This window comes from Alnus glutinosa, chromosome 2 (assembly GCF_958979055.1).
Source record: "Alnus glutinosa chromosome 2, dhAlnGlut1.1, whole genome shotgun sequence".
In the NCBI taxonomy this organism is placed as follows: domain Eukaryota; kingdom Viridiplantae; phylum Streptophyta; class Magnoliopsida; order Fagales; family Betulaceae; genus Alnus; species Alnus glutinosa.
The window spans coordinates 33164877-33225824 of record NC_084887.1 but is presented as its reverse complement, the minus strand read 5'-3'; the positions used below and the strand labels follow the sequence as shown (position 1 = coordinate 33225824).

At 35.1% G+C, this 60948-nt stretch overlaps 6 protein-coding genes and 1 long non-coding RNA gene across 11 annotated transcripts in view; 4 read left to right on the top strand and 3 right to left on the bottom strand.

Annotated features, from left to right (window-relative positions):
• Positions 1-1457: 1457 nt before the first annotated feature.
• On the bottom strand, positions 1458-8275 carry LOC133859592 (uncharacterized). 3 transcript variants are annotated; one of them, XM_062295044.1, is made up of 7 exons: positions 8197-8275; positions 4530-6330; positions 4355-4436; positions 4089-4155; positions 3315-3500; positions 3110-3170; positions 1458-2346 (listed from the first exon to the last, which is right to left on the bottom strand). In XM_062295044.1, exons 2-7 carry the CDS (start codon positions 6118-6120, stop codon positions 2174-2176), a joined length of 2160 nt encoding a protein of 719 aa, XP_062151028.1. In that variant the 5' UTR covers positions 6121-6330; positions 8197-8275; the 3' UTR covers positions 1458-2173. The 3 variants fall into 3 exon arrangements, 2 of the variants coding, with proteins under 2 accessions (XP_062151028.1, XP_062151029.1); XM_062295045.1 differs by having other exon boundaries at positions 8164-8255; XR_009898774.1 differs by lacking the exons at positions 1458-2346; positions 4089-4155.
• A 5657-nt stretch (positions 8276-13932) lies between these two features.
• LOC133859590 (putative methylesterase 11, chloroplastic) lies at positions 13933-20336 on the top strand. The gene is made up of 5 exons (XM_062295034.1): positions 13933-14465; positions 16006-16242; positions 17737-17880; positions 18637-18768; positions 19762-20336. The coding sequence occupies exons 1-5, from the start codon at positions 14118-14120 to the stop codon at positions 20038-20040; spliced, it is 1140 nt and encodes a 379-aa protein (XP_062151018.1). The 5' UTR covers positions 13933-14117; the 3' UTR covers positions 20041-20336.
• A 2326-nt stretch (positions 20337-22662) lies between these two features.
• Positions 22663-25589, top strand: LOC133859589 (protein SPIRAL1-like 2). 2 transcript variants are annotated; one of them, XM_062295032.1, is made up of 3 exons: positions 22663-22806; positions 23655-23959; positions 25305-25589. In XM_062295032.1, exons 2-3 carry the CDS (start codon positions 23684-23686, stop codon positions 25386-25388), a joined length of 360 nt encoding a protein of 119 aa, XP_062151016.1. In that variant the 5' UTR covers positions 22663-22806; positions 23655-23683; the 3' UTR covers positions 25389-25589. The 2 variants fall into 2 exon arrangements, with proteins under 2 accessions (XP_062151016.1, XP_062151017.1); XM_062295033.1 differs by having other exon boundaries at positions 22764-22885.
• A 214-nt stretch (positions 25590-25803) lies between these two features.
• On the bottom strand, positions 25804-29661 carry LOC133861308 (uncharacterized). Its single transcript, XR_009898995.1, has 4 exons — positions 29499-29661; positions 29357-29420; positions 27365-27492; positions 25804-26365 (listed from the first exon to the last, which is right to left on the bottom strand). It is a non-coding gene; the product is annotated as an uncharacterized LOC133861308 (long non-coding RNA).
• Positions 29662-33915: 4254 nt separating this feature from the next.
• On the top strand, positions 33916-40247 carry LOC133859588 (uncharacterized). Its single transcript, XM_062295031.1, has 10 exons — positions 33916-34234; positions 34652-34781; positions 36032-36170; positions 36251-36463; positions 36670-36808; positions 38860-39010; positions 39109-39218; positions 39290-39387; positions 39550-39619; positions 40011-40247. Exons 1-10 carry the CDS (start codon positions 34142-34144, stop codon positions 40101-40103), a joined length of 1236 nt encoding a protein of 411 aa, XP_062151015.1. The 5' UTR covers positions 33916-34141; the 3' UTR covers positions 40104-40247.
• A 200-nt stretch (positions 40248-40447) lies between these two features.
• On the bottom strand, positions 40448-52589 carry LOC133859587 (ABC transporter B family member 27-like). Of its 2 annotated transcripts, XM_062295030.1 has the most exons (18): positions 52478-52589; positions 52171-52354; positions 51370-51444; positions 51235-51270; positions 51075-51149; positions 48977-49101; positions 47488-47587; positions 46917-47088; positions 46719-46837; positions 45929-46039; positions 45693-45837; positions 45051-45183; positions 44887-44962; positions 43415-43480; positions 43188-43295; positions 42028-42135; positions 41734-41931; positions 40448-40864 (listed from the first exon to the last, which is right to left on the bottom strand). In XM_062295030.1, the coding sequence occupies exons 2-18, from the start codon at positions 52252-52254 to the stop codon at positions 40661-40663; spliced, it is 1935 nt and encodes a 644-aa protein (XP_062151014.1). In that variant the 5' UTR covers positions 52255-52354; positions 52478-52589; the 3' UTR covers positions 40448-40660. The 2 variants fall into 2 exon arrangements, with proteins under 2 accessions (XP_062151014.1, XP_062151013.1); XM_062295029.1 differs by having other exon boundaries at positions 52171-52536.
• An 8133-nt stretch (positions 52590-60722) lies between these two features.
• The window catches only part of LOC133861451 (probable RNA-dependent RNA polymerase 1), a 4677-nt gene continuing 4451 nt past the window's right edge, over positions 60723-60948 (top strand). The window contains exon 1 of the mRNA XM_062297245.1: positions 60723-60948. This exon is cut by the window's right edge and continues 47 nt beyond it. Within this exon, the coding sequence (XP_062153229.1) occupies positions 60768-60948 (181 nt within the window). The 5' untranslated portion in view covers positions 60723-60767.

Sequence of the window (60948 nt, the reverse complement as noted above, 5' to 3'; positions counted from 1 at the left end):
TTGGCCACTGGACCCTAAGCCACATTTTCTACATCTTTAATTTGTTGGTGGTCCAAAATCCAAATATTGTAATCTGACATGCTACTACGTTTGAAAAGCAAGCAGCATCATACCAGCCCTGTTGAAATTTGTTAGGATACACGTGATCGTGTCTATTATTGCATTATTGTACCTTGTGGGTTTTTTAGTAGGTGTATCAAATTTGTGTGGCAAAGGTTGGCCTGAGAATTGAGAAAGGGCAGTCGGAGACAGATGGTTTAAGGTCAACATTGGATGATGGATCTCTCTCTGTAGCTGAGAAAAATGGGGAGGAACAGAACATGATGGCATGCCAAAATCAATGAGTGGTAACCCAAAGATATAAGTCAGCTGCTTTGTCGGATCCTGGGTGGTCCACATGAGGAAAATATGCAATGGTTCACTTATGTGTACCCAACTGGACAAAAGTTCTTCCTAGGTATCTTCCAACCAAAAATGGAGGCCATGCTAGAATTGAAGTCAAGGGGTGTTCATTGACATGATAGGTCTCTGTTCGTCCGGTTTCGATGGACGGTCCAATGGTTTTGGTCGCTGGGATAATCCGGTTACCAAACTGAACCAATCAATGTCCGTTGGTTTGGCATCAAATGATTGGGTCAGTCAATTATCCGGGTGTTTTTAACTAACTTGAATGAAATCTTAAACCCTAGCTATCCCCTTTTTCTTAATAGTGTGGATCTTGTTTGCTTTGTAGACTCATATAAGCTCAACGTTGTATAATCTCAACATTTATAAACGACAATTCACAGTTAAAGTGGTCATTAGTACAGAGGACAAACTCGGTACCTCCTCAGGTTTCCAATTTCATTTCTTGCTCCTATAAGTTATTCAATGGACTGTCCTCTGATTTCTTTTGCTCTCATTAGATTCTCTATGAAGACAAGACCTAAACTATAGCTGATGATCCTACTAAAAATCATGCTGATGACATGTTAAGAATATAACTGGATAGACTGTAATTAGTTTATTTTGTTGTGGTTACATCTAGTTAAATTTTATTTCCCTGGCTTTTGTTGAATTTTTTTAACCACTCAAATGGTATCATATCATCACCTATTTAACACTTTAGTTGCATACAATCTTTTTTCCTTCCTTTTTCTTTCTTTTTTTTTCTTTTTTTTTTTTCAATTGGCCTTTGGAGTTTATGCTCCTGCATGTAATAGGTATGTTCTTTGGAGTACTCACCAAAAAATTACTCTGACAGGTTTCACATGCCACTTTCACTAAATATGAACTGTAAATATGATAATAAAGTTCTTATAAAAAAAAAATGATAATAAAGTTATTATAACCTAGGGATACATATAACGAAAAGGTCATAGGAACAGCACTCATGACATTGATAGGCAATAGCATTCCTTGATTTCAAAGCTGTTCTATAGCTATTTGAGCCTATTTCAACAACCATTGCATAACAATGACACATATATGACAAACTTTACGAACAAAAATTAAAAATATCTGGGTTATGGGGACATAGCATGTGGTTGAAGTGTGCATGACAACATTAAGCAGAACATTCTGTTCATCTTTGTCCGGAAAAACCCAAAATTCAAGCCATCATCTGACCAACACATAAACCTATAATGAGCACATGAGCGGCTAAGATCACGAATAATTGGCAAGCTTCTTTTCCTGGTTTTCCTTTTTCTTTTTTCTTTGTATGAATGAGACAGAAAGAAGAGCTATTACAAGAGCGTCCTTTCTCACTGTGGGTCCTTTTCCATGTTCTCCTTACAAATATGTCATAAAAGCCACCAGCAACAAAGTAAATGTCAGTAGTTGCAATTGCAAGCTTAAATGAACCTTCCAGCACAGCTGTTATTGGAACATTAGTCATCCGAACATGAATGTCTCCCTTTTGATTCTCCAAGCAAAAGCATAATGGTGATAATAAGAGTTCCTTGAAATGGGTGCGGCTCCATCTAGAGGCAATTCAATTATGGTTCTACTAGCTAGCTTGTGAAAAAATTGCAGCATTCAATCAATCAATACACTCAAAGAGATGGCTCATTTGATAGATCACCAGCTCTAATGATTCAATGAAGTGATGGAAGCATGCTCCACAAAATAACAAAGCATGGTCCATGTGATACAAAATAACAATGCATACCCAAAGCAAAACGGAGAGACATTATCCTGTGGTTTGTGAGGATTTCAATGAACTGATAGCCGTCTGGTAAAAGTCCCAAGATTTATTTCTTTGAGTGATGGGTCTTTGACCAAACGGGTTTCGCTTTACATACTTCTGTGTATTTTCAGCCACAGCCAATCCCTCCAGATATACACGAAGATCACCACCAGAACCTGCCATTAATTGCAGTTATGTCAATAATCATTTATCTCATCTTTCAGAAAATAAGTTTCACATACACTGCAGATGACAAAATGCTGGTCATCCCAATTCATAGTACATAACTTGCTGTACAAGCTACATCTAGGGATGATCCATTATTTTAAAAAAGGCAGGATATCTAGATAATTCTTTGGTTTCCTTCTTTATTTCTTTTTTCTTTTTCTTTTTTTTTTTAAAAAAAAACAAAAGAAAAAAAAGAAAGAAGAAAGAAAGAAAGAAAAATCCCGTCTAATGTGGCATAAATGCTAAAATGCCCAATGTGTCTTGTTGTGATATGTAATTCGATGGATTAGAATACTTCACATTAAAGTATAACTAAACCTTGTGGATCCAACCAGTTGATCCCGCCAGTAAAATGCACCTACTGAGCATCTATTAAATTTCCACCATTTGTTACATTAGGCTCCATTTGGATTTTAGAACAAGGAGGAAAAGGGGGGAAAATTATCATGAATAAGAATATAGCTTCTTATATTAAGATGTCAACAATATTCCTTGTCCTTCTTCTTTCCAAAGCCAGAAGCTGAAGATAATTGAGGTTAAGGGGTAGGGATAATCCAGGGGCAACATATCAGCAGGGGTGTCTCACCATTCCTCAAGCATTAGCTTGTGCCACCAGCATTTGTGAAGAAACTATTTCTATTTATATTGTAGGGCAACATACATTTTCTGGAAAGTAAAATTACAAGCTAATCAGGTCAATTGGAATCTTACCTAACGAAATATCACGCTTTTTCAGAAACTTGTATGAATAAGGGAAGATTGCAGTGTGCAGCTATAAGATGAAAGTTTCACACAACCAAAGAAATAAAGAAAGAGTTAGGGAATGAGTTCAAAAAACAACATCAGCTATAGTATGATCCACACCAGCCACCCCCCCCCCCCCCCCCCCCGGCAGGGAAAAAAATCAATAACTTACAGGATTAAGCAAGGCTTTGTATGGGGAATCATCCAACAACAATGTATTTGACTCATTGTAGTCTCCCTTCTCCCACGGAAGACTAGGGTCATGTTTTTCCCAAATCTTCCTCAATTCCTTAAAAACTATGGGCTTATGCTTATCTTCAAGAGTCCTGAACGTTGTAGCAGTGCAGTGAGATAGATCCTGAAAAGATAGCCCACATAAATATGCACGATTAGATGCAAGCAGATCAGTGTTCCAAGCTGTTTCCAGTGAATTAAATTATCTTTAGATGTTACAATCAACTGATAGTTGTTCTCATTAACATGCAGGGATAATAAAAAATACAAGGGGTGTAGTGGCAGATTTCTAGATCAAAAGATGTTGCATTTGCATAATACGTTCAAATGCATAGCTCTCACATAAATGAAGTTGATATTGTTATGTGAATATGTTGATTCAATATTGCTTCCATACAAAATGGGAATGCCACGCTACAAACTGCATCCACTGAATAATCTCAACCATCAAAGGAAGGGAACTTTTTCTCAATCAGGTATCAGATAGAAAATAAAGTACATGAGTAAGACAATGATCAGACTATCAAATTCTCCAAATCAAATGCAATGAGGGAATTACCCACAAAAATGACCTAGATTTTAGGTGCATAGACCAATATAAAGAAGTATTTAAACACTAAAAAGAAATTATTGGCAGGAAAGATACTTGAAAATGACAAATGAGGAGGCAGAGCTTGTAGGAAATCAAAGAAAACAAATGAAAAGTGCATACCCAACAAAGTAGCAGCTTGTGCTTCATATCTCCCATCAAATAGTCAATCACTCTTTCCACATTTTTCCTTAAGAAATTAATAAATAATTGCAATTAATGCTTATACACTATGCTGACTAGCACCAACCAGCACATGCTTTAAGGGGAAAAAAAGAGAGAGGAGGAAACAAGCTGCTTCTCTTAGAACTCAACATTAAATGAGACACTTATATAACATCAAACAAAGAGAGAGTGAATGAAATCCAGTTAGAATGGTTGAAGAGTACTTGGATCTTGAGGACCACACACCCACTTCAAATCTCTCAAAGCAGAATTTCAGGAAATCAAGACAGAAGGGCCTCTTGAAAACTGAAAACAAGAAGCAAACATATAATCAGATATAAAGGGTGAAAAGCACAGTGAATCTAATCAGTGAAACAATATTACAACATCATTTCTCACTTGCCCGTCCTGCAATGTTTATGTCTGATTTGTATTTCTTTGGAGGCGGACGAATTATATCCGCAAGCAGCCCATTTATATCAAGAATAAGAAGCTTTTTCTTCAAATGACCAATGTGTGCTCTTACAAGTGAAATATGAGAAATCTTTGAGCTGTTATCCTCTTCATTGGCAACACCAAGACAGACTTGTTTATTTTCAGCAGTGACTGATAAAATAACTTTTTCTTTACTATTTTTTTCATTCAATAGACTTCGGGTTGACATAGTTTTCACACAATCGACACCAGTCAGGGAACCTTCCTTGGGCAACTGATCATTGACAACAGTATTAGGCTTCTTCTTGCGACTTCTCCTTCTTGTTTTCTTTTTCATCAACATATTCACTTCCACAGGATTTTTGGCTGTTCCCATACCCATCTGTTCAATTGTAGCAAAGGGAGGGCACATTGTTGAATCTACTCCTAGGTTAGTATATTGCATCTCACTCTTGGTCATCGGAATAGAATCAGTATTACCGACAACCTTAGAACATTCATGTGAACATAATGAAGAATTGTTCACTGAAAAAGAGTTTTCACCAGTACCCCCAGAAGTAACTTTTTCTTCAGTGCTTCTTTCATCTGATAGACGTGGCATTGACATAATATTCATATGATTGGTGCTAGTTGCACGACCGTCCTCTGGCAGCTTTTCAGCTAGTCCATTATTTTGCAGTGCCTTAGTCTTCTTTTTCTGACGTCTTCTTGATTTCTTTTGACTCGCCAGATTCACTACTACGGGATTTTGGATTGTTTCCATGCCTGTCTGTTCAGATCTAGCAAATGGGGGGCACAGTGGTAAATCTACGCCTAAGATAGTACCTTGCTCTTCACTCCTGGCCATTGAAGAAGAATTAGCATTGGTAAAGATCTTATATGTGTCATGTGACAGACTTCGTGAAGAATTAGTCACCAAAAAAGAATTAATTTCATCAGTACCCAACAAAACAACTTTTTCTACACTGTTTCTTTCATTTGATAGACTTGGTGTTGGCGTGATATTCATATCAGTGATGCTAGTCAAGCAGCCTTGCTCTGGCAGCTCTTGAGCTTGTCCACTATTTTGCTGTGTCTTAGTCTTCTTCTTCCGACTTCCCCTTCTCCTTTTCTTCCTGCTCACCAGATTCCCTTCCACAAGCTTTTGGCTTGTTTCCATGCCATTCTGTTCAATCCTAGGAAAAGATGGGCATCGTGTTGAATCCACTCCTAAGACAGTATCTTGCACTTCACTCTTGGTCATTGAAAAAGAATTTGCATTTATGAGGACCTTACAATTGTCATGTGATAGATGTGGCAAAGCATTGGCCAGTGAAAAAGAATTAGTTTCATCAGTAGCCAATGAAAGAACTTTTCCTTCACTGTTTCTTTCATCTGATAGACTAAGTGTTGGCATAATATTCTTATGATTGATGCTAGTCAAGCAACCTTCCTCCAGCTCCTCTTGAACTTGTCCACTATTTTGCTGTGCATTAGACTTCTTCTTCCGATTTCCCCTTCTCCTTTTTTTTCTATTCACCAGATTCAGTTCCACAGGATTTTGGGTTGTCTCCATGCCCGTTTGTTTAATTCTAGCAAAGAGAGGGCACAATGTTGAATCCACTTCTAAGATAGAATCTTGCAGATCATTCTTGGCGAATGAAGAAGAGTTAATATTCCTGTAGACTTTTTAACTTTAGTGTAAAGATCACTTTCTAAATGCATTAACTGGGTCAGGTTCCAAATGCTTTATGGGATCCTTTATCATTCCTTCATGTAATTCGCCCTGCAATATCGGACAGTGGGAAATGATCCAATAAAATGAGAAAGCCCACCATTATATATATATATATATATAAAGACAAAAAAAAAAAAAAAAAAAAAAACCCAAACCAAAACAGACAAATGGTACAACAGATATATGTAAACTAATAACAATTCGGGATTAAAAAGCATACAAATAATTGTATATCTAGCTTAGTATCTCTTGTGAAAGAAAGAGAGGAACTGTAACCTGCCCAAAAAAATTGAAGACAAAACAGAAAACCAACAAGAATTTGAAACGAAAGATTTCATCCACCAACAAATCTCCTTTATTGGCTCCATGCGGTGCATCTCCAAGGAAATTGCACTCACTTGCCACTAAATAAGTATGTCTGACTATCCCTGCTGTCAATGACATTCTTTAATGAATCAATAACTTATGAACTCTAAACTTGGTTACCATGTAAACAAAGTTTATCTCTACATCTGTTTGTTTATTCTAGGTCCAGCTACACTAGCTGTTTGCGACCAAGAATCTAGAAGAAATTTTTTGCAGATGTTGACCTACAGGCTCCAAAAACAAAAAGCAATCCACTTTTACCACCTTAGAGCGTATGTAAAATTTTTATTTTTATTTTTTAAATTTTTTTATGAATTTTAGAGCTTATGTAAATGAAAGCACTTCTAACTCCTAGACGTCTTTTTAGTCTTTGTTCCTTTGTTATCAGTGAATATAAACTTTCACTAGAACAAAGAACAATGAGCTTTAGCTAAAATGGTACTTCCTCCATTTATAGTAAGATGGAGGGAGAGGTCACGGATTCAAGTCCCACCGGGTGCGTATGTAACTTACCATTAAAGAAAAAAATTACCAGCCATCCCAATTGACTTCTTACTCCTTGTGAATACCTCAAGCATAATGCCTCTCCTCCGAGATTATTTTTTTTTTTTTGGGTATTCATTTTAAATATCAGTATCTCCAGAGTTCACAATACTCCTTTTAGGTAACTAAACTACGGATAATTTGATTGATCTTAATCTTAAAAAGGGAAAAGTTATATAGAATGCCAAGAAAAAATTCTTCACTAGGCGATTATATAATTTTGCTAATTCTATTTTTCTTTAAGTAGGGGAAAGAAGAGAAGAAGAAAAAAATGACATCATGAAGTAAAAGTAAGACATTCCTCTTGTATACCCCATATGTATTTGTCTACACTTTGCGTTTTTTTAATGATATTTCGCTTACTTATAAAAATAAAATAAAATAAATAAATAAAAAACTCCTAAATTTTAGGCCTAAAATCATCCCAAGCAAGCTGCTAATCTGGCTCTATGCTATTTCTTTTAAAAGCTCCAACCAAGATGGGAAATTCCTAAATGAATCGGCTAATGCCAGGCCAAGTGAACTCATATTGGCCATAGTGGAACTGTGGAAGGGTAGGAAAATGTTTGGGACGTTCAGCATGGTGCCCATGAACCACCATTTCAAGCGCATGTTGAAATATAAACGAAACTATTTCAACAGATGATCCTCATTCACATAACAGCCATTTATGAACAATACGAAAAAGATATAACCCAAATCAACCTTAACCAAAAAAAAAGAAGACAAAAAAACCCATCAAATCCCAAAGTGAAGGCAAACAAATTAACGAACAAAAACTACTACACTATTGCTGGTTGCATAGAAAACCAATAAAAAAGAACAATTGAACAGCATATCATCATATTTTTTTCATCTTCAGACTTCAAATTTCACCGAAAACAAAACCATAGAGTCATTTCCATTCAGCTTAGCCACGTAAAACACTTTTTTTCTTGGTTTAACATGCAAAACACCACTTCGTATACGTACATGTTCTCTGTGTTCAAGGGAGGGAGTTCTGACCTTTGATTTCAATGTCGCAGCGGGCGGCGCAGGGGCACGTTTGAGTGGAGACTCAGACGATGAGGTTTTCAGTTTTTTCGGAACTTTGGGTCTGAATCTAAACGACGACGTTAGCGTAAATGAAACAAAGGCTGAACAGGCCGGGCCACGTTAGAAGCTCAGCCATAATTCCAACCTTGAACCTCAAAGCCCAGCCCGACAGGATTGTTCAAATTGTCAATTCGGGTATTCAATTCAGAGAATGTTCTCATAGGGCCCTAATCCTATGGCCCTGACCCTATGGCGACGGTCTAAACACATGTTCAGACAGGTGAGTTTCATCTGTTAAAGTGTCCTACATCGCTAAGATTTCTTTCACCTTGATGCTCTCAATGTATCTTTTGAGAATGAATAAGGCCCGAAAACTTTTACATAATATCAGAGCCACAAATTTCTTGCGATGATGGGCATTTTCCTCCCGTTGTTGTCCACGTGTTTGGCCATTAGTCGCCACACGTGAGGGGGCGTGTTAAAGTGTCCCACTTCACTAAGATTTCTTTTACCTTGACACTTTATAAGTCATGGTGTCCCCTCCTCTCTCGATGCGTCTTTTAAGAGTGATTAAAGCCCATAAACTTTTACATCATCAAGACTCTCCTCGTTTGTTACTTGGACAGAATGCAATTCAATCAGCAAATTGCAATCAATCCCAATCTAGCCTTTGGCTATGAAAATGCCACGACCTCAATTTTTCTTTGGAACTGATCATTTGCCTAACTACTGTTCCTACCTTCTTTTGGCTTGTAGGTTTTTAACACTTAATCTAGCCAAAAAGTAACATAAAATGAATGAAGGTCCAATTTGCCCAACATTTAAAAAGAGAGCATTCTATATTTCTATTGTCGACCCACTTAAGATTTAAGAACCATGAATGACAGAGGATGATGAGCATTGAGCAGAGTGGGTGGATCAAATGAAATGCACAGATGAAAGAGCCGGACCACAGATGAAATAGCACAGCAGTTTTGGTCGAGGCACATGTAGTTGGGAGATAATTAAGAATATACAACAAAAAGACATTGATATGAGAAAGATCATGTTCTTAAAATAAGAGATTGTTTAACTGAATGACAACCGTGGCTTCAACAAGATGATCGCATTTTCGTCAGTTCTTCATGTGCTCAAGCCCTTAAAGTCGAGCATGCCAAAGTTCCACTCCACGTGTTACTTTACAAGAGCATCACCGGGATCGGCTGCATATCATGCATCCCATGATTATACATCCACATGCTTCTATATATAAATAAATCTCCAATCTATAATATCTGCTGATAGAAGCACAAAATTATGTGCTCTGTTATGATGCCTTGTGCATTCACTTCAGGTGCAAAAGCAGCTGATGGAATTAAAAGGAAGTGGTCCTAATTAAATCTTTTTTCTTAACTGTTGGGCCCGAAGACCGGCCCGCCATATGGATTCACCCAGCAACCCGAGAGCCCTTTATTTCTAGCATGAAGCAAAAGTGAATGAGTCGCGTTATTTGCACACATTTACATTGTATACAGACCCATTGTGAGTGTCTGTATAATATATATACAATGCGAATGCCTGCAAAAATCATTTCTTCTATTCCTACATTTTTATTCCTAGTAAATTAGTAATAGTGGTGTAACCGAAATAACAGAATTGTACTTACGTGAATAATAAATCATCACTCATAATATATATTTCAAAAGGTTCGGTTTCCTCCAAGGTTGGGTTTCGGTAATTTTTTAACATTTTCAGAATTCGAGGGGGCTTAAATACCATATAATTATCACATGTGATATAGTGACACTTCTTAAGATATAGTGAGTCGGCTTAAATATATGGCGTTTGAAACATGTGACGCATTTTAAAGGCTATTGACGTGAATCTCCGCTAGAAAAATAGATGAAACCTGGACAAAAAGTGCAAGTTGGTATTTAGATTTACGAAAGGTATACACTACTTCTGATACTTTTTGAAGTCGAGATAATTATTTGATTTAAAAGTATTTAACGCAATAAATAATGATTTAACACATGTTGGGTTACACTATCTCGTAGTTGTGGCAAAGAACAATGACACATAATTAACCAGCAATAATACACGATCATAATTATCATATGCTTTATTATTATTATTATGAATATTGAAATCGTAAGAAATTAGCATGTTGATGCTAATATAAGCATCTTCAAATTTCAATATATAGTAATTAGTTTCATGAAGTAAACCAGTTGTAATATAAGTGAAGCTGAAGCAATCAAGCGGGGAGGGGGGAGTTGAGTTAATTATGAGTAGATTTGCGTACAGTTGGGAAGTGTTGTTGTCACATTCAATGGATGGGCAGCAATTAAAGTATATAGCTTTGGAGCCACTACTTTCCACCCCCCCCCCCCCCCCCCATCGACCTCCCTCAAAGACGCAAAAAGAGTCCTAAGCAATTAAAGAAATATGTCAACCAAAGGACTACAATGGGGTCTCTCCGACTCCTAATCTTAATGGCAAGAAAGAAAAAGGGAAATATTTTCAAACACATTGTGAGAAGCTAAGCTGCCCGCAGGTTAAGGAAGCTTCTTAGAGATACGATTTATCTGGCAGCTGGGCTTGAGAGGTTAATTAGGATTTATTTGGCAGGCTGCTTAGAGATACGATCTTATAATTTATATGATTTCAGGGAATATTTTTGTGTAACGTGAATGAACGAATGTCAACCACCAAAAAAAATTAATAGATACATGTCCGTGGAGAATCTACAAATTTTCAGCGACTCGAGATTTATCGTCCACCTCCTCTGCATTATCTCCTTTGCGCCTAACTACTTAATTTGCAATTCTGAACCTCCACCAACTACTTTAATGTCGCCATCCATTTTGATCCCATTTTCTACAGACAGGAGCCTGGTCATCTTATAAGCTCTGCCACTGCCAGACATCTCTCAATCAATTTACTAGGATTTTTTTTATTTTTTTATTTTTTGGTGGTTGTAATAAAACCCCTTCCGCAAGGTTATTTATTTTTGTAAAGTTGTTAGTCGATCACAATCAAATTTAATTATTTAGTTTGTCTTATGAACTTATACTGATGTGGCACTGCTGGCCGCTTGATTTTAAAAATTTTCCGAACACATTTTTTATTTTTTAAAATTTTTATTTTTTCCTAATTTTTTTTAAAAAAATATCAAAAACTCATTTAAGATTGGTGTCATGTTTTTAAGCACATTGACATAAATTTTGGTTTTTTTTTTAAAAAAAAAATAGATAAAATTTGAACGGAAAGTGCAAGTCGGTATTTAAATTTAGGACAAATACCACTCGTAATACTTTTTAAACCCGAGATAATCATTTGATTTAGGTTCTTACAACTTATGCTATTTTGGCATTTAACCCTTCAAGTCATTTGTCAATGTTAAAAAAAATTAATTTTTTTTTAAAAAAAAAAAAAAAACTGAAAAGTATTATTCTGATAAATATTCCTACCTTTACTCAAACTTGGCGCAGAAATTTGTGACGGGAAGAAAGTGTTTTATGTGACTTTTTGACTAAAAAGTTGTGATCATGAAAATTCTTCCAATTTACCCATTCATATTTGTCAAACAAATACTTGTCTTTTGGGTGTTCAGAGTAGCTTAGTTTCAAAGTCCCTCTTCATTCTTTGTTATTCCAACGGAGGTCCGATCCCTTTGGTGTATTCTTTGCCACGCGTAAGTGAGAAATGATGGGAGTCCTTTAAGATAAATATAAATTTTTAAATAATATCTACTTTACTAAAATAAAATAAACAATTTTTTTTTTTTGTTTTTTTTAAATATCCCTTTGTTTGTCTGGAAGGGTAGGTCCAAATTAAGAAAAACGGGAGTCTAAATTTGAGAAAAGTTTGCATTTTAAGCTTAATTAGTCAAAGGGATAGACCAAAGGAAGAATAATTAATTAATTAACTCAAGTATTCAGTTTGTTTAATACATTTTAGAGGGATTTTTTTTTTTTTTTTTTTTTTTGAATATTTTGAGTTTTGAGTTATTTATTAATATTTTTAATTTGAAAATGAAAAATAATTGAAAGAAGAAAAAGCAACATAAAGCTCTTTCACCACCGCTCCCTTCTCAGAGCTACTTAATTAAAATTAAAAAAAGAATTACATTGGGATATGTTCTTATAAAGAAGATTAATAAAATATAATATTCCTAATTCCTAATTCCTAATTCCTAATTCCTAATTAATAATAAAAAAAAAAAGTCTATCCAATTATAACAAAGATGCGCCCTCCATCTCTATGGCTCTTTTTCATTTTGGAAAATTGGGAAGTGGTCCTCACGGTGAACAGAACAACCAATTGACAGTCAATTCTAGAAAAAGGGAAGTGGGACCACCGAGCAATCAACACCGACTACCGAGCCAAATACCATTTATAGTTGATTTAAATGATCGCCCAAATTCCTAAGGATTGGTCTCATTTTGAAGATAAATGCTTATTTACAACGTTTATTTTGGGTATATTCTTCTTGAGTTGGTACGTTTCATTTATTATTGGTATTTTTTTCTTTTTTTAATTAAGTGCGGAGATGTATGTGAAATGGACCCCAAACTATAAAGAAGTATTTTTCTATTTTCAAAACTTTATTTAGAACTATATATATATATATATATTTGTTTGGAAAAATAAAAATTATATGTTGGCATAGCATACAAGGAAATGCATTTTAAAATTTGTACCATTTTAAAGGGTATGTGTTTTTAAAAATACACTATTTTAAACATTTTACAGATTTTACCAACACAATTAACTGTTTTTTTTAATAAAATTGTTTTTTTATTAACTTGCGTATCTTTAAAATCGCACATCTCAAAATTATGAAACCAATTGAAAATATGATCTGTCAACTAAAATAAAGATAATATTTGTAAAGATTTAGAGAAAAACAGCAGTCACATCTGCGTTATCACATCAAAAAAACTAGTTAATTTATAGCTCTCATAAAACCCTTATAAAGTCATTTTCACTTAATAATTATGCAATATGGAATTTAACACCCATAAGTATTTGTACAAACTACCCACTATATCTAGGCTATTAATCTCTTCTTAATATGGGACCGAAATGTTACAAATTCTCCATTCTTAAACTCTTAACATGCTCATCAAGGCCACATCAAAAGCGATGCTCACATTTACACAGTCATTCCAAAATGACAAGTTAGATTTTATGAAACCCAATTTTATATAGTAATTAAGTAATGTGAAACTTAGCATATATCAATATACGAGACGCCTTTAGCAGAAGGTTGGGACTATGGGAGTTATTGTAAATTCTCCTGAACGTCCAAAAATATTTGTTGGGGGTTGGTTGGACTCTTGTCTCCAGGAAACAGCGAGGAAATTGTGATTGTCTTCCATTATCAAATAACTTTATGCATATCTTTTATTAAAAATTGTATCTCTATAAAAAATATTATTTAAGAAGATTATTTTATTTTTGTTTTTTCTACTAATACTTTATACATATATCACTTTGAATCAAAGTATTTAAAACTATTTTTACCACCTTATACTTCATGCAGTGGATTTGGGTTTTTTAGTATTTTTACTACTACTACTATACGGTATACAGTACAGTATACACGGGCCTAAAAGTGGAAACTCCAAGGTTAATTTGGAGAATTCGTAGCAAGAGCGAGACCATTTTTTTTCACCCATTTCGCACCTACTCGGGTACTCTATATATGTAGATACGTAACGCCTCCTCTTCTCTGTCTCTGAAGTCTGATACCCCGTCCCACTCCCAGGCCTACTCTGTTCATGTGACCCCTGAGTTCAGTTCACCACCTTTTGCTCCCACCTGAAAAAGCTCTCTGTCCTCCAGTCCTGTGTGTGCCTGGGTGTGGGTGTGTGTGTGTTTCTGTTTTTCTACATGCACCACCAATGGGCAACTTCTGCGCCTGCCTCGCACCCAAGCCAGTGAACAAGAAGAAACCCACAAAGCGGCTAGCGAACCAACCGCCGGTCGCCTCCAACTCCAGCAACCGCTGGAGCCGAATCCGATCCTCGCGAAAAGAGAAATTCGACGACGCTTTAATTCAAGAACAAGCTCTCGCCGCCGCCACCATCCTCTTACAGCAGCACAACGGTGCTCTGCCGTTCGATCGGTCCTCTTCGCTTCGCTACCCGAACTCGGGGTCCAAGAAGAGCAACCAGCTGCCCCGGAGTTCGAGCTCAAGGGCCAGGTCACTCACAGACCCTTTGCTGCAGCCTCAGCAGCTTGTTAATCAGGTTTGGGTTTGTGGGGTTTTCTTTTTTGTTCATTTTTTTTAAGTTACCGAATTGGATGCTGTAGTCGGAATTTGGAGTAGTTTATGAGTAAATGCGTGTGATTTCTGTTTCTGGGTTATTTGGTTTCTCCCAATGGAAGTGTTCGTTAATCGTTATGGAATTGATGGTATATTTCGCTTGTGATGCTGAATTTTCGTAGTTGATGATATGATGTTTTCGACATTGGAATTTCTTTGTTTTTCGGAATGGGAACAAATTATGATTACTCTGAAGGCCTGCAGTTGGCTTCAATTATCATTTGCTATTTTTGTTTATATAATATATATATGTGCTTCAATATGTGTTTATGGATGCATGTGTTGCATCTTTTCTGCTATCCTAATAATTGATTACAAGGTCATAAGACTTTTGGAAATTGAATTTAGTATGCTATTGGTGGAATAGAGACCATAAGAATTTTGGAAAGTGAATTTGCTATTCTGGGTATATTCTTGACTGATGCCTGTATGAGATGCCCAGGTTTAATTGTTTAAGCCCACACTGGAAATATGTCACTGGAGCCGTGTAATTGTCTCTATTTTTGGTCTATTGGATTCTGCTTTAACGAATTAAAGATCACTGAGGAGGAATCTCAAATGGAAAATTGGAGGTCATTAGACTTAGATGTAGAATTTATGTCTCTATGTTATTCAATGTGCACCACTGGACAGAATCCATTGCTCTTGCTGTAATATCATCAGCAAAAAATTATGTAACTCCAATTCTTTTTATAGTGGCTAGGGATGCACTTTTGGCCTGCGCATTTTCTTTATTATAGAAAGACATAAGGAAATTAACAAAAATTACTTTCTTCTTTGTGCTAAAAATGGTTACATGCCCGTATGACTACTACCAATACAATTATGCTCATAATGTGGTGCAAGGTAAATGCAGGAACTGGTAAAACTAAAGGCAATGATGAATGGCTCTATGTAGAAATGGTTTCTCTTTGTTTTATGAAAAACGGAGATGATGAGTAGTCAGTTGTTCTCAAATAATAACACCTTTAGATGTGATAGTCTTTATGTGAAAAAGGTGGTGTGAACCAACTAGTTGAGACCAAGTATGATATATTAGACTTCAACAGTTTGAGGTTTTACTGGATGATATGGAGCATAATCAATTGAGGCATTCTATTAGCCTTGTAGTTGTAAGACTAGTTTTGACGTTAGTCTACACACAAATGTATAGTAGTTTGTGTAACTTCATATATCGCCTTACTTTTTCCGTAATATCTTCTTTCTGGTTATCAACAATATTTTATAGTACATAAAGTATGCTTTCCAGTTCAATTTATGCGCACAGGCTGTGTATTTTCTATAAGATGCAAGTCTAAAGCTTTGCATTTAATCACTTTCTGGTTTTAATTGGTATCTGTCTAGCAGAAACAAACACACATACATGTACACGCGCGCGCTCACACACATATATTGTTTTAGATTTTTTCAGCTCTTATCATTTTGAATTGCATTTGGTTCCTGACCATGTCTCTCTTCGACAGGACATAAGGCTTGATGATCTAGAAACCAACCGTTTTGTCCTTGTCCATGGAGGTGGCTTTGGTGCTTGGTGTTGGTATAAAACTATAGCACTTCTAGAAGAAGGAGGTTTCAAAGTATCTGCTATAGACTTAACTGGTTCTGGGATTCATACGTTCGATCCGAACAGCATTACAAGTCTTTCGCAATATGTGAAGCCACTTACTGATTTTCTTGAAAAACTTGCTGAGGGCGAGAAGGTTCTTTTCTATTGCTTATTATTTTATTTTATTTATGTGTCTATTAGTGTTTTTAAAAGCGCTAGACTCATTTAAGCACAAAGGCCTCCTAAAGCCTAACTCCTGTTTGAAGTAAATTACACATTTTTTAAATATAATGTATAATAGCTCCTAGGAGAAATATTCAGAATATTCAGTCTAAGTATTATTATGTTTTTCCAGAGGTGCAGGGAGAGGGGCCCAGCCCCCCAATAATGTTTTGGATTTTATATTGTAATTGGACATGATTTTAAGGTTCAAAATTTTTTTCTTTTTTTAAAATTTTTTTTTTCTTGCCTTTTGTTACTGACCAAATAAGAACTTAAAAGTCTAATTTAGTAATGTTTTCACCGTGTTAATGAAAAGTTAAAGTATTCAAAAAATTTCAAACATACTATAGTTATTTGCTTTGTTTATGTTCTGATACATATAATTGTAATAGGTTCAACATATTAAGTCTAATAAGTTTTACTTTTTGTTAGAAGAACAGTGAAGAAATTGTCAATAATCTCCTTTATTAGCTTTGTGTTTATTATGGTCATAGACCTCCTCCCCAAAGGAAAGAATCCTGGCTCTGCTAATAAAAAATTTATAAAAATCAAAATACTAATATATTTAGCCTATTATTAGCTTGAATAATTAAGAGCATTTTCCAATTGCACAAAGGTTGTTGGTTGAAGGATTAATGTTGTTTTAGTCTGTCTTTTGTCTCTTTTTCCCCCAAAAAAGTTTGCCTAGAGAGCAGTGCTTGTATGACAAATCAAATGTCCATTTTAGATGCTTTAAGATTTGACGTTAATTTTAATGATTTGAGCATTGGTTAAAAAAATAAAAAAGAGTGTTTTTTAGTGCTTGCAGTTTTCTAAAAAGCGTTCAAAAAGCATGTCTTGAGCACACGGCAAATCTTAATTTAGACAATTTTCCAATTTGAAGATTTGCTCTTGCTGGAGAGTTCCCCTTGCTCATTCCTGAATAAGACAGACAAAACTACCTAGCACAGGAAAAAATTACACAGAGAGATTACAGAACTAATCTGACCTGCTCATTTTATAAGAATTTGAACTTCTTGTTTGGTTGTTGAGTTCAATTTTTTTTTTATTACTCCGATAGTAGAGCTTTGGAAATTGGGATCATGATCACATTAATAACAAAAATATAAAATACTGATATATGGGTGATAACTACCTTTGAAACAGGGGTTTATATGTCACACTGTATTGTTTGGAAAGCCTAATCACAAGGTTTTGATGGTTTCACTCAATCGATATTTTCAACTAGAATGGTGAATACTGCCTATGAAATGTTGTTGCTTCTATTATGGAAAGTTATTTGCTATTTCCACTCATATTCTCTTGGATTTACATTTGTGTTATTTTCTGCTTGAACCTGAATTTGTATACAAGTTAGTAGAACATTTCTTTTTCTTGAATATATATCATACTCTCTATATCTTTTTGTTTTTTTATATTTATGCAGGTCATTTTGGTGGGACATGATTTTGGTGGTGCATGTATATCATATGCAATGGAGTCTTTTCCTTTAAAAATTTCAAAGGCTGTTTTTATTGCTGCGGCCATGTTGACTAATGGACAAAGTACTCTTGATATGTTTTCCAAACAGGTTTTCCCTTCACTCTAGTATATCTGAATTTTAAGAACTGTCAACTTTCTATTGGATGATGAATTCCATAATCTGAAACTTGAGCAATTTCTATGTCCCATTTAGTGGAACACCCTTGCACCCAACAACAAAAGAAAGGAAATAAGCAGTTTGTTTCTTCAAAGAATTTTTATTGCATTTCAAAATCAAAGTCATAGGAATTAAGGATACTTTAGGTTGGATTGATTCTTAAGATTTGTTTGTTTAATCCTTTCTCTGTTTGGAACTAGCTTTCTGCCTCCACACACTTGAATTTGCTGTCATGGCACCTGATGAGGGCGAGTAATGTAGAGTTTAGCTCTCCTCTTTATTTATTTTTTTCCCTAAGATGTCAACCTCAGCCACTCCACCCTCCTTACCCCTCCCAAGAGAGAGAGAGAATGAAGAAAATCTTGCCTTTGCTCTGATATAGTACTCAAAACCTTCATAGAATGAAATGACGCCCCCAGCTCAACTCGAGACCAAAATTTTTGGTTTAGAAGTGGCTCTGGCCTCAATATATTGTACAAGCCTTGTGAGCCTGACACCTTGAGGGGTTAACCTTGGTTGAGTCCAGAGGTGCAGATTCTAATGAATTTTAACCAATGTCTGACCCTTGTGTTCCTCTTATGATAATTCAGTTGTAAAAGGGATTTCTTCTGGTTATTTTTGAATATTAACGTTTATGTATATCAATGGTCTGGGTTGACATTGACTAATGCAAAAGTAAAATTGCAGGCAGATTCAAATGATCTAATGCGACAGGCTCAGGTATTTTTATACGCAAATGGGAATGATCACCCTCCAACTGCTATTGATTTAAATAAATCATTGTTGAGGGATTTGTTATTCAACCAGAGTCCGGCCAAGGTAGATTTTTACTTTTTATGAATTAAATTACTACAGAAAATGTATTGTGTGTTTATTCTTTGATGAGGTCATTCAAATCCCTTGTGAATTGTATTAGCCATACATGATTGCAAAATTCAAAGACACTGCTTTTGCAAGCTTGTTAGGAAAATAATATGTTGAAAAGTTGTGAATGTGCGTGCACTCTTACATGGTTGTTGCTTGGTATCTTCTTTGACTGGACCTTCAGTATTAAGATTTGAGATTGTCCATCTGTGAACATTGTAGCTCTGAATAGGTTATCTCCTTGACATTGGAGATGCTGACAGAGGAGTTGCCAACTTATCTTTTTCGTACTAGAATTGTTTTCAGTCAACAATGAGAAAGTGACACAAGGCACCATGTTAGTATGTCTTGAGTCTCTTGACTGGGTCTTTGCAATCATGATATCTATATGCGCTGGCATGGACATTGAACTATTGAGATCATAAACATGATGAATAATTCTCTCTTCAATTTAGTGGAACATGTGCAATGGGCTAAATGTTTTAGTGATTTTGAAATGGATGTTTTAGAAGGTTCTGTTTTTTCCTGTGTTGGGAAGCAACAACTTCTGGGACGTGTGACTTTCAGGTGGCTGCTATTGCTTGCCATGCTATTTGTTTCTGTTCAACGTTGAAGCAATGCTCATTCTACAAAAGTTCGCAAGGCCCATATCTCTTTATTTGAAAGTGAAATTAAATGACAGCATGTGGTATAGTTTTTATTTATAAGTGCGATGCTTTCCCTGCCCTTTAGTTAGTTTGGGTGTGCAAATAGAGGACCCAGTTGAGTAGCGCTTAGAATCAATTCTTATTGAAGTTGCAAATACTCTTTGTTTCTTAAATTCTCTCTCTCTCTCTCTCTCTCTCTCTCACATGTATGTGTTTATATTCTCACCTGTCATTTCCCTTTTTCTCTAACTCTCATGCTTTCTATCGTTCTTGCTGATCGCTTTCTACTTCTCCCTTCTAGGATGTTGCTTTGGCATCTGTTTCAATGAGGCCAATGCCCTTTGCACCAGTTTTAGAGAGACTATCTCTTACTGACATGAAATATGGATCTGTACGGCGGTTTTATATAGAAACTCCAGAAGACAATGCCACACCCATCGCTCTCCAAGAGAGCATGATAAACACGAGCCCCCCAGAACGAGTCTTTCGGGTAAAAGGCGCTGATCACTCACCGTTTTTCTCAAAGCCTCAAGCCCTACACAAATTATTGGTGGAGATCTCAAAGATCCCCTCAAGTTAAAACCAGTCTTGTAGCTAGATGGTGTCTAGAGATTTCTTCTGTTAAAGCTCCACTGACATGATATAGGAAAACTACTGGATTCAATGATGTATGCAGTTGCATTATAACAGAGTTTCAAGTAATCATGTATATGCTCATAACTTTGAAAAAAATTCCATGTAGTGCTTTTGTCAGAACGTAAAATTATTTTCACATTTTTTTTTTCGGGTTTTCTTCGCAATCAAGAGATGTTTATATTTATGCTACTGAAAATTATTCTGGGAATAGCAACAGTTTGGGTGCATTTTTGTGATCTATCTGCTGTATGCATTGCATAGCAGGGTATGTTCGTCATGTTTATGCTCCTTCTGAATTGGTTGATCCAATTTAGTGGCTTGGTATTCGCCAAGTGTTTGGGTAGGTGCAATCATTAAATTAAAATAACTAATATTCAATCTGGTGGAGCCATAAATATAGCGTGAACACAAAGTTTTCAAAAGCTTTTTATACATACATTCTCTACACATCTTCATACAATCAAGTATCAAATCCACAATTGAATATGTAAGACCCAATCTGGGCCCCATAAATCTAATGGTGGAATTGAAAATAAGATGGTTAGTAGATGTGTAAGAGATGTATTTATATAATTTTTCTTTTAGCTTAGACGTAGCATGATTCTTTTTTAGTTTTGAGGCATGTTGATTGTTGAGGGTTAAAGAATGGTTTGTAAAGCAATTGAAGGACATAGATCGGGTGCAATAAGTTGTCTGTATCCTGTAAAGCTCAGATTGTTCCTACTTAGGCTGTTTGGGCACTTGTGCCAAGAAAGGTGGGATTCACCTTTCCTTTCATTCAATATGACAACTCATTGCACTCAATCCAAATCCTATTGGTTAATCAATCAGGATCTTTTTAAAAAAAAAAAAAAACTTAAAGAATTTTGCTTATGTAAATTCTTAAATTCAAAACTTCAAATAGTTGTTTAATCCATAAGAAAATATTGATATTCACAATACAAACAAGCAAAATTGTGGACAAGTGGCAGGGTTAGGTTGGGATCCTCCTAACTTTTTGTGTTATTTGATTACTAAAAATTTATATGATAAATTATCACTTATTATATAGAATTAAATTATGCAAAAATATAAATTTAATCAATTAATTAATATTATAATTTAAACAAAATATCTTTAATACCAGCCAAATGAGTAAAGATAATATTGGAGGGGTGGGAGGATCACGATGTTCATTATTTTGGATTAATTATTAATACTTCTATTACAGTTTATCTCTTAGTCTCGCATGGATCACTTCAGGTTCACAAATGAAAATGAAATCATTATTATCAAATTTCAAACCCAAAGGCATGATCAAAAGGATGTGGTTGTACAGACGGAGACAACTCATTGTATTTGACTTAAATCCCAATTATACATATTGTCATATTGGTTGTGGGATCAGGATCCCTTACAATTAAAAATCTCTGTTATTGGACCGGACTCTCCTCTCACGGCCCTTACAATCTCCTTGTCCATCCAAATCAAAAAAATGAACTTGTGACTTTGGGAAAAAGCACTTTTGAAAAAACTTGAGTATACTCTAAACTTGATGGTTGGACCATTTTTCAGGTAACGTCTTCTCCGTTAGCTCCATTCACGTTTGGCTTTTCTTTGCCTCAGCAAGAAGAAAGCATAAACGTAGAAGCAAAGTGCAGCACCTGGTCCATGGCATTGGTCCCCGCCCACTGAGCTGAACCGGGCAATAGATGTGGAAAACTGATAAAGGCTTCAATACAAAGTAATGGGCATCAATTTTTCACTACTTCCACATGCGATCCACGGTTCAAAGAGTCTCTCTCTCGCTCGCTCATGCACCCCATTTCATACAGAGGAATGCTACGACTCTTTTTTAGTTTTTTTTTTTTGTGCCCATTTTAAAGGATATAAATATAAAAAAAAAAAAAAAATTAAAAAATTACATTCATATCACGTAGAAGGACATAAATATAATTTTTTTTATTATATTTATGTCATTCCAGATAAACACTAAAAAAATACTAAAAAAAACTCTAACATTTCTCATTTCATAAGATGAGTGATCTATGCACAACAAAAATGTGCACAATTTGCACATAACTAAATATATGGGTAGAACCCATACATATGTTTCTGAGAACTAATTCTTACATTACAGTTGTGCTTATAAATAAATGAGATAAGACCATGTGATGAGATCCACTCTCACTCTGTATGTCTATACTCTGCACAACATGTACAAAACTATTATAGAAGAGATATTTCTGTATCTCACCCATATATCTGGTCGTCCACATTTTTCTTGTGCAAAAGGTATTTACCCATTTCATAAAGATAGGAATCTATTTGCTGAACAAAAAGAGAGGCTGAAACGGCACCGGTGGAGTACTGCACTGTGTCGTACAGATGTTAAGGGGCCGACATATCAAATCATCCGGCGCCTGGCGGTGATTGATTCGAAATCAGCATCGTATCCCTTCGTTGCTTCCCCAATCCACGTGAGTCCCATAACTTAGCCAACTCAGACCGACCCACCCCTTTAACCCAAACCGAAAAATGCCAGCTCAGAAATTGACCACGTCAACTCGCCTACATTTTATTTTATTTTTTTGAAAAAAAAAAAAGGGACTCGCCCTCTCTCCCACCAATTTATTTTAAAACTTTTCGCTATAAATATATACAACTTGCTTGGTTGCTTTTCGTTCTGTGTTGGCTTTGCTTCCAATTTGGGTCCCCAAAAGAAACAAAGGTACGAAATCTCCTTTGCGCTTCTTCACAGCTCAGATCCCATTTCATCACCGTCTTTCTTCCCTATTTGGATTTCATTCGTGGGTTTTGTTTCTTCTAAACTCTGTTGTCTGATTTTTGTTTTAAATTTGTACGTGGGTCATTGTGCAAATGGAAATTTCTTTTGCAATTTGGATCTGTTAAAATGCTGACTGATTTTTACAATTTTTGCTTGTTGGTTATGTGAACGTTTTTTTATGTGGAATTGACTGACAAGAGTGAGAAAGACCCAAATCAAATGTGCATTTTTGCATGTGGCAAAGGGGGCTTCCTAAGCTGGGCATTGAGAATGGAGGAATTAAGATATGTAGCGTGGGAAGGTCCTAGAAAAAATTAGGAAATTTGTGTGGTCATGGCTTAGGATATAGATTTTTACCATCTTCTGCCAAAATATTTAGAAAAGCCCATAATTTTTGGGTTCACTGTTCAGCACTGAAATGGGGTTGTAGATCTGGAACAATAGCATGAGAGGAGGGGAGGAATTAGTTTTCTCATCCAGTGTCGGTGCCCATTTACCTGTCAAATCTTGCAGATTTATGGAAAATAAATAAGCAAATTAATAAATAACCTTGCTCTCTCTCTCTCCATATATATATATATATGATTGTATCTGCGTGTGTACAAGTTGTATAATATATGATAACTTCCCGTATCTTGTATGCACATTTGGTGGTGTTTTCTCTAACATCTAAACAATATCGTGTCTTGTTTTCACTTCCATATGTGCGTAAAGCAAAATGTATTATGAAGTGTCAATGTTCTGATGGTGGACAGAGTTCTTTGGGTTACCTAATTGGAAATTATGTGCAGTTCGGGTATCTGATTGAGTAAAGGAGGAAATGGGTCGTGGTGTCAGTGCTGGTGGTGGACAGAGTTCTTTGGGTTACCTATTTGGAAGTGGAGAGACTACTAACAAGGCCCAAGTTGCTCAGAAAGAGACTACTAACAATGCCCAAGTTGCTCAGAACCAAGGGCCAGCAGCAAACAATGGGCCTTCTCAAAAGCCTGCTGCCGCTTCACCACCAATCGATAAGGAGACTCCAGCAGGTGTTCCTGGGCATCTTACAAACAACTACTTCCGTGCAGAGGGGCAGAACTGTGGCAATTTTATTACGGTATGATCCTAGTCAAGCATGTAAGAATGATGAATAGTTGTTTTTAACTGATGTTCTATTTTCTCATAGAATTTTTCCTCCTAAATCCATAGGCCCATCGAATTCTTTAGGTTACTTGAGTCTTCAGAATGGTATATTTGGAGAAGGAACGTATTAGAAATCAGAATCCTTCTTTGTAGAAGTTGCCTGGTCAAATTGGTTGTTTGTAATTTGTGACATCCACCTGGACTGCTTGGCCATAACAAGTTCCAACCTGAGAGTTTTCCTGTTCTTGAATTGGTAACACTAATGGGAACTTTTCCTGCTGCAGATTGTCAGATGAGTTGGTTTGGTTAGCATGTGAAATAGAAAAGAGGCTGATCAAACGGTTACTGCACTGAGTGTGTTCTGATTTAATGTACTGCTCTATGCACAATTTTTTTCTCTTTTAGAATGGGGAAGTGTAAGAAGTCGGTTTGGTTGGGTAATAGTCCCAATTCATAACTTTCAATCACATTATGAATAGAATAGTATTCATACCCTTCATACATTGTTAGTAGGGTCACAGATACTCCCATATGCTTGGTATGGCACAAGGTGAGGAGAACTGCTGGTAATAACTGCATCATTACTGCATGCCATCATTGAGCTTGGTTTGTTTATTCTGCTTTATACGGAACTGTCAACTGGTTGAATAATTCTCTGGTGCACAGGAAAAAATTTTTTGGCATGTCATAGAGACTTTATATATGTTATTATGACTTGGACACCCTGGAAACCAAAAGAATTACATTGGGAGGTCCATGTGTTCTTTGGCTTAAGCCCTTTCGATGATTATGGTATATTCCTCTGTGTATAAATTTCCTGCCTTTTTGTTGAGATTTGGAGTTCAAAGCAATGTGCTGAATTAATTTCTGAATAGATGTCCAACCACCTCCTAATCTTATTGATATTGCAGCACATTATAAAAATAACGTTCACCTCTGGCTCAAATTTTGAATAAATGCACCTTGATTAACCATATTTCAGTTCCTCTTCTAGTAATGGTTCCTTGCTAGCCTATACTAATGGCATTTTGTCTTTTTTCACCAATTTCTAATCAAAGGCAAAAAAGTATTCAACGTGCACCCATGACACCTCATCAGAATAATGCTTATATCTATGTTCTGGAACATATCATATTTGTTACAGTTTGGGGGGCTTGTAACTGTACTTATGTATTGATTTCTTTTGTTCTCTTTGCCTGAAGAATTGAATAGGTGATTTGTCCTTGATTGTGCAATTTGGCTGTCAAGGATCTCTTCTAAGTCCAACGATCATAACATTGTGATAATATATTGAAAATGGTTTGTGTTTGTGGGTGCAGGATCGGCCATCCACCAAAGTTCACGCTGCCCCTGGTGGTGGATCTTCCCTGGGGTACCTCTTCGGTGGTGGTGGTGGGAAGTGATGTACTTGATCCTTAAGACTGCATCGACCGCACAGTATGAGCGGATGTTATTCATTATTATGAAAATTATTATCTCTATCTAAAAGAACAATTGTACTCTGTCCTTGTGCAGTGTTATGTATTGCCTTGATGGAATTCATGTGGTTGGACATGCTTGGTCATGGATTTCATATAAAATGTACGTCCTTGTTCAGCTTCTAATCTTTCTTTCTTTTTCCTTTTTTTTCCTTTTTTTTTTTTTTTTTCTTTTTTGTGCGACTGTTCAAATATTTTCTCTTTTTATCATAGTTGTCAATGCTCTAAGAGAAGATGACAAGGGTAATAACAGGGGCATTTGAGAAAGGCTCTTACTCGAGCACGGAGCCCCTCTCAGATACCCCTTCCCCAAAGAGGAAGGGGTAGGAGTAAGAATAAATTTGATTCATCAACCTGCCTGAAAGACTCCAATAGATTACTCTCTTTTTCTTGTTCTTTTTTTCCCTAAGCAATTACAAGAGTAGAAGGGGAAGATAAAATGCATAAATCAATTATCCAATACAAAATAAGGTGGGCAAAACAACAAACACCCAAAGAAACCAACCAATGCGATGCATAAAGATCCTAAAGCTAATAAGGATGAGCCAAAAAGTTGACTCAGTCCAGTTGAACCTTGGGGCTAAGAAAAAGCCGCCCCACTTGGCGGTTTGATGCGGCAGTCTACCGCAGTAAAAAGCCACAGCTAGAAAAAACACACTGGTATATGCTGGAACTTAGCTGCTTGGCTGAGTCACCACCTTGACGTCCTGCAAGAGAGGAAGTGAGGAACCAAGCAATGATATCATAGAGGACGTCAACACAACAGGAGCCAGAATCTTCCACAAATAATCTGCAACCTGAAAATGAGATCTCCATATGCAAAACCAGGAACCCAACGACGGAGATCTGATGCATGAGAGAGGCTAGTGGGGAGCCAACAAGTAGCCGCGTGAGCTTCAAAACTGCGTGAAAGGCGTGTGGCATATTATTAGGTCAAAGAAAATATAATAATTATTTCAAAAATGTCTCTTGCACAACTCTTGTAAAGATCTCTTGATTCTTGCACAACAGTTGTGCAGGAATCAGGTCTCTAAATATTTATATTAATAATTTAAAAACATATATGGGTCGTATCAAATTATATATGACATAACTCTTTCACAATGTTACACAACTTAAAAACTTTTCATATGGTTAATATTTTTCAAAATCCACCATAGAATTATATTGCCTTCACATGCTCATCATCCTTGCAAAATATCAAGAAAATTCGAGATTAAAAACTATCTTATCTAAAACATGCTCAAGATTATATGTTTTACAATCTAAAAATCCACCAAGCAAAGGAAGTTTAGATTAAATACTAAATAATATTTGATAAATTTAAAACTAGTATGCTTAATAAATATTTATTGGACATTGTTACGTGAATGATTTATCAAACACATAACTGGATAAATTGTTAGGTCATGAGGAAATCTAGACTTTTTATGTTATGATGAAACCTAGACATTAGATTTTGAGGGAACTTATACCTTAAATTCTGATGGAATCTATACCTTTTCAAACACCAGGCTTAAGATTAATTTTCTAATTTTTTATTCATTCAATGACATCATTTAAATAGAATGAATACAAGACTTAGTGTGACAAACCATTTTTTTTTAAAAAAAAAAACATACAAACGGAGATTCATAGTGACACAACTACATGCTGCTCAGCCAACATAACATGCACCTGATAATTAGAGTTACATCTAACAGCAGAATATAATAATCAATGTGTAGCGAAACACATATCATAAGCGGAAATACATCTAATACATGATCGTTAATTACAACAAGAGTCATTTACAAGTCCATCTATTTAAGGATTATAAAACACATTACACTAATTACATACCAAAATACAGGCTCAATAAATACATGTGCCACGTAGGACACGAGACATAAATAAAATACCTAAAATGCAGATTACCCATGAGTCTGTAACTTATGACTATTGTGTATGCTCCAATCATAGCATCACTTACGCTAGGTGGACGAATCAATATCTATATCTGCAAACCCTGCAACCAAAGTATAAACGTCTGCGTGGTTGCGGGGGTTGCCGCATCCGCACAAGTAGAATTATAAGCCAACCATCTTAGCATAAATAAATACACTAAAACCTCAGAGGTATACTATTCACTGAGTTTTCGCAAATAACCAACTTTTCCTTTTTAGTCATGCGTACACTATAACAGCTACCAATTTTATAAACTTTTGTTTGAAAAACCCTCATAGCTAATAGCCTAATACAACAAACAATGACTAATAGAAAACATTTTAAGCATACTGTGCAGTTGAGACTTATACGTAGAAGTTTCATTGTTGGAAACAACTACATACATCATCATCTACTATAATACTTTTGATTCAGTGAGACTTATAAAACAATAGAATTTAAATCATGCAACTATCCAATAGAAATATACATAAGTTCTTTTTCATCGAGACTCTTATGCATAGTAATACGTCTAGCAAAACTACTCATAGTATAAAAAACATTACACTCATAAAAACAATGCTATACATGTTCATGCAAGTTTCCTCATGGAAATTAATCCAAGCCTCATGGAATTTAACCGAAGTACCTCATGGAATTTAATCCAAGAACTCATGGGACTAACCACAAGTATAATTTCCCGTGAGCTATAAACCTCACTTCGATGCACATTTATCGTTCATATGCTTATGCCTCATGCCTTAAAACAATACGTTTCTTTTCTTGAATTATGCATTTAACACATGCTTTCAATATAAATCCAAAAACAATTTAATACATCAATTATTCAATCAATATTTCCGCAATTTAAATCCCAACGACAGCTCACAATCAAATCCTTCAAATCAGTTCAAAACACACTTTTCAGTCACACATCATTTCTCATAAACATCATTGATACTTCAACATTATTGAAACTACTTAAAACATCCAAAACATATTGTCAACATACAGTCGGTTTGGATTTATAAAACACATATATATTTTGCAATTCTATAATATATGAAAATAGTAGTTTCTCAGTAAGTAGAATACTCACCTTGACTGCACGAATTTAAGCACTAGTTATCCTAGACACCACCTTGCAATGTATCATTGTGGAATAACACATTACACTATTTAGCACTTTAAATAATTAACACCCTAATTAGTATTGAATCGCTCAAGGCTAAACCGTTGAAAAACTCATAATATTTTTAAGGGTCCCAATTACACACTTGTAAACCTTATTTACTAATTTTAATCACATCACCTTTAACTCAAAACACTTGTTTATGATTAGACACTAAAATTACATCATACTCTCTTACCCATATTAACAAACACTAATTAAACCTAAATAACACTAACCCCGAAAATATTTACTAAGGGTTAAATATTAAAATTAATATTTAACTATTTATTCATAATATTAATTACTAATTCACAATTATTTTCACTAACACTTTTATACTAACATTAACTCTAGAATTACATTCACTAATCTTTTTACAATAATTACTAACTTATTAACTCATTAACACATTTAAAATAATATTAACCCATAAGAAAATCTTAGGGTTAACTTCACAAATGCTATTTAAACTAAATACCCGTAATTATTTATTTTTACTAACATTAGAACATATTTCCTTAAATACCTATTTTTATAAAACTCATAACTAATTTGTGATTAATCATTACAATAGCTACAATTAATCCACAAATTAATAATCTTGGTTTTAAACACTAAAAATTCAAAATTAATTTAACCCATCAAATTAGGTTTTTCAAAATTAACTCATAATTTATAAAGCATTACCACCGATCACAATATTATTAACCCATAAGCATTTTGATAAATGTTAATCACATAAAAATACAACTAAAATTAAATAACCAAAAGTTAGGGTTTAAGGAAAACTTACCAAAATTTCACCAAATGTAAATCCGACACTTGGATAGTGTTTAGCAAGCTCCTTACAACAAATCCTATGAACACATAAAATCAAACTCATATATCTTTAGATTTAATCTAAAATCTTAAAGACCAAGAGTTTGCGAAAATACCTCAAACTAATTGGTAGAAACGTAGATTGAGCTTTGTAGATCACGTTACCGAAATTGGATTTGAGTTTGGACAGTTAAATCAACGTCGATCATGATTTTTCAAGAAAACCCAAAGAGAAAAATAGAAAGAATCGGACCTTTCTTCTTCTTCTTTTTTTTTTTTTTTTTTTTTTCCCCCAAAATGAAAGAGGCATTTTTCAATTAAATAAGGCACTTAGTGCCTTTTAGTTTCATGAAGGGCCGCATGGCCCTTCTTTGGTGCTGCACCCCGTTTTGGGGCACAGCATGCAGATGGCGCCTCACACCATGCTTAATATATATATATATATATATATATATATATATATTATTTCTTTCTTTGACTTTTCTTTTCTATTTTATTTTCTTTGGACTTAAAAATATTCTTTTGCATTTGTAAGGACATTAAATTAATTTTAATTAATTATTATTCAAATTTCATATTTTAATTGCTACAAAATGTTTTGGACATTACACTTAAACTTTGGGTAGAACTCCTTAATGACACCTACTTGGAGATAACTCACACTCGGCTAGGAGATAACTCCAACACGACTTAGAGTTTCACCCCTTACACACAAATAAATGCACCGTAGTGCAACAACCCAGCTTACTCTAACATTTAATTCTAATATCACACTAGCACGAATAATAAAGATAAAGCAAACTATAAGACTACAATATGTAATCAACTACATGACTACTATATGTAATTCGACTGCAACACTGACATATAATAAAATATAAGAATAGATACTAATTAAGTACTCCTAATGCAACGCTGACTTCACAACAAAAGTATATACTATGACATGCTAATCCCTTACACTTTATTATCATAACACTCATCTCCTTAAAAATCACCCTTGTCCTCAAGGGCAAAATATGAAAATTTTATTCGAAATTCAAAGGGTTCTCGTGTCTCCTTGTTGACCATAGTTATCTCCATTGTTTGGCTAATTCTGGCATTGCTGAGTTAAAGATCCTATGACACTACTTGTCATGAGTTTTGGATGTCGAGCTTTTCCCCGAATTCTTCGCACCTTTTGATAATTCGGCCCAGGCTTTGCTGTTTTCTGCCATTTGTTTCATTAGTCCTTCGAACATCGTTTTGATGCTTGCGATTTGTTGTTCTAGTAGATCCACGCGGCTTTGATACCAATATGTTACGTGAATGATTTATTAAACACATAACGTGATAAATTGTTAGGTTCTGAGGAAATCTAAACCTTAGATTATAAGGAAACTTCCCTCATAACCTAACCTAGACCTTAGATTATGAGGGAACCTATACCTTAAATTTCGAGAGAACCTAGACCTTTTCAAACACCAGGCTTGAGATAAATTTTCTGCTTTTTTATTCATTCAATGACATCATTTAAATAGGAGGAATACAAGACTTAGACTTTGAGTAGAACTCCTTAATGACACCTACTTGGAGACTTAGACTTGGAGTATAACTCCTTAATGATACCTACTTGGAGATAACTCACACTCGGCTAGGAGATAACTCCTACATGACTTAGAGTTTCACCCCTTATATACAAATAAATGCACCGTAGTGCTACAACCCAACTGACTTTAACATTTAATTCTCTCTTTTTTTTTTTAACAAATAGCATGTGCTATCATATATGATATATTACTAAAGAAAGCCTTAGGGCAAAGACAAATACAAGAGGTTCAAGACTAGGGGTGGGTATCGGGTAAATCAGTGTCGGAAATGGCATTTTTGATTTTCGACCCGTCCTTGTCTGTAAAGTCGGGTAATTACCCGACTTTATTCTGACAACTAAGATTTTCGAAAAACTTGGATAATTCGAAAAAATAGGAAAATTCGATAATTTTCGGTCGATAAATCGGTAATTGCATAGAAAAATGAAAAGAAAAGAAGAAGGAATGAAATCTAAGAGAGCAAAAAATGACCACAAATCACAATATTATATATATATATATATATATATATATATATATATATATAAATCAAAGATGATGCAGTGGCCAACGGCGGGCTAGGCGTGGGCGTGGGCGTGGGCGGATGGGCGGCTGGGCGCGGGCGCGGGCGGACGGGCCGTCACGGGCAGCTGGGAGTGATTCTAGGGTTTTTTTTTTGGAAGGCGGCATAAGGGTTGAGTCTTGAGAGTTGAGACCTGAGAAAGTGAGAATGGCTGAATGAGAGATTCTAGGGTTTTCCAAAAAATATGAATATATACTCTTTGAAAAACGACGTAGTGTTGGTCGTTGGGTAATGGGTACTATGGGTATGGGATAATTTTGTTGACTTATTATTGCCTTGTTGGAATGTCTTGCCACCAGATGACCATATTATCCTCTACATTCAACTTGATTTTACCATTAGCTCCCTGCCTGGCTGCCTTTCCGCATAATCCGCACTACCACAAAATAAAACAAGCTTAAACTTATATATATTGTCGGTCGGTCGGTAGCCGACGGTAAAAAAAAAAAATTACCGATTACCGACCGACAATTTAATCGGAATTAAAGTTTATTCCGATTTTCGATTTTTTTTTTTCGATAGGCGGTAGGCGATCGAAGTCGGTTCGGTGGCGGTCGGCGAATTTTCGGTAGTCGATAATCGGATAATTTGCCCACCCCTATTCAAGACTCCTTACACCCTAAGCCAGATAAATCTTACTTTAACAGCAACCTAAACAATACATAATCACTACAAGGACAACAATGAGCCATTCTTTACATTTAAGCACAATCAACAAAAAAAATATGACAGATATAACACATAAGCCAACAAATAATCCAGTAACATTTAAGTATCACATGAGTAGATTGTGAAGAGAAAAGAAAAAAACAACAAAAAAATCCTAAACAGAAGCCAAAACCGGGATTGGCGTTGGGTGGCACATTCGCAGGCGCGTTTACACCGGAGACCTCCTGTGCAACAGAAATTTGCCGGAAGACCTCGGATCCATCGAAAAACTCCCAACCACGTTCTTGAAGACAAGCTGTGACCCACACACATTGGTCCAAGGAGTGACCTCCATGGCGCTTGTAGGCCATGCGTCGAGCGTGAAGAATTGGCACGGCCATGGCTGGAGGGTGCTGGACCAGAAGAAGCCGAGGACCACTGTGGAGAGGCGCGTGTCTTGGGAAAACCAGCTGAAGTAAGCAGATCTGACTCCAAAGAAAGAAACCAAAACAAAGAAAAACCAAGTCATAAACTCCACCGGAAAACACACCAGAAAATCACTCCCCAACCAAAATCCTGTGAAGTCTTTTGCTGGGGAACAAAAGCTCTACAGCCCTGATGGCTGGAGGACACCAAAACTCCAGCAACTCTAGTCAAGGAGGAGCAAAAAACCTCTCCCACCTTAGAAGGGCAAGGAGGGAAACACCACTGGGGGAGGGAGGCGTGGAACCTCCCCCCTGAACACTCAACCGCTTAGTCTTCTTTTGCACTTTAACATTTAATTATAATATCACATTAACACTAATAATAAAAAGATAAAGCAAACTACAAGACTACAATACGTAGTCAACTACATGACTACCATATGTAATCCGATTGCAACACTGACATATAATAAAGAGTAATGTTTCTTGCACAACTCTTACACAACTCTAATAATTTTTTTTTTAAGATCAACCATTAAATATTTAAGGCCCACATATAGGAAAACAAATCCAATGGTTAATCATGAAAAAAAGTAGTTAGAGTTGTACAAAAGTTGTGCAAGAATCATTACTCTATAATAAAATATAAGAATAGATACTAACTAAGTACTCCTAATCCAACACTAACTTCACAATAGAAGTAGATATTATGACTTGCTAATCCCTTGCTTTATTATCATAACAGACATGTAATCAAACTTAACAGAATATTAATTTAATGGGATAATTGCACCATTGGTCATTGAGGTTGGCCTAAATTATGAATTACTCCATGTGGTACTATAATTACAAATCACTCCCTAAACCTGTTTTTCGTCCACTAAGTAAACAAAGTCCGTTAGTAGATTACCATACAAATGATATTTAGAGGTTGTTTCACTATTTATATGACGTGGCAAACTAACGGATTCTGTTAATTTGGTGGACGGAAAACGGGTTTAGGGAGTGATTCGTAATTATAGTTTACTACAAGAACTCTCTGTGAACTTTTTGTACCACATAAAATGATTCGTAATTTAGGCCAACCCTATAAACCAGTTGTGCAATTATCCCTAATTTAATTAAAATGTATTGAGTAGTATAATATCAGAAAAATTACATTAAATGTAATTTAAACCCAATATATAGATATCATAATTTTTTCCATGGGAAAAATGGTTTGTGTTTACTGTTTAGTGTTTTTATTCAAGTCCTTTTAGTAGTATATATATTACCAAAAGGTGAAACCGTGAAACCGTGAAAGCGGGTTTTTGAAGGAGGGAGAGTGCGAGTGAAGGGGAAAAGGATAAGAGTCAATATAATTAACAAGTTATACATAGAGCGTAAAAACCTAAAACAGTTCCAGGAGCTGATAGCCCAAGCCCCCCATTGAGCGTACCTAGGGTTTCTCTCTCTCTTTCTCTCTCTCTTACTCTCTCTGCTCTGCTGCAAAAGCTAGGGTTTTGAATTCTTTGCGGTAGCAGAGAGCTTCAACAATGACGACTGTGGTTCCAACCTCCGAGGAAGATCCCGCGCTCGCCGTCGTACGATTCACTTCTGAGCTCGCATGGGCCGACGCCGGCCCCGAGGTACCCATCTCTCTATGCGTATCAATGTGTATTTGAATTTATATGCGAATATGTGGGTCTGCCTCAAATATTATTCGTACTTTGTGATTTATTTTTGTTGATGTTCCTCAATTAAGGCGATTTTGTAGTGAAAGAATTTTTATTCAACACATTGGACATTAAGAAGCTTTATGGTATTTTACGGGATTTGATGCAACACAAAACAAATTTTCTTATAAAAAAAAAAAGAATTTTTATTCGATTTGATGGTAGATAAAAAATTGTTGTCATTATATTCAGTGATTATCCGTTTGATTACTGGAAAAATTTAGGAATCACTGTATAATTTAACTAGGCCTAGCATGGCTATGTGGCGCGATTGCCAGTCTGATTGAAACTCCAGTGTGCGTTAAATTGTGTGTATTGGTCATTGGTCAGGTTGCCGAGCCACAAGTTAACAGACTTTGCATGGAAGCCGAAGAATGCATGGCAATGAACAAGTGGGTGGAGTTGGCTTCGCTGATGCTCACCTCTGCCGACTTGATATTCTCAAAGGTGGCCGAGAAAGGTGTGAATGCTTTTTTTTCCATTGGTTTTTACGATTCTTGCGGACAATTTATTGAAAGTATTGTGTGTGTAACCAAAAATATATATTTTTTTATTCATCAAAAAAATTGTGTGAAGCACCATAGTGCTTTTTGCGCTAATAAGTTTGCCATATGTTACTGGTTTTCTTGAGCTTCTGAACAATGTGCCATTGTGTAATTTGAGTGAGGAAAAAGGTGTCAATCAGTTTTTTCTGGGGTAGACGCTAGTTGGTTATCAGTTTTGCATAGGCTCTATGAGATTTGTAGTAAGTCCTCAAATTTATGGGCATCAGGAAAGATTATTGAAATAAATAGATTATGCTTGATATTGCCTGCTATTTTAGTTCCTTGGTGGTTTTGTCATGGCCAGTTCTGGTTACTGATTCTAGATATGTTTTAGCGGGTTGTATAGGGGTTTGTTTTTGTTCCAACTCCATGAACATTCAGAGTTGTGTTGTGACATCTCAGAAAGTTAGTTTTACATGAAAAAAATGGATTGCCTGCATTGAGTAGGTGGATTATAGGTGGTGCTAATGGATACTAAGTCTCACATTGGTTCATTACAAGGTGATATTGAGCTTTATAAGTGATTTGAGGGAGCTCTAATTGCAACTTAACTAGTCATTTTGGAGTGATAGCGCATTTGTGTCTAGCGCTTTCCCTGAGTCGTTACATGTGTGTTCCTATATTTCATCAGTAACCACATTATTGAGAAATGAATAAAGGTTTCTGTTAGGAGAGGAAAGTACAAGAATTAGAGTTTATTTTTCCTCCCATTTCCTTTGTTGAAATTCACTAATAATTGAATATTGAATTCTCTCTAACTAGAAAATGCTTTGGTTCTTCAATAATGCTGCAATATGCAGATTCTCGTTGTTTTCCCTAATTGTGGGGTTATTATAGGACTATCTACTCCAACTTCTTGGCATTTTGATTTTAGGATGGTGCATCTGTTTGCAGTTTCCTGATTGAATTATTTTGAACATGAATTCTTATCAGTTATTTGAACATGCCTTCATCATTTTAAGGCACATATTATGGCACAGATAAGCTGATTAATTATACGCTGAATATTGCGAATACTGTGGTGGCCGGTGTGAACTTAGTCAATCACATCATGTAATATTTAGTGAGCGTTAAACTACTGACAATTATTGTTTGTGTTTTTATGGATACTTACTAGTTATCATTCATATGAACAAGAATTGCTGTTTGTTGATATCTTCCTCAGATCTCGAGTGTATCTTCACTGTTATCTGCAATCTTGTTACGAAGTCTGAAAGTCCAGATGAAGAGTTTGAGATGGCAAAACTTATATCTGGGAAAATTACTCAGCAACCAAATGATAAACCTGCATTGCGGTTAAAGATGTAAGGTCACATTATGATTGTAATTTTAGCTTGTAAGGTTTTGAAAGCAGTCTCTCATATTTGTTCCTTTTTCCTTCTAGCTTGTTCAATCTGTACAACCTACTGGAGAGCCCATACAGTCAGTTTCATATTTACATGAAGGCCCTAACTTTGGCATTCAACGGGAAAGTCACTGATTGCATTGTTCCTTCATTCAAAAAGATGGATAGCTTCCTCAAAGAGTGGAATATCGGGATATCTGATCAGCGAGAACTCTTTCTTACCATCTCAAATGTTTTGAAAGAAAATAAGAGGTATGGGGGGAAGGGTTTCTCTCACACAAAAGTGAAACTAGTCCTACATATGCATTGGACAGGGAGCGGTGTTGGTTTCCAAGTTTACTACTGAATCAATAAAAAAATGTTTTCTTTGTCTATCTATGTCATCATTAGTCTTTTTTCTTGATTAATGCATTACTATTCGCTTTTATGATTTTTTTTTTTTTTTTTTTAAATTCCAGCTCGGCAAAAGATTCTTTCAAATTCTTGACAAGATACTTGGCGACTTTCTCTGGTGAAGATGCATATAAAATGAGTGAAGCCAAGGAAGAAGCTGTACACGCAATTGTGGATTTTGTGAAGGCACCTGACATGTTTCAGGTATTAACACTCTTATAGAACTCAATGACTTTATTAGCTACTATGATTGTAGGTATGCTGCTTTCTGTGGTCATATACTCTATATATCTATATGTTTATACGTTTTATCAACATAAGTGTTGTGTATTTTGTAAGTTTCCTTATTAGTATACTAAATATTTTCTTTCTGGTAGCCAAGTAATTGAAGAATATTCTTTGAAACCTGTGGTGCTCGGCTCTCTCTATTGCTTTAAGATCTCAGAGAAAAGGGAAAGTTTTGTATCTTTTTATGTACTGATTGAACCCATATGAATCTTCTATTATAATATAGTTGTAAGAACCCCAGTAGAATGTTTTTTTGCCGTAACAACTTAATGGTCTGAGATGAGCAATGACCTCTTAAACAAATAATGGTTGTAACAATATGGTGATTAGTGGTAAATGCACTCGGCTCCTTGCAATACTTGGTTTTGAATCTCACTACACTTAAGTTGAAGTGGTGCTTGTAGAGGGAATGTAACAATAGATAGTTCAAGGACAAAGAAAGGACCATTGAGGAGCTCATTACTTTTTTCTTTTTCTCTTTGTTCTCTTGAACAGCTGCGTTCCTCGCTCTTTTAGTGATTAGCTTTAATGATTTCCTTGTTTTGTTTTCTTCTCCTTCTTAACTGCTTCTCTTGTATACTCCCCGTGTACTTGATTGCGCTTTGCGTTTTTTAATAATATTACTCTTACTCATAAAAAAAAAGTTGAAGTGGGCGGTACCTAGATCTATGTGGTTGTTCAGTTATACCCTTTTGAGGGATGCCTTCTGGGGCTATGGTTAGGAGTGTCATCACCCCACTCCTCACCTTTTTCGTTTTAAAAAAAAAAACTAATTGTAAGTAAAAACCTTGCAAGAGAATGCAATATGAAAACATCATTTGAGTTAATTATGGCAGAAAAGGCCAAAATAGCCTCAAGTACTTTTTCAAAACTGACATCTTAACTTAGACTAGCTTAATATAATCCTAATTTTTTGTTGCAAGTATTACTGATACATTGTTTTTAGAATCCAATAAAAATTGGTCTTTTAGAATACCTTGGAGAATCTTTTGCGTGTTATAGCTTAGGTTTTTTCTTGACATTGGATTCTAATTTGGGAAATATACTGTAGAGGTCCTTGGGGTTAGACCTTTTATCAACATTCCCTAGGGTTTAAAATTGATCAAATCACTCTATAAGGTATGTTTTGTGATCAAAGTGCTCACGCTGTAAACTTGTGGTGGAGTTTTTACCAGAATTGTGACATTTGACACGTAGTTTTAAAACGTCATACCCAATAAAATACTTCACGTGGCACTCCACGTGTACAAAAGTACCGCCTTAGCTTGACGCATGACCAAAAAAAAAAAAAAAAAAACCCCAAAAGGAAAACAGAAAGAAAAAGAATAGGGGGACGGACCATCCCTCAGCTGAGGGGTGGCTGTGTGGCCACTCACCCCCTCCCCCTCTTTTTTTCTTTTTTTTCGTTCCATTTTTTGATTGCCTTTTGTTTTGACCATGTTTCAAGTTGAGGTGGCACTTATGTACACGTGGAGCTATTTTATCGTGTTTGACCTAGCCTTTTGCCTAAGTGTCATAATTTCCGTTAAAAATCCTAATGTCAGATGTACAGAAGGAGCAATTTGATAATAGAGAATACTTTAAGGAGTGATTCGATCAAATTTAAACCCTAAAGAGTGATTTGATAAAAAGGTTAAACTCCAATGGTGTCTACAGTATTTTTCTCTTCTGATTTTTCAAGTCTTGAATGGAAAAGGTGGATGCTGAATCATTTACCGTTTTGTTTTACTTTTCATGTTCTTGGATGGAGAAAAGATTGGTTGTGTGATATTACTTTGTTGGAGAATACCAAATTTTAGACACGGTTAAATCTGTAAGGATTTTGGGCATCACTGAAGGTTTTTTTTTTTTTTTTTTTCCTAGATGCATCAACATGTGTATGTCTACCATATTCTTTATTTACTTTACCTAGATTTTGGTCTGGTTTTGGTAGCTCATGGAATTGACTCTTTATTGCTATATTGCAGTGTGATTTGCTAGATATGCCTGCTGTAGGGCAGTTGGAGAAGGATGCTAAATATGCATTGGCATATCAGCTTCTCAAAATCTTTCTGACTCAGAGGCTTGATGCCTACCTGGAGTTTCATGCTGCAAATTCTACTTTGCTTAAAAGCTATGGTAAAAATTCAGCATTGTGTAAATTAGATGAGCTCAGCTTTATTAAACTTCGCTTAACTTAAATTTTTGCCCGGAATATGCTCCTTGCAATGGTTTAGGTCTTGTCCATGAAGACTGTATTACGAAGATGCGGTTGATGTCACTGGTGGATCTTGCCTCTGATGAATCTGGCCAGATTCCATATGCGCTTATCAGAGATACACTTAGAGTAAATTTCTTTTATCTCTCTTGTGTGGTTTTTGTTTTGCATTTTGGTTAATATGTTGGTTTATGTTGCAGATCAATGATGATGAGGTGGAATTGTGGGTTGTTAAGGCAATAACTGTTAAGTTAATTGACTGTAAAATGGACCAGATGAATCAAGTTGTGATTGTCAGGTGCACTCTTAGCTCTCTCTCTCTCTCTCTCTCTCACACACACACACACATTGGCTTCGATTATAGCAAGATCTGATATCAGTACTTGGCTGTTGATCTGTGGTTCATAGTCAGATACAAGTCAATTTCTTTTTTCCTTAACAATTTGTGTTTGATATGCAGCCGTTGTACTGAGCGTGTGTTTGGGCAGCATCAGTGGGAAACACTTAGAACAAAGCTTGCAGCATGGAGGGTAAAGAACTTCTCCATTTTCTCTGAAATAAAAATGTTCCCTTTATTATACCTCCCATATACTTGGGTTGTGCCCCTCTGCTGTTTTTATAAGATTGAATTACTTATAAAAAAAAATTATTTAATTGCCAAAGAAAAATCAATTTGATTTCTTACTAAAGAAAAACCATGTTTATCTTGGAGAAAGTTTACAATTTTTCATTAAATTGAAACTTTTTTGAAAGTGTTGGGTTTGCTATTCTGGTGTGATTCTCACCCGATTTCATGTTGACTAGCCGGTCATTCTGTCCATGGATATGGACTTAATTTTTTTGTGGGAGAATGATTAGATAAATCATCGCTTTTGTTTATGCACAAGTGACTTAATTGCATGACTTTGTTTCTATTTCCAGGGTAATATTGCCAATGTCATCAGCACTGTTCAAGCTAACAAGGTCACTGAAGATAGCCCACTGGCAACGCAAGGCGGCATGATGATTCGTTGAATTGTTGTTATTATTATTTTTTATATCAAAATTTTCTTTATAGATTGTAATGTGGTTCTGAATTACATGCTTTTGATTCCCATTTTTTATTTGGGAACGAAGACCTAATCTATTGGGGATTTTGATGGGATGTCATTTTAATTCGTAGTTGTTTATCATACTACCTGTGCTAAATGTTCTACTGAAGGGAAGGGATTTTCACAAACTTGTCGGCTGTATTTGGAGATTTTGGTACATTTGCCCTTTCCACCACAAAATCAACACAAGATATCTAATTGTGAGTCTTCATCTTTGATTTTAGACCTTGTTACTCTTAGATACCAGTATAACTAAAGAGACGTTAGGGCCAGCACTAATCCAAAGCCATTTTATAGAAAATAACCTCAAGCACGCATTTTGGTTTGGTTCATCTGGCTATTTATTTACTTCCATAACATTTGAGAAGTTACAAGGTTTGTATGCATCTTGTAGGAAAAGCCAGCATAGTAATTTCAATAAGTGACCTCACTTGTCATTATGATTCATAGATTTGGCTATAAATCATTTTAATTTTTAAACTAGAGTTCAGTCTTTGGGGCTTGTAACTGTCTCTTCACCAACGCAGTGTAAATTCCATTCTGGCTGAGTAGCTCTTCGTGGCTGCCGCTTTCCGCTATCTGACCGTCTGCTATAACCGCAACACTGTCTGCACTTTGGACAGTTGAAAGCCTGTGTGCTATGACAAGAACAGTCCTGCCCCTCATCAGAGAATCCATGGCATCCTATACATAGATTTGGAATTTGGTTAATTGATCCGTTGGATAAATGAACAAAATAAAATTTCTTCTAAAAGTACAGGACATTTTGTATATCTGTGGTTTTTTTTTTTTTTTTAATCAGTAACGAAAGGTCTAGGAATCTTACAGTTTACAAATAAGTTTCATTTATATATCTCAAGAAATGCAACAATGATGATGTTACTTATCAAGGGAGGGTGACAGGCGTGAAGACACACAATGACTTGACGTTGACTCCCCGTATTGAAGAGATAAATAAATAAGGTCAACAATTCTTACACAGCCAACTAGCCAAGGATTGGAAAAGGCGTGCTTGCCAGCACAGTGTTGTGACCAAGAAAGTGTTAAGTGGGGCAGCAGAGAGACTAGTAAACATTCATACAAGAAAGTTGAGCAGCTCCACCAGGTCCAATGACCAGACCAAAAGTAGACAGTTTATTATTTAGGCTTTGATTTGTGTCATGAGCTTGTGCGCACAGGACGCAAGTTGAGGGTGTAGCACATCCTCAATTACTGACGTGACACTCTCAGCTTGCGTTCTGTGCACATAGGACACAAGCTATACTCTATTATCTATTAGTGAAAAGAAAGGAGAAGAACAAGAATGACAAATGATTGGGTAGGAGGAAGAAACTGAAGGTCCTCTGGAGGGGAAGGCTAGAAGAGACTTTGAATCTATACTCAAACTACATAGAATCACATAAAGGGCAAAAAAGAAATATGGATTCTTTTAAAAACAAAGTTAGATATGAATATTAAGTCAAAAAGCGTTGGTCCAGTCCGTCATCAGCTTATATATGCAACACACTTTGTACTTTTCAAATCCATGAATTACTAAGATCTGCCAATCTTACCTGAACAAGGTATTCACTCTCGGCATCTAGAGCACTAGTAGCTTCATCTAGTAGTAAAACTCTTGGGTTCATTAGTAGTGCTCTCGCAATTGCTACTCGTTGTTTCTGGCCTCCTGAAAGCCTCAACCCACGTTCTCCAACAACAGTTTGATACTTTTCTGGAAACTTTTCTATGAATTCATGGGCATTAGCCATTTTCTGAAACATTTCTCTTTATCAGTATAAATGGAGAAAAGTAAAAGTTGAAGCCGCTCATTTGTCCAAAGGAAAAGGTGGGGGAAGAATTAAACTCACAGCTACATTTTCTATATCAGTAGAGCTTGCTTTTCCATTGAACCCATAGGCAATGTTTTCTTCCACAGAACAATTGAAAAGAACAGGCTCCTGGCTCACTATACTTATCTGTACAAACATAAAAATGTAAGGTGTCGCAGAATCTTTCGATTCTAATATTATAAATTGTGGTTAGACATCATAAATGAAGAGAGCATTATAAATGGGAGATGTATTAATATTCACCCTCCTAAGGATTAAGTACATCTTTTGCATGTATTAGAGAGGGAAGACAACATTAGCACAATACTAAAAATGACACTATTATTTAACCCATTCACTTTTGTCCCGAAAGTCAAATGAGAACCATTTCTCTCGTCTCTTTATTGCTATGCAAAATATTTATTTTAGATTCATTATGTGAGAGATGACAAAAACTGCTATAGCTTACATTTTCAGACATCAAAGGTGAGTGAAATGTTCTGGTCCGTTTGGGTGTTGAATCCGAATATTATTCGAATTTACTGTGCGAATTACGAGGTTTGACTTTGTGAGATAAAATTTGAAAAAGTTGAATAAAATATGATTTATTCTTGAAAAAGGTAGAATATTATTCGAAACAAACACATCATTAAATCACTTTGTTTTATAGGCGAGCAATCACTTAAATTACGTATCTTTTAATAGTTCACTCTTTGCTTGATTATTTAAAGAGCAAAAATCTCATTGTCATAGGTGGGCTCCGAGTCAAGAATTGAGTTGATGAAATGGTGCAGCATATGATATGGGAGTTTGAAGATCCAGATCATTGTGATTTGGTTGGGTAATTTCAGTGACGTTTGGAAAGAACATGCTTAGAGAGAAGATTGTCCATGTGAAACTTTCATGAAGAAAAATAGGTGGTTTTTGTTCATTATCTTCTTACCTATTTCCCATGATTTTGCTTTTAGAGATGAAATGATATTGTTGCAAATATTATTGATCGTAGATGATTGAGAGCAGTACAATGGAATGCTAATGTTCAAGCGCATGCTTATAACTTCTGTGCTGGCTGTATACAGAATGCAGCCCTCATCTCTGATATAGCTACACTTTTCTTTGCAGGTAATAGACGAGCAAAGACACTCTACTAAACCCTAAATTACATGCATGAGCAGAAAAATATCCAAAAACAAAATTACCTTTCTATGGAGATAATCATGTGATATTTCCACTAGTGGAACCCCATTTAGCAAAATCTTTCCCTTGAGAGGGTCATAGAACCTCTCAATTAAGTGGGCTATTGTCGTCTGCAATAGACAAATAAATAATTCTAACATTCAAAAAAAGTCAAATTTTCTTTACTCATTTCACATAAAGGAAAAAAATGATACGAGAGAAAATGAAAAGGTAAGGATAATATTATTACTTTTCCACCACCACTTGGACCAACAAGAGCAACTTTTGAACCGGGCCTCAGTTTTAATGTTATTCCCTGCAATTAAAAAAGTGGTCGTAGATGGAGTCACATGCAGTGACGGAGCTAGCCATTTTCTTTGGGGCATACATAAAGGTCATGAGATATAAAAATTAGATAAAAAAATATGTGCAAATATAAATGTTCATTCAATAGAAAAGAAAGAAAAAAACACGCTATTTAAGGAAGAAAATGGTTATCTGGAATTTTATGAAATGGATATGTAAGAGTTTCCACATAATACGAAGTTCTATTTTTTTATCAAAGTATATCTTATGGATGCTTTGACATTTAATATGCTCATTCAATTAAGATCACTAGATAGAGAAATTATTTTAAAGATTTTAAAAACATATTAAAACTTTGTTCAACAATATTCTATTTTGAATATATTATCCATAATATTTGTATATCAATTGAACAATACTAATTGTAAATAGACATATTTAAAAATTTCTGTAAAATAAATCAATAAACGACATAAGTACAGCATTTTTAGTTGCCCCATAAAAGAAAATAAATACATGTGCTTAATGAATAAATAAATTTTAAAACTATGTTTCTTAGAGAGTATAAAAGAACGATTTTATTTAGTGATTTAGGGGTTATTTTAGATTCTTCTCAATACGTATTTGAGAACTTATACTAAATTTGGAACGAGAGGGAGGATCATAATGAGAGAGAAAGAGAGTCACGCAGAGACCAAAAAAAGTGGAATCCAACAACCTTCCCGAAGGAAAAAAGTAAAGAAAAGATGGGTGGTGAGAAAAAGTGAAGGCTATGACTATCAAAGGCGTGGCAGCCCAATAAATTTAGTAACTCTAGTGTGTGCTTTGTGTGTTGGCCACAGAATAGAAATTTATATTTTACCACTAGGTAAGTGGAAGTCATATTCTAGGACCTTAAATGCTGCTAACTATAACATGAGGGAGGGGGTTTCAGATTTTTTGGGGGACCATGGCCCCCCTGCTCCCCGCCCTCCGCCCCGAAGGAAGGGAGGTCTTCAGATTTTTGGGGGGTGCGATGGGCCCCCTGCCCCCCCAACACTGGTTACATGGTTAGCAATGTCAGGAGTCCTGCATGCTTTCCATACCAATGTCAACGCTAGAAGAAAATCCTTCAAAAAACTCATACTATGCTAAGTATCTACTTACATTGGGATTCCAAATGTTTATGACCGATTAAAGAAATAATAAGATAAATTTGATTTGGATTCTTTCAATAATTCAATCCGAAGTAGGATTTCTGGGCAACAGAGCAGACTCAATTGAATCGTAGAAGTAATGTTTCATTTCCTTTATGTTTTACTAATCTTCTTTCAGTTTATAGTGTCCTAATCCCAATGCATGAAAGGGTTAGATCAATAAAGCTGATTCCACTGTCAAAATATATATGTAAATTGATAAACCAATTCTCATTATTACCTTAAGTACCATATGACTTGGGCGAGAAGGGTAAGCAAACCAGACATCATCCAATTCCACATCTCCATCAGGATTTCTGCCATCAAGGCTTCAATATTACTCAGAATAATATTACTTCAATCTCAATAAGAGGATAAAAGTACGAGGTGGTGCAACTAACTGACCCAATAGGGCACTTATCTCCCGATCTTGGCATGGATGAGACGCGATCCAGGAGCTGAAAAACTCTCCTGCTTGCTCCTGCAGCTTTCATTGCTGTTGTATATAATCCTGATAAAGAGGATACTGAGGACCCAACTGCAGACAGAGAAATTTATTAATTTTTTAAGTTTTAGTAGCTATAAAGCTTTCAAAGAAACAATGAAAAACAGAAAGAAAAGAGGTAGTTACAAGCAACGCAACAATAAAATTGAAAACATGCTAGCTTTGGCCAAGACAATTGACATAACCCTAAATAATCAGATAAGGTGATTTACTCAATTCCAAAGCAGAACCCTAACGCAAGTCATGTAACTGTCAACATTAATCAAACTGGAAGACCCTCTTAAGAGGCTTTGCATTTAAAAAAATTTCCCAATCTTTAATTATCCTGTACAGAAACCTATCACATTTTGAACACTTTCAATATTCTTTTTTTACTATTATTATTCAGAATATTCTTTTACAACATAAAATCTATAATATTGGCCAAGTTTCCTAGAAATTTTATAAGTGTCTTGTGATTATGTCTAAGATGAAAGGTAAACTCGAACATGATTTTCTAATGACAGGTACAGTTTGCAGGCTGTAAACAATGAGGAAAGTACCTGTTAGGCTATAAAGAATGAAGGATGTAAGAGCGCCTGCAGTCATGGATCCTGTTATTGTCAAATAAGCTCCATAAACCACCACTACGATGACAGATAATGTGGATGCTGCATTTAGTCCTCCAAAGAATAGGCCAACTACTCTCTGTGGCAGAAAAAGCAAACCTTAAAAGCTCAGAAATTCTCTCAAATATATGAACTCACAGCTTCCAAGTGTGATTTGTCAAGAAACTCACAGCTTGTCTGAGGCCAAGCTTCAATGTCTCATCAACTTTTTCCGAGTAATTTGAAACCGCATATGCTTCTTGAGCAAAAGATCTGACTGTTCGAATAGCCCCAAAAGATTCCTAAAAAGCAATATTGCTCAGGAAAAAGGTTGACCTTCTGAATTAAAAAATTGACTAACATTCTTAATAATGTCTTGGCTGTTCTACTTGTCTAGAACCATTAACGTCAATAAATTGACCTAGGATACCAGAAGCAAGAGGAACCCATGCACAAATCAGTTCGGAACTACATTTTTGTTATAAATTTCCTTTGTTCTCTTTTCATCTTCTTTATTGCATCCTTTTACTCAGCTATCCTAAACTCTGTTTGCGTACCTACGATTTCTATCCTCAATAGAGTTACTAAATTGGCTCCAATTGCCTGCATGGGTTGTATTATGAAATTCATCAAAGTAGCTCCTTTATCTTTCCTTAATCTAGTCTTCTCTTGATAAAACTCTCTGATGCATTTAACATAATCAAGTCTTTAATTTTTTTCTTTCTTTTTATCTTACCATTTTTTTAAATATCCTTCTCCCTGTCCTGCACCCCACCTTTGCCATAAAACTCATCATAATCTTAAATCTAGCCTCTTAAACTGCCTTTTAGAATTTCTTTTTCGCACTTCAATTTTTCCAAATACAATGATTTATGCAACAAAAAAGTTAGTAATGTCGAAAATGCATGGTTCCCAATACCATGAATTGAGCATTTCAAAATAAATAAATTCCAATATAAAATTCATATTTTGCCCACAAACCTCTGCAATTGAGGCAGCCACTGCAGCTGCAGCTTGAGTTGAGTGTGAAAGTTCACGAAGATAGCGCCCAAATTTTCGAACAGCAATGGAAATGACTGGCACTACGGCCAAAGCCAACACTAAGCAGGAAGAAACATACAATAAGCAAAAGTGGTACCAGAGTAATGAACATTACTGTAAGTGAATAAAATCAATTACATGTTAACTTCCATGAAGATGAGAACATGAAGCCAATGCCAATAAATGCAGTTGTTAGATTTCGAAGTGCCTCAGAAAGATTGGTAGTTGCAGCATTCTTTATGATCTGTGTGTCTTCAGACAGCCTGCTTAGGAGTTCCCCTGTTCGAGTAACATCAAAAAACGCTATTTCCTGTTGAACCATGCAGGATCAACCATGAAAAATTGTATTCAGAGTTTCATATCAATACCAGTGTGAGAATGATAGAATTAATTGGTAATAATTATCTAAAATATTGACTTCCATTGTTTCTAATACTGCTCAACCTGCCACACTTGAATCTCACACTAAAGATGTTATTGACAGTTTGAAAATCTTGGCAGCATGATAGATTGATTAAAAACGCAACAAACCAACATGTACAGTGGTTTAGAAACTGATATACATTTGTGTGTGTGTGTGTGTGTGTGTGTGTGTGTGTGTGTTTTAGAAAAACAGTGGTTTGGAAAAACAAATTGTGTGTTTTTAGTACTTTTGTATCTCACAGATGGTGCTCCAGATTTTTTAATTCTGAGAATTAATGTGTCTAACCTGATGGATAAGGTGACTGAATAAGTCCTTTCTCAAACGAGCTACAACCCTTTCACTTGCAGAAGAAAACAACCATGCTCGAAGTGCTGTGCACAGAGAACTAAAAAAAACTATGGTCAATTGACAGCAAACAACACAGAACCTAATATGGGCTCTTAAAATATGAAACAAGGATAGAAATATACCAACATAAACACCAGACCTACACAGGTAAACTTATCCTTTAATTTAGATAGTTCTATCTCAAATGCACTATTAATATCCTTCTTAGGCCGTCTTACAACCAACTCAAGCAAAAATGCATTTGATAGATCTTGTAGAAACGTGGGTCATTGGACAATATATGTTTGCATTTTGTGCTGTAAAGCTCTAAATTATAGCACAGTGAGCTGGGACATTAGGAAAGCAAAGTTAGGTTAATAAAAGTTACAAGAATTCCTGCCTTATTTGTTTCTAGTTGGAAGAAATTGACTTTCTTGCCTACAAGTTTCTACTTCGGTTAAGGGTTTACTAAAATAAGGCTTCCTTTTTTTCTTTTTTCTTTTTTGATGAATAAAAATAAGGCTTCCTTGTTTTGATGTTCTGATACTTGGGGTGTTTCCCAGCCGAAAAGGAAAGGGTAAAATCTTTGGTGCTCTTAGTTCTTCTGTACTGGCCAAAGCGTGCTTTGATTTATTGGAAATTGTACATGGGAAGTACTTTTGCACATCTATCCTCTTTTATATAAAGCAATATTGAAATTCTAAATGAAAAGTGAACAAAAAAAACATTGGTAATGATGTAGGGCAAAAAGCCCTATTCGAACAACTATATTTACTGTTCAAATGGATGCGGCTGACAGATTGCAGCTAAGGTTTTCTTTTCATGGATTTTTAGTAGGTTTAGCTTGGTTTTAAGGGTAATTTTTGTCATATTTGGTTATTAAAGTTAGCGCTTATCATTATAGCCTATATAAAGGCATGTCTTTAGACTTCTTATTATTGGTTACCAATTCATAAATAATATTTTAGTCAAATTTCTTCAAGAATTAAGCAACGTTAACTCAAATCCCTACTCTTTCCACTGCGTCAGTTGATTCTATTGGATTTTTATGCTGTTAGATTTATGCTTTCACATTAGTTTATTTATTCATATAGGTTTATTCACTTATCAGTTGCACCCTTTTAGGATCTTTCTTGATACTTCTTGTGATTTTGATTACATTCACTTTTTTCGTTTTGTCACAAGTTACATGCATGTGCCTGCGTACGCATCATGTTCTCTTTAAAGTCTGAAAATGTTTGACAGTAGCCAAATCATTCTTATAACTTTTTTTTATAACTTTTTGGCCCCAAGGGGAGGGGGAAGTGGAAATTCGAATTAATGACCTCTACTTGCATGGTTCTTAGACGATTGAACTACCCTTTGGGGTCCAAATCATTCTTATAACTTAAGAGTCACTAGAAACTATTTTTCCTCAGGGCAGTAAATACGAGAGAGAATATCATACCCAATTACAACTATCAGCACAATATCCAATATGGTGTCCCTGATGGCATCCAGAGCTTCTGACTGCTGTTCAGGAGTTCTGATTTCTCTTGATACAATGTCTATTATCATACCACCATATTTTGGCTGCACAACAAGAATAATGATGTAATCTTTATAAAGACAAAGGTTGCAGTAAGAACAAACCAAATTACATGTTAAAGTTTACTCTAGACTTTTTTTAACTTGTCTCATCATCCTATGTGTACATATCTCTTTCAGCTTATCAGAAGATAGTAGTTAGAGCAAAAGCTTTTACCTATACAACCAATTATGCACCTACAAAAGGAACTACCAATGGGAAATAATAATATTATTATCACCCAATTATGTGAGTGCACATGCGAGTGGTAAGTCCCATATTAAATAAATAGTGAGTAGTTAATTTAATATTGTTAAGCCCAAACTTATAAACTTAACCTTTTAGGTTAAGTGGTGTCTAAACATGTCATATCAAGCCCTCACTTGAAGACTTCCCAGGTGTTTATCTTCCCAACAGATGTTACCAAACCCAAAGGTTTAGCTTTTGGTGGAAGTTTCTTGATCTTGACACGTTTGTGGCTTGGTTGAGCATATGGGTAGCTCTAAGAGCGAGGTGTGTTATGCGGTCACTACATTTAGTACAACTCTTATATGCATGGCAGTCTTTGATATGTGAAGAACTCATAGGCTACGGGAATGCTTTTTTTTAGAAATGCATGTGTGAGTGTTAAATCCCACATTGGATAAATCATAATAATATATTAGTGGTTAATATTACATTTGTTGGGCCAAATCCATAGATTTTAAGTTTTTGGGTGAAGTGGTTTCCTAAACATGTTATATCAAGCCCTCACTTGAAGACTCTCCAAGTATTCATCTCGCCAACACTTAATATTTAAAGCAATGATAAAGAATGGTTTCTAAAGTCAAAGTCCAAGCAAAATGAACAAGGGAATTTCCATGCAACATGCTAGCTTACATAAGCAAGTACTGTTCAAACTCCTAGGCCAGCAAAGAATTAGACTAGTGCCTGAGCAGTCCTATTGAAATCGAGGTGAGCGAGTGTCAAGTGGTCATCAAGTCTCACAATCATCTCATTGAAAACAACACACAAGCAAGACTTCCCATATTGCATTTAAGAAAACATTTAGACAAAGAGATCTACATGCATGATTGGGCTTGCCAAAGTTTTGATGTGTTTAAAAAAAAAATTACACAGTTTTCAAGGGCCCATGGTGCTCATCTTTCAAACATGAGTAAGAGCAAAGGAAACTTCCGAAGCTAATTAGTGTACATCCACCTCAGTCTATGGTGAAAATTCTTCAGGTTTGTTAATTTAACCAACATTGATCCTTTGTTAGTATTACAAGCTGCTGTTTTGCAATTTTGCTAAAATAATTAAGTAGCATTGCTATCTATATTTCAGATATTGATGGGAGAAAACCCCGGAGAGAGGAATTTCAGTGCCCTTTGGCTTGTGTAGAAGCAGAAGTTGAGTTTGTAGAGATCCAAATGACCTTGGAGGTCGTACTATCCATAGTAACCTTCAATATGTCAGAAGAGCATATTGGAAACAAGATGGATGAAAAAGGGCAGTGGAGGATTATCTTCAACTGATGATCTACAATGCTCATCTCAAAACAGAAAGAAAAAGGTTTTCTTGGTGGAGTTGAGAAGTACACTGCTAGATATCTTGGCTATAGTAATACACGACATGTTATTCTATATCATCAGGTCAACCTAAAACTTGTTGTAATTCAATTTGTTTACATATTTACGTTTGTCCTCATAAAAATTAAAAAATAATAATAATAATAATAATAATAATAATAATAAAAGTTCCCATTTTCTTTGATCTCCAACATATACAGGATTGACAATAGAGCATAAAGTTCCGATTTGTATTCCTTGATCGGAGACAGTGAGCCAACAGCAATCGTAAAAGGAGCTTTGCAGTTAAATTAACAGTCCATTCAATATACTATTCAGTATTTAGTGTTAGATGATAATTAAGCAAAGGAGAGAAAAATGATAGAAAAAGAGAACTTGCATGGCCACTGATAGGAAAATTAACATACAATTAGAATACTTGATGTGGATGCTATCAACAGTGCAATGGTGGCAACAACCAGCTTCCCTGCATCAGGTTTTGCCTGTGAAACAGGAGGATTTAAACAATTAGACATATTTCAGCATTACTACTACATTATCAGAACCCATCAAAAATTTCCCATTTACCAGTGATAATACTCTAGAAAATCCAACATTCGCTGCCTGCATTTGCCAAAACAAAATTATAACTTTTTGCTAAAAAAAGCTTTGAATTAGAGATGAACAAAATTTGTAGGCTTGCATAGGATGACTAGTCATCACCTCTACTGCATCCCCATGCTCAAGGTCTGTTGCAAGTCCATCAGCCGATTGGTCTTCATGTGCTTTCCTCTTTCCCTGCATGGATCAAAGCAATTTGACTTCCTCTTTTTTCAGGACCCATTAAAAGGGACCTTAATAGTCTTCTTCCAATTAAAGATTTAATATTTTCCTTTACAAAATAAACAGACACTACCAAGGAAGAACTGGATTTTTCATAAATTAGGAATTGAGAAAACTGGTACCCTAATCAAACGATATCAGCATAGTTGTTATTAATCAAAAATCCAAACCAAAATACTGGGAAGCACCAAATTGAACATTATGTGTATTTTCAGTTTCTCGACCAACAAATGCTGTAGAAAGGAAAATACCCCCCTCCCCCCCCCCACCCCAAAAAAAAAAAAAAAAATTAAAACCGATCAACTCATGGGAGTTAATGATTTAAGAGAGAGGAAAATTAATGAATACAAAGAACAAGTTAAAGAGGAACTAAACCACGAGATTTTCAAAAAAAAAAAAAAAACCTTCTTTCTAAGCATGTAGCAAGCAACCCAACCATGTCACCAAGAACCTATAATAAGAAGAATTTATATAACAGCACATACAAATACAATAGGGAAATCTCAATTGGTTGAACAGTTACTAAGAAAAAGAAAAGGTGACATCACTAAATACAGCAATTGAATATGACCAAGTTCTTGATATGGGCATGTTACAGAAAATTGAACAAACATATGACCCATATAAATAAATCTTAAATAACAACAAACTAAGATGAAAAAAGAAAGAAAGAAAGCAAACCTCCTTATTCAAGAGAGAGACTCTCTCACTTCCAGCGGAGGCAATGGACTTGGAGGTCCAATCCAAGTGCTGCTTCTTGCCCATCAATGGAGAAAGCTGTGCTCCGCGGGAAATGGAGGTGGGTCAGAAAGTCGTTGGCAAGTGAGTGGGTCAAAACTCGAGGACAAAGATCTTCACCGGCCAACTGTTTTAAATTAGCCTTTCAGAACTCAAATGGATCAATAATGATAAATAAATTTATAACGAGAATGGGTTTTCTTTTTCTAAACTTTGAGAAGACCAAGTCAAGTGACACCCACACCAGTACCTGAAAGAGGAATGAGAACGAGAATCTCACCCTCCCCAGCTATCAAACTCCGGCTACAACTATATTCTACATGTGATCCTTTTTTTTTTTTTTTTTTTTTTTGTAAAAAAAATATATATATATAAGAACGAGAATCTCACCCTCCCCAGCTATCAAACTCCGGCTACTACTATATTCTACATGTGATCCTTTTTTTTTTTTTTTTCTTTTTTTTTTTTTTTTTTTGTAAAAAGAAAAAGAAAAAAGGATCACATGTAGAATATATATATATAATGTACAAATATTTTTCTTTTCCCCTTTTGTGTGGCTGAGGGGTTCAGGGAATATAACTCGATAAGTCCGTCTAGTATGACTTACGAGGAGGAGGGCAGCGAAACTATATAGTTCATTAGTTCGTTTGGGTGTGAAAATTTTAAAAAAATTATGAATATCGGTAAAATTTAATTTTTAAAATTATGTTTAGATGATTTAAAAAATTTGAGATAATATTAAAATATCTTAGATAAAATCTGAATAAAATTTAAAATTCTAAAAAGTAGTAATTGAAAAGTATTTGAAAAAGACCTCTCGCCCAAACATGTCATAATTTTTAGGTTTGGGGTAAAATTAAAAGAAAAAATGAATGAGTGAAAAATTTTAATTTTAAAGGGTTCATTCATAAAAATATATATATTCTACGAAGAGTTTTTTTTTAAAAAAATTTGGACACCACAACGTGGTTCTACCCAAAGACAAAACCACATTAAGACAAAGGGGCCGTGGCCACATTGTTTTTCCAATTGTCTTTTTTTTTAAAAAATGATTAACTTAAATATATGTGTACTTTTTGTTTAAAAATTAGATTTGATCCTATCAAAATTAAGCTCCACCCCTCTCATTGGCCTCCTAAAATTAATAATTCTAGTTTTGTCCTTCGATATTCCAACTTCCGCCCCTACTTACAGGGGTACTCGCATCTATTTACAAGTATAAACTAACCTCGTGGATTCAGAAAAATAAGGTTGTTAAATGTTAATTACATAGTGTAATAGATTAGAGAAATTATAAATAAAAATAATGATATCATTCGCATTCATTTCATATTGATTAACATAACGTGTTTTAATTAGGTTTTCATATTAAAAATAAATAAATAAAATTAAAAACATGATACATTATTCGGCATGAAATGAGTATAAATAACTACATTACTCTTCTGGCTGCATTCCCACACATTTTCGTCACTCTTTGTTGGTTGTACTTAAAAAAAAAAAACAAAAAACACATTTACCTCACTCTCCTTCTTTCCCCATTTTATTTTATTTTTTGTTTTTTTAATGATCAGTTTCTTTAAAGTTTCTAATAAGATATTTTAATTTAACATTGTTTTTAAGATAAACATTGAGATCATAACAAAGGACTCAAATTTCATACAATTGAGATTCTTGTTATTATTCTTGGTTTTACCTTCCCAACTTGTTTGGACAACCAATCTTGCTCGTACAGAAGGCTCTCTTTTTGTCTCCTACAATTTTTCCAACAAAAAATAAAAGAGATTCAAATCTTTCTATATAATAGACTAGTTTAAAATATTTTGATCCAAAACCTTACATTCCAATTTTACATTTAGAATGCAATGATCTAAATATAAGCATCCGTACATATGACAATCCGGACTGTCCAACGATTTTACCTACTTTACCTAATTTTTTTATTTTTTATTTTTGTGTATTAAAATATACTTTTTATTAGGTATAAACATATGTGAGAATTTGAGCAGAAGGACAACTGGGTAGTACGTACAACGTGGCAAACAAGAAAGGACACGACAAGGTGACGTCGTACAACTTTACCTAACTCTATAGATTTCTAAACCCAACCTGCAGGCTGCACCTCTTTACACCTCTTCCTTCCTTCCTTTATTTATTTATTATTATTATTATTTTCTACTGGGGGAGGCGGATATTATTGATAATATTCGAGTGCACTGCTCACTCGTGAATGTGAATATGTGATGTCCTCCTCCAACAATTAGATTCTCTCTCTTGTCCTATGGCTTAATGAGTTGATAGATAATCCACAAACAAAGCATAGTCCAAAAACACTGCCCCCAAAAAAGCAAATATAAATTATATAATTATAATTACAAGAATTTAATAAGAGTGTAGTAAAGCTTCTTATATTTAATTAATTTTTTCATGTTCGTAATGCGTACAAATTATTCAAAATTTACAATTAAAAACCGCCGTCTTTTAGAGATATTTTATCTTCAATATTTTATTGAACAAGAAAAGATTCAATTAAATATTGCACTACAATGTCCTAGATCATCCAGATTTATAATTAATTAATTAATTAATTTTTTTTTTTTGAAAACAGTCCAGCATCGCTTATATATAAAATTGTAAATAAAGTAGAAGCACAGCTCAACAGACACAACATCAAGGATTTGATTTGCCTATTGTGACTCTTCCTATTTGAACGATCATTTTCAATTATGAATATTATTAAGATTAAATTTTGAGATAAAATACGATGACTTTCTTAGAATTGAAGTTATTTCGTTCTCTACGTTGAGAAGATTGAAATTGCCAAAAATTTTAGTATGAATATGATAATTGATGACTTTTATCATGAAAACAAAGAGAATAAAGAAGATCAGGGGAAAAGAAAAGAACAAGAAGAAGAAGAAGAATAGGGGCTTTTTAGGGTTTTCACATACGACCCAAAATAGTTCTAAAGCACTAGAAAATAAATGCAAGATTGAGGATATTCAATATTAGAGAAATATTAAATAGGCTTTTAATTGATTTTAGTCATATGAAATGTTAATGAAGGTGTTTGTTGGGTGTGTCGATTTGCAATGTAAAAATAGGATTAATATATTAGGCTTTTGAGGAATTAGGTCTAAACCAAATAGAGCATGAATTAATTAATTTAGGGGAAAAATATATATTAGCCCGCCAAACTATCAGCCTTTCTCTAGATGGCCTCCCAAACTACCAATGCTTAGATTTTGGCCCCCCAAACTACCACTTTTTGATTTTTTGGCCCCATCCGTCCATTTATGCCGTTAATTCTAAATAAAATTTCGAAAATACCCCTCCTACACTTTGAAATTCTCACGGTCAAGGGAGGGGTATTTTCGAGTTGTTGGCCAATTTCTGTTAGAATTAACGGTATAAATAGACGAATTGGGTCAAAAAATTAGAAAGTGGTAGTTTGGGGGGTCAGAGTGCAAGTGTTGGTAGTTCGGGGTGCCATCCGGAGAAATGATGGTAGTTTAGGGGGCTAATATATATTTTTCCCTTAATTTTAGGATAAAGGGAAAATAAGTAAAGAATGATGGGTTTTGTTTTAGAGCCTATAACCCTAGACAGAAGTGAGAATAATGGATTGAAAGAGTTAGAAGAGAAAGTAAAGGGGTACTTTAGGGTCCTCTTTGTTTAAATGAAGTTGGGGTTTTTGGTGGAAGGTAGTGGTACTAAGCACCCAAGGGTATTGGACGCAAACAATAGAGTGAATGCTAAGGTGGAGATACATACCTTTCTATTTGTGAGAAAACCGAGCTAAGAGAACCTTTCCAGAGCCAAGAGGATTATGAGATGAGAAATGATTGTTGTACAATTTTAGATATAATTTTTGTCAAACTTTACTTATCAAATTTTTTTTTTTGTCAAACTTTGCCTACGTGGTAGTTTATTTTTATTTTCTCTTCAAAAATGATGAAATCACTATGGGAAAAAATGTTAGATCATTTTTTTGAAAAAATAAACTGCCACGCAGGGATGAAGCTATAAGTTCTTATAGGCAGGGGCCAATGGCCAAAATTTTTTTTCGGTAAGGGCCAAGTAAGCTAATTTTTTTTTTTTTGGGGGGGGGGGGGGGGGAAGGGGGGGACATGGCCCTTGCCAGCCTCCTCCCTCCATCCCTGTTGCCACGTAAACAAAGCTGGATGAAAATTGTGTTTACGATTATACGACAATCATTTCTCGAGATGAGATCATCCCACTGCTTTAAACAAAGCTGGATGAAAATTGTGTTTACGTATAACAATCATTTCTCGAGATGAGATTATCCCATTGCTTTAAACAAAGCTGGATGAAAATTGTGTTTATGATTATACGACAATCATTTCTCGAGATGAGATTATCCCACTGCTTTAAATTTAAAAAATAAAAGATAAAAAAATGATTGAATCATTAAGAGAAATATTAAAAATATGGTAAAAAGGCAAGAAGTTGGCAAATAAAAATCATAAAGTTTCCACAATCTAACCGTCCGAATTATTTTGTCATTGGTGCTTACCTTTGGATTCCTAAAATTAGTTTTGGGCTAGAAAAATTCACGCAAAGCAGGCTTTGGGCAGATTTATAGATTTAAATATTGTCATTTCATGGACTACACGTTTAGGCCACTCCTAAAAGATCATATATATCTCACTTTTCTTAAATCCAAAATAGGTCTAATTTAGTATTTATTCCGAAAGCCTTCACAGAAAACTAAATTTAACATTTAATATTAAAAACTGGATGTATTAATTAATGGGATCTGGTTAAAGGAGTACAAATTAAAGAGATCACTTTTTAGATTTAGCTTTTTTTAAAGGGTTAAATACTTTTTTTTTTTTCTTTTTTTTTTTTGTCTCAATTCATATTCCTTGTGTTTCATTTTTTATCATAGATGTCACATGGATTATGAGAAAAGACAGATGATACTTCTATCCATTTTTTTTTTTTGTTTAAAACTGATGAATTTTCACGTCAATGACACGTGACATACTAAAATTGTGACATTTGTCTCCAAATGTCATGTCAGTCGCCACATCATAGCTAAGGTGGTTACCATATATATATATTTTTTTAATTTTGTTTTTATTTTAAGGCTTTAAAAAAAAAAAAAAAAAAAAATCTTGGAGCCACCCCTTTGGGCAAGATGGGGGTGGCCAAGGTCCAAAATGGGGGTGGTCGAAAACACCCCCATTTGGCTTTGAGCCTCATTTGGCCTAGGGGTGGTTCGGCCTCCCCCATATCAGCCGGTTTGAGGGTGGCCAAAGCACCCTCGTGGGCTCAACCACCTCCAATGAGAGAGAGAGAGAGAGAGAGAAAAAAAAAAAAAAAGATTTTGGCTATTGGGAGTGGCTGATGATTTTTTTTTAAAGCCTATATATATATATATATATATATATATACGGTAGCCACGTCAGCGCTGATATGACGATTGACATGGCATTTGGGAACAGGTGTTGAAATTTTAAGTGTACCACGTGTCGCTGACATGAAAATTTGTCAATTTTTTACGGAAAAATTGACAGAAGTATCATCTCCGTATTTTCCGATAGCCCAAGTACCATCTATAATAAAAATGGAGCACAAGAAGCAAAAACTAAAAATTTCAAACCATATGGAACTGTAATGTATTTAACCCTTTTCTAAAATAAAGATCCCAAACTTTATATCCCCCTTTTTTTTTTTCTTTTTTTTTTTTTTCTCTTTCTTAGTTCTGAAAAAGGTAAAAATGAAAAATTGATTTGGTGGGTCACATTTGAAAATTTTATTATATGCGGAGTTCATAAAAAGAAAAAAATCGTTTGGTAAAATTTGTTGTATTTCCAAAAAACAAATAACTAAGTAGTGTTTATGTTATAAGGAAGATTCACACGTGAAAAAATGAGTTTGAAAAAATGAATTTGTATTTAGTTATTTTATTAGAAGTTTTTTTGTGAAAAGTGTTTTGTTTTTGAGAAATAATTTTGTGATTTGTTTTGAAAAGTGTGCCGTTGGCCGGGGTCACATCTAAAAATTTGTTTAAATAATTAATATTTGAGAAGGATTTTTAATGTTTGTGAAACGAAAAATAGTTTTTTGAAATTTTATATGAACAAACTCTAAAATGTTATGAGACACATACCGATCACGTAAGAATACTTTCATAGTCTTCAATTTCATAATCACATGATTGGAAATCAGGAACTTAAGAACAGTAATATGGTATTAAATGGGATGTCTATAATGGTTAAGAGAATGTTAAAATGAACTCCATTAGGCCGTAGCCCAAACTATTGAAGAATTTTGGAAATCCAAGTATTCAGGGCAGTGGTGAATAGTATATTAACTTTTATGTTTTTTTCAAATTTTATAAAATAGAGAATTAGTTCTGTTAAGAGAGTTTTCGCTATGGGTTTTCAAGCTTTTGGAAAGTCCTTCCGTCACTCATGTAAAACAATAAATATCAGCAAAGTAGTTGGTCCTACTCAGATGCTTCAGTTAATCTTTGGAAGAATTTATATCAACTCTTTATAATTAATAATTCATCTGAAGAATACCTGATGGCATATACCTATTTATAGATAGGGCTTCAACTACTTTAAAAAAGGTGGGAACTGACTCCCTAATTCTGATGGATCATCTCGGGCTACCCAGGATCCGCACAGTCTAGGTATCCCGTGATTTGATGATTCCGAGATACTATTGACTTCTTGCAAATTGTTCCTGGATGGATTTTAGCTTTTGTTTCATGATGGGCCTTAGCTAAAATTGTTAATGCAACTGGCTTTTTTTAGGATTATTATATGTAGATGGACTTGCATGAATTAAATAAGCCAATTTATTAACTATTAAGAATATTTCCTAACAAGTTCTTAGTTTGTCAATTCCATTTTTCAAATTAGTATACATGTTTTTCATAAAAAGATTTAAACAAGATTATGAATAGTTAAGATTGACTGTTTATAAATCAAAATCAATTTAAAATTGATGTAATTTTTATTCTAGAATTGGTTCATTTGGTGACAAATCTCTAGAACCTTAATATACATGGCCTTATTATTGCCCAAAATCCATTTATTCTTCGATAAAAAAGATGTTTGTAACTATTTGCTTGACCAAAAAATGTGAAGTATTTTTCTGTAAGAGCAAGCTGATGCTTGGGCCTGAAAACGAGTGCTCAACGGGTCAGGACTCAGACCTGTTTCTGAAGCATAATTCTGGGCCTCTAGCCCTTGTCCTCGCCGTTTTGATCTCTCTGAACATTGGGCTAGGAAACCTAAACCTCATCACTTGATCATGGGCCTCCGACCTAGACCATCTTAAAATCGATGAATCACAGGAAGATCAAACCAAAAAAGAAGGATTTCATAATCGATCGGGGCTATAAAAACAAACCAAGTTATTCACGAACGATAATAGTACGGTTTGAGTTTGATTCGTTGAGATATATGCTTGTTTGAGCTTGTTCATGCATGAACGTACTAAACAAATTAAGATCGGGCTCACATTTGAAGCTTGATATAAACCAGGTTAGAAAAAACCTATCAATACTGAAAGGCAAATTAATTAATTAGTACTTTCTTAGAGTATAGTTTGATGGCTAATATATACTAATAAAGCTAAAAATATAAGGCTCCGTTTGTTTAAATTCTCTCTTTTTTTGTTTTTTGTTTTCTATTATCAAAACAAAAACATTACCTTTATAGTCCTATATTATCTACACACAGAGATAAGAAAGCAGATGTTTTTTTTTCTAGTATCTTCTATGCACATAAAGAAATATTAAATGAGATAATGGCTGTTGATGCTGTACTGTTCATATGGGCATTGCTTTAAGTTTTGAATCATTTGTTTCCACTCCAATTGGTAAGGGCAACTTTCCACCAGAGCAAGATTTGCTGTCAGATTGAAAAGCCATGGCCCATGTGATTGGTAATGTGAAGTAGTCTTTGGCCAATCACTGATTCACTTTACATGGGTATCCTAAAAATATGATCCAGGCCAGCACAATCAAAACAAATGCTTCCAGGTAGCCGCCATCTCCTTGGTGCGCAAGTTTTAAGTTTACACTTTTACGATCCCTCTCTTTTGTTACTTTCTTGTCAGTGTGGGGGAATATATATATATATATATATATATGGATTAATTGGTACGTCCACATCATCGAAACTCCTTGACTTTGCTGCTATGAGTGTGACTGAACCTTTGCTCGTCAACCACATGAGAGACAACGTTGTCATTCCCTCAACTTATTTCCTAAGTCTTACGAAGCTGTTAAGTCCAAATGTAGAAACCAAGAGATCAAGTTTTGGTAGTTTAAAGTAGAAACCTAGAGATCAAGTTTTGGTAGTTTAAAGTAGAAACCCAGAGATCAAGTTTTGGTTGTTTAATGAGAATCATCTCTCTCTCTCTCTCTCTCTCTCTTTGTCTCCCTGCTCTTGTCTATAAATAGGTTGCTTCTCTAGCTGATCACAGCATCGGCAGTTCTCTCTGTGCTTTTTGGCTTTCAGGTGTACTTCATTTTCTCATTTCATTTCTTTAGCATGGATATCACCGCGTTGCACTTTGGATATCAGATTTCGAAAGAAACTTTTTCTGTGCTCTGGAAACAGGAAGATGTTTCTGTCCGTTTTGATTCGAATAGGAGAAGGTTGTTCTTCTTTCTTTCTTATCTCTCTGAAGAACACAAGCTTGAACTCTCCTTCGACAGCATTTGGCAGATTA

What these genes read in the sequence shown, in the direction of transcription:
- LOC133859592 (XM_062295044.1), bottom strand. Translation starts at nt 6,120, where the DNA reads ATGGAGACAACCCAAAATCCTGTGGAACTGAATCTGGTGAATAGAAAA. An exon ending in AAACATTGCAGGACGGGCAA is followed by an intron (nt 4,437 to 4,529) that starts GTGAGAAATGAT and finishes TCTTGTTTTCAG; the next exon opens with TTTTCAAGAGGCCCTTCTGT. An exon ending in AAAGCGTGATATTTCGTTAG is followed by an intron (nt 2,347 to 3,109) that starts GTAAGATTCCAA and finishes AATTAATGGCAG; the next exon opens with GTTCTGGTGGTGATCTTCGT.
- LOC133859590 (XM_062295034.1), top strand. Translation starts at nt 14,118, where the DNA reads ATGGGCAACTTCTGCGCCTGCCTCGCACCCAAGCCAGTGAACAAGAAG. An exon ending in TTGATATGTTTTCCAAACAG is followed by an intron (nt 17,881 to 18,636) that starts GTTTTCCCTTCA and finishes GTAAAATTGCAG; the next exon opens with GCAGATTCAAATGATCTAAT. An exon ending in TCAACCAGAGTCCGGCCAAG is followed by an intron (nt 18,769 to 19,761) that starts GTAGATTTTTAC and finishes TCTCCCTTCTAG; the next exon opens with GATGTTGCTTTGGCATCTGT.
- LOC133859589 (XM_062295032.1), top strand. Translation starts at nt 23,684, where the DNA reads ATGGGTCGTGGTGTCAGTGCTGGTGGTGGACAGAGTTCTTTGGGTTAC. An exon ending in ACTGTGGCAATTTTATTACG is followed by an intron (nt 23,960 to 25,304) that starts GTATGATCCTAG and finishes TTGTGGGTGCAG; the next exon opens with GATCGGCCATCCACCAAAGT.
- LOC133859588 (XM_062295031.1), top strand. Translation starts at nt 34,142, where the DNA reads ATGACGACTGTGGTTCCAACCTCCGAGGAAGATCCCGCGCTCGCCGTC. An exon ending in GTTTTGAAAGAAAATAAGAG is followed by an intron (nt 36,464 to 36,669) that starts GTATGGGGGGAA and finishes TTTAAATTCCAG; the next exon opens with CTCGGCAAAAGATTCTTTCA. An exon ending in TTATCAGAGATACACTTAGA is followed by an intron (nt 39,219 to 39,289) that starts GTAAATTTCTTT and finishes TTTATGTTGCAG; the next exon opens with ATCAATGATGATGAGGTGGA.
- LOC133859587 (XM_062295030.1), bottom strand. Translation starts at nt 52,254, where the DNA reads ATGGGCAAGAAGCAGCACTTGGATTGGACCTCCAAGTCCATTGCCTCC. An exon ending in TTTCTAGAGTATTATCACTG is followed by an intron (nt 51,150 to 51,234) that starts GTAAATGGGAAA and finishes CCTGTTTCACAG; the next exon opens with GCAAAACCTGATGCAGGGAA. An exon ending in TGGCTGCCTCAATTGCAGAG is followed by an intron (nt 46,040 to 46,718) that starts GTTTGTGGGCAA and finishes ATTGCTTTTTAG; the next exon opens with GAATCTTTTGGGGCTATTCG.